Here is a 72,089-nt window from a genome sequence, read left to right as displayed (position 1 = left end):
ACTAGAGAATTAAGTACAAAATTATTCATAAAAAATAACTTTGTTCATATATTGACTTACATGAGTCAATTAATATATAAATTAAATATTAGTATATTATTAATTCATATATTAATTGAAAGTTATCTTACCATTACATTTTAGTAGATATTAAGATTTTATAGGAAAAATAATTTGTTCAAAACATGAAAAATAACCATATTCATGGTTTATATTTATATTAATTTCCATTTGTGAAAATATAAATTTATATGTTCTATAATAATTTTACTTTTTCATATTTTTAAAAAGTGAGTGACAGTAGAAATCAAAATAAAACTAAATAAAATTATTTATTGGTCTTAACACCACATTAACAAAAAGAAGAATAAAAGTCATATGAACATCTCAATAGACACAGAAAAAGCATCTGGTGAAATTCAAAATCCATTCCTGATAAACATTCTCAAAGTTGATACAGAGAAAATATACCTCAACATAATGAAGACTATTTATAACCAATCTACAGTGTTGGAGAAGACTCTTGAGAATCCAAAGGACTCTTAAGAGTACAGTCCCTTTGACTGCAAGGACAGCAAACCAGTCAATCCTAAGGGAAATCAATCCTGAATATTCATTGGAAGGACTGATCTTGAAGCTGAAACTCCAATAATTTGGCCACCTGATGCGAAGAGCTGACTCACTAGAAAAGACCCTGATCCTGGGAAAGATTGAAGGTGGAAGGAGAAGGGGACAACAGAAGATGAGATGGTTAGATGGCATCACCAACTCTATGGACATGAGTTTGAGCAAGCTCTGGGAGATGGTAAAGGACAGGGAAGCCTGGCATGCTGAAGTCCATGGGGTTGCAAAGAGTCAGACACAACTGAGCTACTGAACAACAGCAGCAGCTAACATTAAACTTAAAAGTGAAAAGCTGAAAGACTTTCCTCTAAAATCAGGAACAAAATAAGGATGCCCACACTCATGAGTTTTGTTGAACATATTATTTGAACTCCTAGCCACAACAATCAGAGAAGAAAAGTAAGTGAAAGTAATTCAAACTGGAAAGGAAGATGTAAAACTGTCACTGTTTGCAGAAGACAAGGTACTATATAGAGAAAATCCTCATGATGCTACAAAAAAAAGTTCTAGAGCTCATCAATGAAATCAGTAAAGTTGCAGGATATAAAATTAATATGCAGAAATCAGTTTCTTTTCTATACACTAAGAACAAACTTCTCATACTGTTCATGGGATTCTGTGTAAATGCTAGCTTAAAGTTCAAGATTCAAAAAGCTAAAATCATAGCATCCAGTCCCATCACTTCATGGCATATAGATGGGGAAAGGCTGGAAAAAGTGACAGACTTTATTTTCTTGGGGTCCAAAATCACTGTGGATAGTGACTGCAGTCATAAAATGAAAAGATGCTTGCTCCTTGGAAGAAAAGCTATAACCAACCCAGACAGTATATTAAAAAGCAGAGACATTACTTTGCCAACAAAGGTCCACCTAGTTAAAGCTATGGTTTTTCCAGTAGTCATATATGGAAGTGAGAGTTGGACTATAAAGAAAGTTTAGCTCTGAAGAATTGATGTTTTTGTACTGTGATGTTGGAGAAGACTCTTGAGAATCCCTTGGACAGCAAGGAGATCCAACCAGTCAATCCTAAAGGAATTCAGTCCTTGATATTCATTGGAGGGACTGATGCTGAAGCTGAAGCTCCAATACTTTGGGCACCTGATGTGAAGCACTAACTCATTGGAAAAGACACTGATGCTGGGAAAGATTGAAGGCAGGAGAAGAAGGGGATGACAGAGGATGAGATGGTTGGATGGCATCACCAACTCAATAGACATGAGTTTGAGCAGGCTCTGGGAGTTGGTGATGGACAGGGAAGTATGGCATGCTGTAGTTCATGGGGTCACAAAGAGTCAGACATGCCTGAGCTACTGAACTGAACTGAAGAACAAATTATCAAAAAGAAGAAAAATTTCATTTAAAAGTGCATCAAAAAGAATAAAATATGTAGGTATAAGATGAACCAAGGAGGTAAATAACCTATACTCTGAGAACTATAAAACATTCATGAAGGAAATTGAAGATGATTCAAACAAATGGGAAGATATTATATTCTCATTGTTTGGAACAATTAATATTACTAAAATGCCCATGTTATCCAAAGCAAATCTACAGATTCAATGCAATCCCAACCAAAATATCCATGACATTTATCACAGTGTGTGAATGTTCAGCTGCTTCAGTCATGTCCAACTCTTTGTGACCCCAGGGATCCTCTGCCCTTGGGGATTTTTCCGGCAAATACATTTGAGAGGGTTGCCCTGCCCTCCTCCAGAGGATCTTCCTGAACCAGGGATCGAATCTGTGTCTCCTGCATTGCAGGTGGATTCTTTACCACCGAGCCACCAGGAAAGCCCATTTATCCCAGAACTAAAACAACTCATGTAATGGAAATGTACCCATTATTTTGTAATAGCTTTAATTATAGTAAAATCTAGAAAATTACTGAATCACTATGTTGTACATCTGAAATCAACATAATATTGTAAATCTATTATATTTCAATAAAACTTAAATAAAGATAGCAATTTCTGATAATATTGCCAATACAGATGGTGAAAGAAATGTGAATGAACCAGAAATTTAGCTGAAAAATCCCAAGAACTTTTTTTTGCCAGTTATTTTATATGTTATTGGGAGAAATGGTCTCAAGTCCAGCAAGACTGATGACAGTATTTGAAACAGTTAGATATTATAAATGACATTTTCTCTATCTGTCCAATATATGAAGAGCATATTAAATATTTTACCCAGCAACTTCACTCAAACATATGGTAGGAATATAATCTGCTGTTAAAGCAACTGCATCTCATTCAACAAAGTTACAGCATACCAGAAGAATGAAAGGAAACAATCAAATATTCTCAGATGAAGAATGAAGTGTGATCTAGCAAAATAAAAATTAATTTTGAATTTCAACACATCTATAGCTATTTGATAGTAACTTTTTTCTGTTACTAATAATGTTAACAAACCTTTAAAAAGCTAAACAAATTTTAAAGTGTTAACTTTTTTTAAAACATGAAAAATTTTTACATTTTTTCCATTAAAACAAACTGCATGTGAAACTGGCAAAAAATTGGCAATCCAATGAAATACAACACAAAAATAAAAATGTTTCCCTGAAGGAAAAGATTCACATGCAAATATTGTAAGCTACTTAATATAGAGTTTATTTTCTATCTCTACAGACCAAGATATAGCTTTGATTAAATAGAGGGATAAACAGATTGAGGAAAACAGTACTATTTTTTAAAGTTGCTGTTTTTATAAACATTCTACCATTAAAATATTTGAAAATAGAAACCCTGTGTAGATCCACATATTGCTATGAGATTATGAGTATTGTAACTATAAATAAAACTGATTTATATGATGTTAAAAAATGTTGAACTACTTTCTCATTATGATAATTTATCATATGCAACCCTTTTATGATACTTTAACATGATGTATAAAATATTTTTTTTCCAATCTAGATACTGCTTTAAGAAATGTTCTACTACTTTGCCAAAATAACTGTATTCAATTTTAAATCCATAGGATTCAAAAGAAGTTGCTCAGTATGGAATACAAGTCATGTGAAAATATTATTTAGAACATGAGTAGTGACTTTGTTGAAATGAAAACAAATTTATGGATCAGTAACTTGTAAATGATGTGTTTTATCCAAATATCTTCAGTATATCAAAACACATCAGATAAGGGCAGTCTCAATTAGATGCAGTCATCTTTGATCCTGATATTTTTGCCATCCTTCAATAGTGGAAAAATCATGCTTTGAAAAAGTTTTTATTTATGATGGTATATTTGTGTGGGTAAGTAAAAGTAGCATGTTTTATATATCATCTGCTAGCTTGATTTATACCTTTAAAATATTTAGACATTATATGTGGCCTCCAATAGCACCTATGTTCCTGGTTGCACATATGTGATATATTGGACAGGAGTTCAATCAGTAGAAGTTAACTCAGTAAAGAGAGGGTGGTACACGGAGGAAGAGAAATATTTAAGAAATTAAAAACAGCATATATAATGATCTAGAATTATTTTTTAAATCATTATTTCATTATAGAAACTAAAAGCATTTCAATATGCTCGAACATCAGATATAGGATAAAAATGCAGCAGTGGATATTAACAATAGGTGAATAGTCGAATATTTTATGTTATATCCAAAAAATAAAATGCCCTATAGTCACTGAAAATCAAAATTTTGAAGCCTATGAAATTCATAGGCAAATGTTTACAATCTAAGCTTAAGTACACAATAAGATATAAGCAAGATTTACACTGTGATGTGGATTATCTCTGTTTTTGCTCTCTCTCTAAATCTGATAACAGGTCTGAGTCTGTCTCTCTTCTGTGCACTCTGTGGATTTATTTATACACATAAAAAGTCTAAGTAAATAATCTAAAATAGAGTTGATTTTTCAAACAGTTCCTTTATTCTAAGAGGCTTAAAATACCAACTCCTCCCATACATCTCAGCCAAAATGGGATATACAAAGCATCTTATTAACTGGAGTCTAATTTTGTATCAGTGAAAGATAATCTGTTACATATTTTTGTATCTCCCATAGGGCCTACCCTATCATTTTGACATAATCATGCATCCAAAAAATGCTATTTTAAACATGAATTCAATATTTATTCACTGTAAGAACTGAACTTCCCAGTATTAGAATGAAATTAAAACAACAGGCACAGCAAATAAGCTAATGACAAAAAGAGACAAATGGACTGCCTTTACTTTGGCTGCAGTTACTTTAGCTATGAAAATGACAAACTACACTGTGAAAGGAACTGCAGGTTAATTGAAATTTTCTGTTCAGCTCTTACTTGGGAATGTCGGAAGAACACCATTAGTATTTGCAAAGCTAGAGTAGACAGGCGGCAGGGGGGCGGTATAGACCTATTTAATATACATGCTAATGACTTGCCATTCTCCTCAGGTCATGATAATCAGAAAGAATCCCTGCAACTCGTTCCCAGATCATGATACAGGAGGAGAGCAGAAGCATCAATAAATTGGGACTATCATGCCCAGAGCCAATGCAGACTGTTGCACTTCTTGCTTTAAGAATGCTAACAGGAAATTGAGTCCACAGCATTTCATAAGCTGTCAGACATAAGGGGCTCTTTGAATGAACACGTGACGGGTTCAGGCACCCTTTGCTTTCCACCATGTCTTTCTGTTTTGCCCTCTGCAATATTTCAGTAAGGAAAGCATAGACTTTTCCAAAAGTGGAAGTCTGTGGTGATTGGAGGTTGCACTTAGATGAGTGGACAGGGGTGCTACAGAAAGATGTTAAAAGTTGTTGTTTCAATTACAAATTGCCATACAACTAACTGCCTCAGAATGTATTGACTTGGAACCACTACCATTTCTTTGCCATTGGTGCCAGCCATTTTGACAGGCTCATCTGGGAGCGTGAATCTCAGTTCCATGTGTTGGTTCAGAGACAGCAAGTCTCAGAGGGCTTCCCTTGTTTATGAACTCAACTAGGACTCCTGGCCAGGGTGTTTCCACTCTCCGCATATAATTTTTCCAAGAGAGGATTACTGGACTTCTTGATTTGGTGGCCGAGTTTCAAGAGAGCAAGCCCCAGTGTGCAAGGACTTATCAAGTCTGGTTGAGTCATGTTTTCTGTGTTCATTTGGCCAAGTCGGTCAGTTCAGTTCAGTCGCTCAGTTGTGTCCAACTCTTCTCAACCCCATGGACTGCAGCACGCCAGGCTTCCCTGTCTGTGTAAAGAGTTTAGATCAGGGTATGGGTACCATTACTACATCAGCGGAAAGGTACATAGAGGAGTGCTGTCAAATGGCCTCAAAGAAATATGACACAGTTTTTGGAACTAGATAAAGTTTACAATTGCAAAACATCGAGAATGTACTGCTGCTGCTAAGTTGCTTCAGTTGTGTCCGACGCTGTGCGACCCCATAGACGGCAACCCACCGGGCTCCCCTGTCTCTGGGATTCTCCAGGCAAGAACACTGGAGTGGGTTGCCATTTCCTTCTCCAGGGGATCTTTCCAAGCCAGGGATCGAACCCAGGTCTCCTACATTGCAGGCAGATTCTTTACCATCTGAGCTAACTGTAAGTATGGGCTTTCCAGGTGGCACAAAGGTAAAGAATTTGCCTGCCAATGCAGGATATGCAAGAGACATAGATTCAGTCCCTGAGGTGGAAAGATCCCCTGGAGGAGGGCATGGCAATAGTCCATTCCAATATTCTTCCCTGGGAAATCCCAAGGACAGAGGAGCCTGCTGGGCTATTGTCTGGGGATGGCCAAGAGTCAGGCAGGCCTGGGCACACATACACACAGCCCGCTTTTGTTGTTATTGTTATGCTTTTATTGGAAGAATTTGAATCTTGATTTTGGGCCTTGGAGTTTAAATTACTGGTTGCCAGGGTTTAGGGATTGGCAGTGAAGTGGAAGCTGGAACTATTAAGAGTTAACAGAAGGGCAACCTTTCTCTTAATGGAATAGGTCTATATCTTGATAGCAAAGATGGTTACACAAATCTATACATGTAATAAAATGACAAAGAAAAAAATAATGCATTGGTAAAATGACTTTGTACCAATGTCATTTTCTTTGTTTTGATATTGATATAGTTATATGTGTCTACTGGGGGGAATGAGTGATTTGTACACAGAATCTGTTCTATCATTTCAACTTTCTATGAACCTGTATTTCAAAAAAATGTTTAACAGCAAAGTATAACTGTAGTTTGTGTGTGTGTACATGTGTATATGCTGCTTCTGCATAGCAATTAGGCAAGTTTTAGAGAAAGCTTAGGGAAATTTTAATCTAATTTTTGTTGTATTATATATTATCTCTTTACACTTGTTTGCCTATCTTCCTAGCTTTGCCATTAGAAGGCTAGCTTTGAGGATATATTTTAATCTTTCACTGTTTCCTCTACATAGCACATAATTCAAGATGAGACGGATCTGGAGGTACTCTTATTCTTTTTGAAAGTTTGAATGTTTATAAAGAATTTACAGGAAGATTTCACAACTCCAAAGGAAGTAGATGCTTCTCTTAAGTCACGGGCCAGATACTGAAATAATGCATGAACTGAGTTCCTCAGTGTCTTCAGGTTTAAGCATTATAAAAAGGAGTTTTTTTAATGAAAGCTTATTATGTCTTCAGATTTGAGGTTTCAAATTTAATGTATATCCCATGAACTATGAGTTAATCTATTCTTATATCATTCTTAGAAACTGTAAACCCAGATAGGTGAGAAAAGATTTTTGAAAAACTCAAAGTTTACATGACAATTACTTGGAAAATAAATATATTTCCTTCCAAAGACATGTTTCAATTTTTTGCATGTATTTGAAACATGTTACATGAACTCCCATTCACATATAAAGGTCTAAGATTTAGATGTGTAGACATAGACTATGTAAAACAAAATTTGACAAGGGTCCTTAATTATTTACATTGTGTAGTAAATCACATAATATAAAAATCTATCATTTTTACTACAGAACAGAAGACAGTCAAAAAGAATCTTCCTAGGAAACTTCATTTAACTTTGATTAATCAATTGAAAATTAATCAGCTCTTTGTTTAGTCCAAATGCCTGTCATTTTTGTTTCCTCTTCTGTGTAAGCTGAGACATTTTTATAATACAACAAATGGCTTTTTAGTACAAAGAGACAGTTGCATGGTTTCCCTTTAATTAGAACTATTTTCAAATTTACAGAGAGAATGACAATTTTAATTTAATATTTTCTCCTTTCAATCAATATATTATTCTGCTTTCAAATTATTTAACATTAGGGATCTGTTCCGGAGAAGGTAATGGCACCCCACTCCAGTACTCTTGCTTAGAAAATCCCATGGACAGAGGAGCCTGTTAAGCTGCAATCCATGGGGTCACTAAGAGTCGGACACAACTGAGCGACTTCCCTTTCACTTTTCATTTTCATGCATTGGAGAAGGAAATGGCAACCCACTCCAGTGTTCTTGCCTGGAGAATCCCAGGGATGGGGGAGCCTGGTGGACTGCCGTCCATGGGGTCACACAGAGTCGGACATGACTGAAGTGACTTAGCATAGCATAGCATAGGGATCTGTTCAATTATATGGCAATTGTTCTTCATGCCTGAAACTTTATCCTACTCCCTTAAGGCTTTAGAAATGTCATTAGGACTATATAGAACTCTAGAAGATTTGTTACCCCTATGTTCTTGCCTGAAGAATCCCAGGGACAGGGGAGCCTGGTGGGCTGCCATCTATGGGGTCGCACAGAGTCGGACACGACTGAAGTGACTTAGCAGCAGCAATGGGCTTCCTGATAGTTCAGTTGGTGAAGAATCCTCCTGCAATGAAGGAGACCCTGGTTTGATCCCTGTGTAGGGAAGATCTGCTGGAGAAGGGATAGGCTACCCACTCTAGTATTCTTGGGCTTCCCTTGTGGCTCAGCTGGTAAAGAATCCACCTGCAATGCGAGAGACCTGGGTTCAATCTCTGGGTTGGGAAGACACCCTGGAGAAAGGAAAGGCTTCCCACTCCAGTATTCTGGCCTGGAGAATTCCATGGACTGTGCAGTCCATGGGGTTGCAAAGAGTTGGAGACAACTGAGTGACTTTCACTTTCAATAACATCACAATTCAAGAAAATTTCAGAGTATCAAATTCAGCTACTATTTATGAACAGTTTATTTTCTAACAAACTTTTCAACTAATATCTTAAAATACTCGTTGAAAGATACTTTTTCATCAATATAAGTAACGTTCTACATTTAAACTGTTAGTGAAAATTGAACTTAAATACAACCTCATACATGCTCTAAAAATTCATATAATTCCAGAATCCTAATTACAACACCTCATCATTTGAGGTTGAAGGCTGATGGAATAATACAACATTAAAAATTAAATGTAGCTTCAACTAAGAGAAGATTTTAACAAATTATATTTCTCTTTTATAGCCTAACTAGAAAAAAAGTAATATAAACAGACTTGGAAAATCAATGCTGATGTAGATTTGTATTTATTTACATAAAATATACCTATAGCTTCTATTGAGTGGAAAAGCAGGTGCCATCCATTCATTGGAAAATCACAATACGAACTAGATTCATTTGTCAGGATCCAGTTAGGAAATCAGAATCCTGTCTATGAGAGGAAGCAGGAAGTGAAGGTTGTTGCAAAGGTGATGGAATGGAGGAGGGAGCACAAAGGAGAAGATGATATCACCTGGAAATGAGGAGTACTACCTAGGCGGGATTCTACAAGCTCAGATCCACTGCTGATGCTTGTTGAGGTGTCTGTTTCAACTAAGCAGCTGCTTTCCTGTTCCCATCACTGAAACCACCAATGCTGCTGACAGGGGCCCACAGTCACCTGTAATTACTACCAATGCTGATATTAGAGCCAGAGATAGAATGGCACGCCCTCCTATCAGGCGTTCTCTCTAAGAACATCTATTGGCAGAACCTGCGAAACACTCAACTGCAAGAGACTGCAAAATGTCATGTTCAACGTCTAGACCCTTGCAGTAAAGTCAACACAGAAGCATGGGGCTAAGGGTGTACTAACAGGTATTCTTCAAATGGCAAGGAAAGGTTTTAAGCCATGCCCTCATGGAAGGCTTACTCTTTGGGGTAGGGGTGGAGAGCTGGGTGGAATGTAATGATCTGCTTATCTGGAAAAAAAATGTAATATCACATCGTTACAGTGTAGATGTAGAAGTATCAACGCATGTGTTATAAGACCACATAGTATTGGGAATTGGTCTAGCAAGGGAGAATTGTAAATGTTTCTCTGACAAAATAATGGTTTAGCTGAATTTGCAAGTGTCATATGTGTTAACTAAGGGAAGACTAGAAGAGAAAACATCTCAGGCAAAGATATTCTCATAAGATAACAGAGACATACAAGGTACCATTAGAAAATCACTGAGGCCATGGTGACTGCAGCCATGATCTTAAAAGATGCTTGCTCCTTGGAAGAAAAGCTATGACCAACCTAGACAGCATATTAAAAAGCAGAGACATTACTTTGCCAACAAAGGTCTGTCTAGTCAAGGCTATGGTTTTTCCAGTAGTTATGTATGGTTGTGAGAGTTGGGCTATAAAGAAAGCTGAGCACTGAAGAATTGATGCTTTTGAACTGTGGTGTTGGAGAAGACTCTTGAGAGTCCCTTGGACTGCAAGGAAATCCAACCAGTCCATCCTAAAGGAGATCAGTCCTGAATATTAATTGGAAGGACTGATGCTGAAGCTTAAACTCCAACACTTTGGCCACCTGACGCAAAGAACCGATTCAGTCTAAAAGACCCTGATGCTGGGAAAGATTGAAGGCGGGAGGAGAAAGGGATGATAGAGACTGAGGCAGTTGGATGGCATCACTGATGCGATGGACATGAGTTTGAGTAAGCTCCAGGAGTTGGTGAAGGACAGGGAGGCTTGGCATGCTGCAGTCCGTGGGGTTGCAAAGAGTTGGACACAACTGAGCAACTGAACTGAACTGAGGCCAGATGAGAGAGCTGAAGGAGAGGGGTGGATGAATGGAAGTTGCTGAGGTAGACAGGATCTGAAATAATACGTGGAATAAAATACCCACTTATGGGAATTAGTACAGCTGTAATATATGGATTTATATACTACAGACATTTTGAAGCTAGTTCACCAAAATTTTAGTAGGAATTATTTCTACAAAGTATAATTCCAGACAGTTTATAATATCTTCTGAGCTCCTTTTTTTTTAACCAATGAATATACATACTTTTTATAACAATATTGTTGAAGCACAAGCAAAATCGTTGGTCTGAATATATATTCCTAGAAAACTTGCAAAGAGGATCTAATGTAAGTAGTACCATAAATGAGAGAAATTCAGTGAATTAATTTTGAAAAAAATCTTTAGAAAGCCATGGACTTCCAAACAAGACTAAACTCTTAAGTTCCTTTATTTCCTGCCTCAGATGCTGTTTAAACATAGGTTTATTATCCAGGAACATAAGCTATGTAATTATAAACTTTATAAATGACATATACCCCTGAAAGTCAAATAAGGAACCATGGTTAGAATTCATGCCTGAATTACTGAACACTTGACCAGGAAAGACATTCCTGTGTAATCAACCTATGCTCTAAAATTAAAAGAGAAATTATATCATGGTAAGCATCTTGAATGGCACAATTATCTATGGCATCATTAACCAAAAAGTGTTTCATAGGTTCCAGAGTACACTGGTTACACAGGATGTTAACAGTTACTTCTTACAATGAGTTTATGGCCAAACAATGAAATACAATGCTTTTAACCATAAGACTTCTTCCTTGAAATATTAATAATGAGCATTTTAAATCTGTATGAGGGAGATGTAATATGTAGAATTTCCAAAATTGTTTGATAATAGGGCCTGCTGTTAAATTATCATCTTGCATTGTTGATCTTCTATAGGACACACTGAAAATGTTTTGGAGAGGTATAATTTAAAAAATACTTCTGGAATAGGTAGTTCATCTCTGTATATGTACATGCATGTAAACTTCAATAAACCTATAACTTCAGACTTGACACAAATAGGAAGCAGCTTTAAAACAATTCCTAGTCCTAGACATTTCACTCATTCATTCAATCATTCAGCAACTATTTTCTGAGAGCCCACTCTATGCAAGTCCTATTCTACATTCCAGAAACACAGCATTGAATGAATCAAATCCCTGATCTTGGGGAGCTTACACTCAAATTGGAGAGTCAGACTTTAAGTCAATGCTAAGGCTCAAGGCAATGCTTGACAGTTTGTCTAAAATTTGCAGCTATAATTCTACCAGGATGGCCATTGTATACCTATTAATTTACATTTTCATTCATGTATGTGTGTGCATTGTTGTTTACTCGCTAAGTTGTGTCCAACTCTTTTGTGATCCCATGGACTGTAGCCCACCAGGCAACTCTGTCCATGGGATTTTCTAGGCAAGAATACTGGAGTGTGTTGCCATTTCTTTCTCCAAGTGATCGTTCCAACCCAGGGATCTAACCCATGTCTCCTTTGTGTGGAAAAGACCTGCATATTTTATACTCCACTTTAAAAATTAAAAACAGGTTAACAAAAGTATAGGATCTAACAGTCAAATTATACTGGCTTAAATTCTGTCAACTTCTAAGGCTGTAAGTTCAAGTAGTTCATGCAACATCTTTCTGTCTCAGTGTTACCCACTGTAAAACAGGAATGACAACATTATTCATATTTCGTTAATATGAAAATAAGAAAATTATAAACATAAATTTGGAACAATGTTTTATACACAGTATATGTTTAATATATGCTAATAAATACCAAGATATATTCATTTGATTACAATATTAAAGCTTTTTGTGAATGTTTTAAGTGAGAAGTTGCATTATATTACTGATATATCAGTGGATGATTAGATTATTCCTATGCATTTATTATTATGAAAAGCACCAGAATAAAACTTTTCTCTGTATAAATAGTTCTTTTCTTTTTAATTATTATTAAAGATATACTATTAGAACGAAAGCTGTGGTTCAAAGTATATGAAGGTTTTTACATATTAAAGAGTATTTATTAAATTTTTTATTTTATTAATTTATTAAAAGTATTTATTAATACTTTTAGGGAAGTATTAATAAAATTGCCTTCTATTAAGGTTGTACAAATTTCTCTTTCCCCAAAAGTTCAAGAGCAGATTCTTTTCACAATACTATATTTTAACCTTCAAACTCTTGCTAGATAAAAAATTTTGTTGCTTTCAGTTCAGTTCAGTCGCTCAGTCGTGTCCGACTCTTTGCACCCCAAGAAACACAGCACACCAGGCCTCCCTGTCCATCACCAACTCCCAGAGTTCACCCAAACTCATGTCCATTGAGTCAGTGATGCCATCCAACCATCTCATCTTCTGTCGTCCCCTTCTACTCCTGCCCTCAATGTTTCCCAGCATCAGAGTCTTTTCCAATGAGTCAGCTCTTCTCATCAGGTGGCCAAAGTATTGGAGTTTCAGCTTCAACATCAGTCCTTCCAATGAACACCCAGGACTGACCTCCTTTAGGATGGACTGGTTGGATCTTCTTGCAGTCCAAGGGACTCTTCAAGAGTCTTCTCCAACATCACAGCTTAAAAGCATCAATTCTTCAGTGCTCAGCTTTCTTTATAGTCCAACTCTCACATCCATACATGACTACTAGAAACTACTGTTGCTTTAGCTTAAATTTTTATTTCAAGCAATATTGAACATTTGTCTATCATCAGTCACTTGGGTTTCTCTATTAAACAGCTAATCTATGTCAGGCCTTGGGCAAAAATTGGTACATGAAGCAGACCAAAGATCTAGCATCCCTGGGCTCTTCATCTTTTCTTTATTGACTTCTGTGAGATCTTCATACAGTCTTCAGCGTCTAACACATTTGACTTAGAGTTGTGTTTAGTAAACAGTTGCTGAGTGATCATATAAAATATTTTCTATCATGTTTGCTATAAAATTTTTAATTTGTCTTTTTTGTTTTAAAGTTTTGAAAATGATTCTTTGATCACTTTGAAATCCTCTTGTTTAAAAATCATTATTTTATATTTGTTATCTTAGAGTAATACTTAATACTGTATAGCATCCTTGAAATTTAGGCAGGAAGGCATACAAAGACCATTATATGTGAATATACATATTTGTTTGGATACATATGCTCCTGTGTATACATATCTACAGTAAAAAAAAAAAAGTAAAGATACTATAATTCAATGGTTTGTGGAAATTAAAATATTAAAAAGAATACTATTAAAAGTAGCAAACTGTTAAAAAGGCATTTATTTGTATTAATTTACCCCATTTTCAATGGCACCCCACTCCAGTACTCTTGCCTGGAAAATCCCATGGATGGAGGAGTCTGGTGGGCTGCAGTCCATGGGGTCATGAAGAGTCGGACACGACTGAGCGACTTCACTTTCACTTTCACTTTCATGCTTTGGAGAAGGAAATGGCAACCCACTCCAGTGTTCTTGCCTGGAGAATCCCAGGGATGGGGGAGCCTGGTGGGCTGCTGTCTATGGGGTCACACAGAGTCGGACATGACTGAAGAGACTTAGCAGCAGCAGCACCCCATTTTCTAGGTTTTTGGTGTAATAAGATGGTTCGTTTTTCTCAGGTTTCACCAGGTACTTAAAATCTTTAATCCTGTGTTTATTAATATTTAATGCCAATAACTGAAGAGCATGTTAATGTAGGAAAAATATTGAGCTGTCACAGATACACCGGAACAGTTGCATTTTAATACAGCACTTGTTTTCATATGTTTAAATGATCTAAATTTAGTGGCTTTTTCTATTTCTTTAATTCATTCCACTTTTGAGAAGCTTTTTTTCCTTTAAACTGAGAAACTAAAGTTTTGTATTATAATTAGAAAAAATATTAATCTTTATTAACTATTTTGTACATATTTATAGTATTCCAATAAAAATGGAAGAAATTTAAAATGATCTGCCATATTAATATACTTATTAGCCAAGTAGAATAGGAATATTCTTTAAAATAACAAGATGATTTTGTTGAAGAAAAGGTTTTCTTTCTCCATTGTTCCTTCCTTTCTTCCTCCTTCCCTCTCTCTTTCCTTCCCATTTTTTGTGCTGCTTTATTTGAAATATGTTTTTATGTTGCCTTGATATGTGTATTTGAGCAAATAACTCCAATGGATATAACCCTTTTAATAAAAATGTAAGGAGACTTCATCTCAACAAAAATCAGGCTTTTTATACACTTACACTGCTTCTTACTTGGCTCACTCATTTTCAAAAGAAGAAAATGGTAATAGGATAAGATAACTTAGGGAATTAAATTGTATATAATTCATGCAAAGTAGCCTTTAATCAGGGAAAAATTTATAAGCACTAGAATTAGGTTCCATAAACAGTCAAGCATATGTGTTTACTATTAATATTTCATATTTATGTTTATAAAAAAATTAAAAATTATCTAAGAATCATACATAAATGATAAGAAAACCTATCATTACTTCACTACTATCATCATTGTTATTATTCTACTGAACACCTGACTTTTTACTATGACTTGGAATGACTAACCTGTGAATATGTTCACAAATCCTTTATCTTTTTATTTTAGGAAGATGAAGTTTCTATCATCTGTTACCACAAATGGACAAATATCAGAAAAAAACTGATGTTTGTGATATCAGCCTTAGGAAGCATTACTACGAACAAAGCTAGTAGAAGTAATGGAATTCCAGATGAGCTATTTCAAATCCTAGAAGATGATGATTCTATAGTCGTGCACTCAATATGCCTGCAAATATAGACAACTCAGTAGTGGCCACAGGACCAGAAAAGATCAGTTTTTATTCCAATCCCAAAGAGGGGCAATGCCAAAGAATGCTCAAACTACCACACAATTGAACTCATTTCACATGCTAGAAAGGTAATGCTCAAAATTCTTTAAGCTAGCATCAACAGTATGTGAACAGAGAACTTCCAGATGTACAAACTGGATTTAGAAAAGACAGAACTGAGTATCAAATTGCCAACATCTGTTGAATCATAGAAAAAGCAAGGAAATTCCAGAAAAACATCCACTTCTGCTTCACTGACTATGCTAAAGCCTTTGACTGTGTAGGTCAAAGAGATGGGAATACCAGACCATCTAATCCACCTCCTGAGAAACCTTTATGCAGGTCAATAAGCAAGAGAACCAGACATGGAATAATGGAGTGGCTAAAAATTGGGAAAGGAATATGTCAAAGCTATATACTCTCACTTTGCTTATTTAACTTATATGCAGAGTACAATGTGAAATGCCAGGCTGGATGAAACACAAACTAGAATTAAGATTGCCAGGAAAAATATAAATAACCTGACATGCATAAAACACTACCCTAATGTCAGAAAGCGAAGAGGAACTGAAGAGCCTTTTGATGAAGGTGAAAGAGGAGAGAGAAATAGCTGGCCTAAAATTCATTAAAAAAAACTAAGATCATGGCATCTGATCCCATCACTTCATGTCAAAAAGAAGGCAAAATGTAGAAACAGTGACAGACTTTACTTTCTTGGGCTCCAAAATCAATGTGGACAGTGACTGCAGTCACAAAATTAAAAGACGCTTACACCTTCTAAGAAAAGCTATGACAAACCTAGTCAGCATATTTAAATCAGAGACATCCCTTTGTCAACAAAGGTCTGTATATTAAAAGCTATGCTTTTTCCAGTAGTTATGTACAGATATGAGAGTTAGCCCAAGATGAAGGCTGAGTGCCGAAGAATTGATGCTTTCAAACTGTGGTGTTGGAGAAGACTCTTGAGACTCCCTTGGACTTCAAGGAGATCAAACCAATCAAACCTAAAAAAAAAAAATCAACCCTGAATATTCTTTGGAAGGACTGATGCTGAAGCTCCAATACGTTGGCCACCTGATGCAAAGAGCTGACTCTTTAGAGAAGACCCTAATACTGGAAAAGAGACTAAAAACAGGAGGCGAAGGAGTCGACAGAGGATGAGATGGTTACATGACATCACCACTAGATAGGCATAGTTTGAATTAACTCCAGAAGATAACTGAAGGACAGGGGAGCCTAGCATACTGCAGTCCATGGGGTCACAAAGAGTTGAACATGACTTAATAACTCAGCAACAACATCTTAATTCATACAATGGATGCTTCAGACATCACTATTTGTAAGCTGTGTTCATTTTGTAGACATATTTTGAGGAAATATATGAAAGTTTCTCCATGCCTATAAAATTTTCAAAAAGGATGGAAAATGTAATTTCATCTTTTACTATCTTTTTTTATATCCTCCAGTAAAAGTTCATTAAATTTCAGAAGGCAGTAAGTTTGATATTAGTATTCCAAGCCATACATATTCCCCTTTTTTTCTCAAAACTTCTAAAAGTATAGCTGAAATTTCCTAAATGAATTCTGACACATCCTCCTTTATACTTGTATAAATTGACAGCGTATAAGAAAGTTTAGGTTGGAGAATAAATTCTAACAGTGCCACAACAACAAAAAAACACCGGTTAAGAAGTGCAGGGAACTTGTTTTGGAGGAGGTCATTGAGAAGACATGACTCCTGGATGACCCACGAGCTAGACATGGGCCACTGAGGTTCCTCACCCCACTCCTGACCTTGAACTCTGTGTTCTGCTCACCGTCTCTGTGCTAGGACACAGCCTGAGATAGTCGTGTGTTGTTGAGACCATCGGGATGATGTAAGTGACTGAACCCAGGTAAGGCCTCCACATAAACTTTCTTTAGATTCTGGAAAGACAGGTGCAGGGATCTACTCATCTTGTGATCACCCAAGACAAGTGTCATGTCTAAGTTCCTTGGTTTACCATCCCTGCCACCTCGAGGGATTTGCCTCTCTGTTCCGTTCCTCCTTGCCTGCCAGTGTGTGGGGGCTGGTTTATAATTTCACCCAGGAAGTTCCTGAGGTTGCAAACAAACAGCTTGACGCCAAATCTGAATGAGAACTATAGCAAATGTGTCATATCTGATGGGAAAAGAAAATAGGCTGCATAATATAACCTTAACTAGTTCTTGTAAAGACTGTTATTCCCTGAATATGTATGGATCGTAATTCATGGAAGGTATCTCTAAACATAGAAATAAAAACCTAATGATGAGACATAGATGAGAGGAAGATTATTTTTAAATCACTGCTTGTATATTTATGTTATATTTTAAAAGTTAAAAGATGTTTAGTTCAAAATGGCACACTTTGACCGTACATTTAATTCTGCTACCTCCCCAAATCTCATCTATATGCCACTGCATCTAAACATGAGAACATCAAAACACAAGCATTCTGGTTGAAAAATGGGCAGAAGACCTGAATAGACATTTTTCCAAAGAGGAAATGCAGTTGGCCAACAGGCACATGAAAAGATACTCAGCAGCACAAATTATCTGGGAAATGCAAACCAAAACCACAATGAGACATCACTTCACATGTCAGAATGGCTATCATAAAAAAGGCCACAAATAACAAATGCAAAAAGAGCACTTGTACGTGGTTGACGCAGCCACTATGTAATACAGTATGGAGGTTTCTCAGAAAACTAAAAATAGAACTACTATATGACCCAGAATTCCACTCCTGCGTATATATCTGAAAGAAACTAGAACACTAATTTGGAAATACATATGTATTGCATTGTTCATAGCAGCATTATTTATAATTGCCAAAATATGGATGCAACCTAAGTGTCTCTCAACACATGAAAAACAGATTAAGAAGATGAATGTGTGGGATATATATATATATATATATACATACATACACATATACACATATACATACATACACACACACACTGGGATACTATTCAGTCATAAAATGAATGAAATTTTGCCATTTGCAACAATGTGGATGGATTTCAAGAGCATTATGGTAAATAAGACAGAGAAAAAAGAACACATGAGATCATGTATGTGTGATACCTAAAAAATATCACAAACTAGTTAATAACAACAAGAAACAGACTTACAGATATAGAAAACAAATTACTGGTAACCAGAGGAGAGAGAGAAATGGGGAGGAGCAATATAAAGGTAAACCATTAATATTATGTATAAAATACATTGGGGCTTCTCTGGTAGCTCAGCTGGTAAAGAATCTTCCTGCAATGTAGGAGACCCCAGTCCAATTCCTGGGTCGGGAAGATTCCCTGGAGAAGGGATAGGCTACCCACTCCAATATTCTTGGGCTTCCCTGGTTCAGACAATAAGTAAAAAAAATAAAATAAAAATAAAAAAATAAATAAAATAAAATAAAATTCAGTTCCTCAAAAAAAAAAAAAAAAAAAGAATCCATCTGCACTGCTGGAGACATGGGTTCGATCCCTGGATTGGGAAGATCTCCTGAAGGAGGGCATAGCAACCTGCTGCTGTATACTTGACTAGAGAATATTCATGGACAGAGGAGCCTGGAGGGCTGCAGTCCTTGGGGTCACAAAGAGTTGGACACAACTGAGAAACTAAGCATAGCACAGCACATAAAATATGCTACGAGGATACATTGTACAACACAGGGAATGTAGCCATTATTTTATAGTAACTGTAAAATGATTATGTCCTTCAAAAATTGTGAATCACTATATTACACACCTGTAACTTATATAATATGGTATAATACATCAACAATACTTCAATAAAAATAAGTAAAAATCAAAACTACCTTGACACACATTTTCCCTTGACTCAGAGCCCACAGGCAGTTCTATTCAAATAAGAGACTATTTGACAAATTGCAAAGGTCACAACAATAGTTCATACTCATCACTCTTCAGTTCAGTTCAGTTCAGTCACTCAGTCGTGTCCGACTCTTTGCAATCCCATGAATGGCAGCATGCCAGGCCTCCCTGTCCATCACCAACTCCCGGAAGTCACTCAAACTCATGTTCATCGAGTTGGTGGTGCCATCCAGCCATCTCATCCTCTGTCGTTCCCTTCTCCTCCTGCCCCCAATCCCTCCCAGCATCAGAGTCTTTTCCAATAAGTCAACTCTTTGCATGAGGTGGCCAAAGTACTGGAGTTTCAGCTTTAGCATCATTCCTTCCAAAGAACACCCAGGGCTGATCTCCTTTAGAATGGACTAGTTGGATCTCCTTGCTGTCCAAGGGACTCTCAAGAGTCTTCTCCAGCATCACAGTTCAAAAGCATCAATTCTTCAGCGTTCAGCTTTCTTCACAGTCCAACTCTCACATCCATACATGACTACTGGAAAAACCATAGCCTTGACTAGATGGACCTTTTTTGACAAAGTAATGTCTCTGCTTTTGAATATGCTATCTAGGTTGGTCATAACTTTCCTTCCAAGGAGTAAGGGTCTTTTAATTTCATGGCTGCAATCAGCATCTGCCGTGATTTTGGAGCCCCCAAAAATAAAGTCTAACACTTTTTCCACTGTTTCATCACTCTTAGTCCTTGTTTAAAAAATATAAACAAATAATCAAGAATTATCAAATATTTGGAGTAAAGCTCTAACAGGAAAAAAAAAAGGGGGAGGACTAAGATAGATTTAAAATAAACAGATAATGCAAATAAGAGAATTTTAAAATGCAAATCTTTATTCTCAAAAATGCAATCTCCAAAAAGAAATAATTATGTAATTAAATTAGAGATATTAGGCATTTTAAATTTGACTGCTAAAGAAAAAAAAAAAACCCACTAAACTGGGCAAAAGTGGAGAGTAAATTAGTAATCTGGAAGTTTAATCAAAAACAAAGCATTGGACAAATGCATGATAGTAATTATATGTTTTATTTGACATATAAATTCTTTTTCTCAGAATAATTTATGAAATTGATATTTTCAATACACTTTACTAAATAAGAAACTTGGGTACAGACAGTTTTTTTAGCTTGCCTAAAGTCACCCAGTTAACCAAATGTTAAAATGAGAATTTGAAACTTAATGTTGCTCCTCCAAAGATTACCTTCTTAACTACCTCACTATTCTGCTTTTTCTTAATGAAGCAAAAAATAGATACAGAGAAATCAAAAATCTATTGTATTATAAGCTCCATAAAACATAGAAGGAATGAACTACTTAAACACAACAAAATAAAATTTGTCATTGCTAAAGAGAAATCCCAAAATATCTCATGTATTGAGCCTTTCAAGAACCAATCAAGACTGTTTTTTTTTTTCCCCTGAAAAAGACACATCTAAATCTTCCTGATGAAATTTCAAACCTCCAAGAAAATGAGAGAATTTTAAATCACAAAGAGAAGTGAAAAAAATTTACTGCATTGGAAGTAAAAGTCGTTTAAAACACTAGAAACTAATACCACTTGAATACTATTAGCAAGGGTTACTAATCCAGGATGACTGGGAGGTTGAGCAGAACTCCTGAAAATCTCATAGGACTGCAAGACCAAATCAGTGCACATCCACCAGGGAGGTGCAGACCATGGCACATGTCTTGTCTGTTTGCATTTTTGAGGTAGTAGGAATACCAAAGGACTAAACTTTAAGAATAACAGTGAACCAGAAACAGTTAAACTCTACGAAGAATGAAACTTCAATCCTCAGTGAATTCAAGGTGATCTCTTAATCCTAACTACCTGACAGAATCAAAAGTAAATTATTTCCAATGAATAACATCAGTCTGAGCTTCAAAATTAACTCTACAATTTTCACCTATAATGTCCAATATTCAATAAAAGAAATAATCAGTAATAAAAAAGCACAAGGATCACTAAAACTGCAAGAGAAAAATGATAATAAAAACATACTCACAGGAGAGCTGGAGATTAGATTTGTTAGACACATAATGAAACCTCCTAACTATAATTAATTTCTTCAGGAATGCAAATAAGGTGTAGAATTAAGATAAATGACTAAAAGCTATATTAAAAAAAATAAGTGGAGATGGAGATATACTTAAGATATACTTAAGTATATCTATATATATCTATACTTAAGTTTATCTATACTTAAGATATACTTAAGTATATCTATATATATCTATACTTAAGTTTATCTATACTTAAGATATACTTAAGTACATCTATATATATCTATACTTAAGTATATCTATACTTAAGATATATATATACTTAAGATATATATATAGATATAGATAAGATATATATATAAGTATATCTATACTTAAGTATATCTATACTTAAGATATCTATACTTAAGTATATCTATACTTAAGATATCTATACTTAAGTATATCTATACTTAAGATATACTTAAGAACTTAGTTCAGTTCAGTTGCTCAGTCATGTCTGACTCTTTGTGACCCCATGGACTGCAGCATGCCAGGACTCCCTGTCCATCACCAACTCCCAGAGTTTACTCAAACTCATGCCAATTGAGTCAGTGATGCCATCCAACCATCTCATCCTCTGCTATCCTCTTCTCCTCCTGCCCTCAATCCTTCCCAGCATGAGGGTCTTTTCAAATGAGTCAGCTCTTCTCATCAGGTGGCCAAAGTATTGGAGTTTCAGCTTCAACATCAGTCCTTCCAATGAACACCCAGGACTGATCTCCTTTAGGATGGACTGGTTGGATCTCCTTGCAGTCCAAGGGACTCTCAAGAGTCTTCTCCAACACCACAGGTCAAAAGCATCAGTTCTTCAGTGCTCAGCTTTTTTTATGGTCCAACTCTCATGTCCATACATGACTATCAAAAAAACACTTGGCTTTGACTAGACAGACTTTTTTGGCAAAGTAATGTCTCTGCTTTTTAATATGCTGTCTAGGTTTGTCATAGCTTTTCTTCCAAGGAGCATGTCTTTTATTTTCATGGCTGCAGTCACCATCTGCAGTGATTTTGGAGTGCAAGAAAATAAAGTTTGCACTGTTTCCCCTTCAATTTGCCATGAAGTGATGGGACCGGATGCCATGATCTTACATTTTTAAATGTTGAGTTCTAAGCCAACTTTTTCACTTTCCTTTTTCAAGTTTCATCAAGAGACTCGTTAGTTCTTCTTCACTTTCTGCCATAAGGGTGGTGTCATCTGCATATCTGAGGTTATTTGTATTTCTCCCAGAAATCTTGTTTCCAGCTTGTGCTTCATCCAGCCCAACATTTCCCATGATATATTCTGCATATAAGATAAATAAGCAGGGTGACAATATACAGCCTTGACGTACTCCTTTCCCAATTTGGAACCAGTCCATTGTTCCATGTCCAGCACTAATTGTTGCTTCCTGACCTGCGTACAGATTTCTCAGGAGGCAGATCAGGTGGTCTGGTGTTCCCATCTCTTTAAGAATTGTCCATAGTTAGGGGCTTATAAGTAATTATATATTAATATTTTCAGAAAATCTCAACCTTAATCTTGCACTCATTAAAGCTTTTTAAATTATATTATTAAAATTTATCTTCCTTTTTCCTTTCTTTATATTCCTTAAATAGTATTTTCTATTATTTTCATTATTTTCTATTACATTATTTTTCTATATCACTTTCAAATAGTCTATGGCCAGACACTTGTTCTGTACTTTTTTAAACCTTATTTGTATTTATCGTTTGAACTAACAAAAACTTCATTTTGTTTATTTCTATGATTATTTTTCTATGATTATTTTTGTTTCTGATTGTTTTTGTTTGGTTGTTTAGTTTTCTGTTGAGATGTTTTCAAGGTCACTAAGCACTTTTGTTTATCACATCATGTTTTTGGCAGTAGAAACCCTATCCTGATCTTAATTTGAACACGTATATTATAGATAGAATTTCACTGGATCTTTTTCTAACTTATTTGGAGCCTATTTGAACATTTTCTTCAGAGCTACAGTCATAAGGCTTAATTTTGTAGGTCTAGATAGCATTTTTTCTGTTTAGCCTAGGGGTTTAAGCAGTCATGGTTATGGATTTGGTCTGAAACTTGTTTGTGCTTCTCTTATTTTGTTAAGGGAACTGGCCAGAGTGGACTCACGTGGATGCCCTCAGGTTCTGCTTTGTTTCTTGATCAAGGGTTAGCTATTGAGACTTCATTTCAAATAGAAATTACCAATCCAAGGGACTTTGAGAAATTTTCTTTCTTTTCCTACCATCCAGGGGAGGGAAAATAAATAGGCAAAGCTTATTGGTTTTGACCAATACTGTTATAAATCATCAGAGAAAGAGGCGAATAGCATATCAGATTACCTATTACCACCATAGTTTACATATCTACCCCTGTTCCTTTCTATTTTTATATTTTGTTCTGAATGATCATTATCTAGATCATCTCGTAGGTTCTTACTAGTCAGGTAAAGCAAATGGCTAGTTTTTCTCCCCAGTGTTTGATGAATGATGATTTCCCTACAGTAGCGATACAGAGCTCTTAATCTAGAGTGACAGTCTGCACTTCTTCACCCCTGCCAGTTAACACCACACTCTCTCATCAAGTTCCCCTTCAGTCCCTGTAGTTATAAGGACCCTCTTTTGATGGTGTTAATGGAATCTTATCTGAGATAGCTTGTTCTCCTTCAGGTCAGCTTCTCTCTACAGTGTGTACTCTTCACTCTTTCCCATGGTTAAGTGCTTTACCCTAGCTATATGCCTATAGTTTTTGTCTACCCTCGATTTTCTTCCCTAATTTGAGGAGCTGGAGGGGGACTGCACAGAACTTTACAAATGTGGTCCGAATCCCTTATGGTTAAGCCCAGGCACACTTGTCAGGGGGATTGAGGAGCTGACTAAGCTATAGTAAGTATTATCACCAGGATGCTGGTGAAGGTAAACAGCAGAGCAAGTGGTGGTCCTTTTGGGAGGAGACCTGGGATAGTAATAGGGAGGCAGTCAGCCGTGGTGGTATTTTTCATGATGGTTGTCATGAGAGCCGTGTTGATATTATGAGCAATAGTAAGTGGCTATAATTGCAAGGGCAATTATGGTAGCTTGGGAGGTGTTGGTAATGGCAGAGGTGGTAGGTGTGGGGTGATAATGATGGACTGAAACTCCTGAAAAATCTTTCCCTTCACCTGTGAATTTATACCTACCCTGCCTGAAACCTTTTCCCTATTTCTGCCATCACAAGTTATTAGGATTAAGAGACTCATCAACTTCTCTTTAAAAGATAAATCTTTACCATCTAACTTGGCTGTTACAACTACAGAAGAAAAGATGTACTCCTGGATTTTATGTGGAACTGGAAGGTATCCGTTTATGAAAATAAGGATATACATGAGATAAACATACGAAATAATAAATCCATTTTCTCAGCTATAGTATTGGAGTATAAGGATTCTAATAATGCCTCTCATTTGAATGTGAGGGCTGCATGAGAAATATCACCTGTCAAACACACAGTAGCTCTGCCATGTTAACTTTTAACATTTTTTCCCTCGTTTTCTCTCTTTTCCTTTAACTTTGTGAGCCAACCTGGTATGCAAACTGTTATTTCAGTTTGAAAATCTTACTTCTACAGAAAAATCAGTTCCAGGTTTTAAGGTTTATGAATTAACTTACAAAACACAACACGATCACAGAAAGGAAAGTGAGATGTGGCTTCAACAACTGGGTAGGAGATCTGTCTAAATGTCAGGGGAGGGAGTCGAGGACAACTTCCCTCTCCGCTCATATTTTATGGTTTTACAATTGCTCAAGAAGAAGCAGAAGAAAGCTCTGTTTTATTTTGTTTTGACCATAGTAGGGAGTGTGAGGCTTACTACAACAGGCAACACAGATGCGACTAAGAATGCTCAGGTTAGAAGTCACAGCATCACAAAAACACAAGTTTCCTCTAAGGAGTAGCTAGGATCACACATTTAGCAGAGAATACTGAGAGAGACAGACATCTTCAAAACAATCTGCAACAACAAAATGTACTAAAGGGGAACTTGTAAGTGTTGCAAATCCAAAAACTAAGGTATTCCTTGAAATTTTAGAAAAAGACAAGTTTGGTCTCCACTTCCAATCAGTTCTCCACCCTAATACTAGAGAAATCATCTCCAGAGAAACATCTGATCATTTCACCTTTCTGCTTTTGAATGCTTCTGATGGACACTCAATACTCTTAGAATAAAGGTAATATCCTTTAAGGTCCAGAATCATTTTGTCCCGACCTACCATCATGATTCCCACCCTCATTTCACACCATGTTTCCCTGCGCTGACTCCAACCATCTCAGTTTATTTCATTCCTTCTCAAACCATTTCCTCACTGCTTGGAATATTATTCTCCTCCAATGATCGTCTTCCATACCCCAGTGAACCAGATCATTTCTTCAGGGAAGCCTTCCCCTAACTTCCTAACCTTGGCCAAATTAGCCTTTTTCATGACTTTTTTTCACATTTATTCACAATGGTAATTTTATATTTGTTTAAAAGATGAGTTGAATGATGTATCATCTTGCAAATTAAAATTTAAGCTCTAAGAGCACAGGGACTGTGGCTCTTTTGTTCCCTTCATTTATGCTTCCAGTACCTACTAGGTTGATAAACTCTATCATCTGTTAAAACTGATCCTTCCCTATCAAATCAGGTGAGATGAAACCAAAAGTCACATCAGAAGTTATTAAAAGCTAGAGGAAAGAGCAAACAAAACACCTTAGTCATAAGAGCTAAAATTTCTCACCACGTCCTTATTGAGGAAAAAATTAGTACATTAGTACATTAGTTCGTGCTATAAACTTTGAGAGTTCTTCGGGGATAAAGTTTCCATTTGTTTAACATTTGGAAGACTTGTTGCTAGATCCACTCTATCCAAGTATTTCCATTAAAGTACCTGAAATTGGTAGATCCTGCATATTTCAGTATTATTGTTGTGTTTCTTTTCTAAAAAAGAGAAAAATGAGGTGCATAACACGCCTTGAAGACCCCTTTCTCAAGCAATAGTTCTTAACAGATGGTCTATATCTGTGTTTGATTGACAGCATGGCTTTTCTTGGTGCAATACCATGACAGAATTGCGGCTGCATATGCCCACTCACAGTGTTGTGTGTTTTTTCCCAAGAGAAACTGTGGTTTGCATTCTCATGGCCTGCTTTCACCACCAGCTTCCCCACCCATCTCACCCGATGCTATGACCAATACTCTAAAAATCAGAAATAGACCACACAGAATGACTTCACAGACTATTGCTGGGAAGAATGAAGATCCGAATACATATTGAATCCAGGCAAATAATATATGAATGAGAGACACTTTATAACTCCCCATCTGATATCCATACATCACTCACTCTAGCTGGTGGAAATCATCAGTCTGATCAGTTTGCATTTCTAATTGTCATTATCCACGTGACTCCACACGGATGTTCATATCTTATTCCTTTCCACTATGCCCAGGCCACTGAGAACTTAACTTCTGCTCTGTTTCTGAGAGGCCTACCCTAGTGTTCTGCATTGGAAGTGGGTTATGGTGCAAGGAAGGTTCAGAACATATAGTATCACTGCTTATATGTCAGGATCAGATGCAGTAGCTGGTTCACTAGGAAGGGTTTGGCAGGAGGAATCAATGGTAATGGAAATCTAACTGCTGGCACTAGAAATATATATTATGATCTAATAGTTAAAACTATGAAGCCCTAAACTTTTAGGACATGACTGTGGAAACTGGTCCTTATCAGCTCCATCCTCAACCAAAGGCAAATGCACCACTCCTTGTGAAGATCACCTATATCTCAGCTCCTAGGCTTCAGGGGAATCCACCCATTCTCTGCCTCTGGTATCCTATCAATTTGTTGAGTCATTGTGTCTCCAGATTTCAGTAGCTCATCTTGGAATTTATACCAGTGTCTGTGAATGTGGAAAGATCCATCAGTTGCACTATTCACTGGGATTTCAATCTGAACTCAGCTTCTTTTTTTTTTTAATTTTATTTTATTTTTAGACTTTACATAACTGTATTAGTTTTGCCAAATATCAAAATGAATCCACCACAGGTATACACGTGTTCAGCATCCTGAACCCTCCTCCCTCCTCCCTCCCCATTCCATCCCTCCGGGTCGTCCCAGTGCACCAGCCCCAAGCATCCAGTATCGTGCATCGAACCTGGACTGGCAACTCATTTCATACATGATATTTTACATGTTTCAATGCCATTCTCCCAAATCTTCCCACCCTCTCCCTCTCCCACAGAGTCCATAAGACTGTTCTATACATCAGTGTCTCTTTTGCTGTCTCGTACACAGGGTTATTGTTACCATCTTTCTAAATTCCATATATATGCGTTAGTATACTGTATTAGTGTTTTTCTTTCTGGCTTACTTCACTCTGTATAATAGGCTCCAGTTTCATCCACCTCATTAGAACTGATTCAAATGTGTTCTTTTTAATGGCTGAGTAATACTCCATTGTGTATATGTACCACAGCTTTCTTAGCCATTCATCTGCTGATGGACATCTAGGTTGCTTCCATGTCCTGGCTATTATAAACAGTGCTGCGATGAACATTGGGGTACATGTGTCTCTTTCCCTTCTGGTTTCCTCAGTGTGTATGCCCAGCAGTGGGATTGCTGGATCATAAGGCAGGTCTATTTCCAGTTTTTTAAGGAATCTCCACACTGTTCTCCATAGTGGCTGTACTAGTTTGCATTCCCACCAACAGTGTAAGAGGGTTCCCTTTTCTCCACACCCTCTCCAGCATTTATTACTTGTAGACTTTTGGATCGCAGCCATTCTGACTGGTGTGAAATGGTACCTCATAGTGGTTTTGATTTGCATTTCTCTGATAATGAGTGATGTTGAGCATCTTTTCATGTGTTTGTTAGCCATCTGTATGTCTTCTTTGGAGAAATGTCTATTTAGTTCTTTGGCCCATTTTTTGATTGGGTCAGCTTCTGATGCTGCCTTCTGAACTACCCTAGACGCCCTGTCCTAGATTTCACCTGCCAGGTTCACAGCCCCCATATGGCTCTTAGATGTCTGCCTTGCTGGGTTCCAGGTCTTGAGCTTCACCTTTTTGGAAAGGGGATTTGAAAAAATATTAAGGACAGGTTTACAATTCTCTTGACCTGGTAGATGTCAGTGGAGAGAGAAAGCAGTGGGCGTCCAAAGGGTTCACGTATCTTGACCAAAGGATGCCAAATTTAAGAATCATGCTGTGTAGCTGCTTTTTTAAGTTTCCTCTGTCAGTACTCAGCTCACAGGAATCAGGTCATATCTAGACCAGTCAAACCTGAGATTATAGTCCCCAGCAGCAGATTATACACAGTTTCCCTTCTCTTTCCAACTTATTCCCAATGCTCACAGAAGCAACATCTAAAAAGATGCTACAGATACAAGAAAACACCTAAAATTATAATACATTGAGCTAGTAAAAGTGAAAAAGGAGAGTGGTAAGATCACAGTCTTGTGGTTTTGTTTTTTTTTTTTTCTTTTTAATTTGATCTCAAATGTTTGCTCTCAGAAAGCAATTTCTGACTATTTCACTTCTAGTGCAAGTGTTTTAACAAAAGCTCTGAAAAAGCTTTAAGAAGTAGGGATCAATATTGAGATTATACAGCATGACCTATAAGCAATCCCTGCCTTTTGCAATCAAAAGCTGATGGTAAAAGCCACAGAAAGAGTTTACACTTAACTGATTTTTCTACAAGAAAAAAAACAGAGTGTCTACGATAGAGGTGAACCATAAAAGAGTTGGGAAACATTCAACTAGTTTTTCTTCTTCAAGATGTTGATTTCCAAATTCTCTCTTGAAATATATTGGCGACAAAGTCAGCAAGGATTTAGATGGTACCTGGTGAACTGTAAAGTTTTTAACCTAGGAGTTGTTGTTGTTTAGTTGCTAAGTCATGTCTGAGTCTTTTGCAACTCCATGGACTGTAGCCCACCAGGTTTCTATGTCCATGGGATTTCCCAGGCAAGAATACTGTAGTGGGTTGCCATTTCCTTATCCAGGGGATCTTCTCCACCCAGGGATCAAACCTGTGTCTTCTGAAGCCCTTATCTTGGAATACTTTTCTTTATTCAATATTTATATTAAACTCATGATGGCTATAGATATTGGGTAGAAATGTCCCCTCAGTGTGACAACTCATCTTTTGTAATATAGAAAGTCTAGTTCCTTGTAAAGAAAAAAGAAGTATTCCTGTGTACACTTCTAAGAAGCATGTAAGCAAAGATATCATAATGGTTACATGTATTAGGCTCCAGCAGCCAGACATCAAGTCCCACAGTGGCTTGGAAGAGCCTTCAGCAAACTTACACATGAGCTTCTATGTCCTGGACAACCTGCCTGGCCTCCTCACGTCCCCCACCAGCAAGCTTTCTGCAAATATCCAGGCCACCATTTATTTTCCAGGGGTAGGAACATTTAAAAACAAGAGGAACTGAAGGAATATGTGTTTAAGAATACAGACTAATTATGGCATCACAGAAGAGCTGAACCACCAGGCCATAGGAAACAGGAACCAGAGCAAATGCAGTGGCAGACATTCATACCATCCCATTAGCTTGCTGCCTTGGGATGGCTTAGCTGGGGCTACAGCCTCTCCTTGTATCCTTAGAGGGTGAAAGAACTGTGTTTGATAGATGAAAAAACCACCCTGGAGTAGGAAATAGAGAGGGTCTCCCAGTGGAAGAGATGTTGGTGTGGCACACACCCTCTAATACACTGCTCTATGATGCAAGGAGTATTTTTCAAAGATAAAAACTGGCCAGTATTTACCCTATACATGCTCGGTTTCATACCTGTAACTCCGTCTGTAAAAGCAAACTTTCTCCTCCAAAGTTGATTCCCAGCAAACTTGAGATAATTGCAGATATTACCCTACTACATGTAGCACTGCTGTTTAAAAGTGTTTATTCTAGTATTCTGATGATGCTATAGTAAAATTTATAAATAAAAATAGAAAATACTTTAATAGGTAGTCAAATAAAATACTTAACAAGATGACACACATCCAATTTATCACCTATCAGGGACACCATATTTGGAGGAAAAATATACTTAACCATGGTCTTAAAGTTCTATTTCTCTACTCTTCTTGTCTTGTGCTTCTTTTACTCTCCCTTTAAATTTTTGTTCATTCTTATAAAATGAATTGAGTATCTAAATCATCTATTTTGATAAAAAAAAATGGGATATATTTGTGATCTAATCTTTTTTATTGTTGCTAGTCATTCTCATAATCTAACAGTTATGTAAATAAAATTATTTTTAGCAAATTACAAATACCAGTGCTTCTGTATGTATTGAAGTTAAAAATATAAGGTAGTTTAAAACATAAGGATTTTTCTTGTTTCATAAAAATTTTCCTTGTTTTCTTTGCTTTATGCACATCTGCCAGCAGTCTTTTTCTGACATATTTAAGAGACACAGTCATAATTTAGCAGGCATTCTGGAAATACATTTTTATCATTTCAATTCTGTTTAACATCAAAAATACAAATTAAATATAAACTAAACACATTTAAAGCAGCTCCTTCATAAGACATTTTCATTTTTATCAATCTGTACTATAACTTGCTAATTACTTAAAAGTGTTAATTACTTTAAAAAATTTTTTAAAGATGTACCCTAATGATAATGCCTTTTTCTAGATGCCTAGTTTATTAAGCAACTTTTTTGCTATTAGGTTGGTGCAACAGTAATTGTGGTTTTGTATTGTTGAAATTTGCTGTTTGATATTGGAATACATTCTTAAATAAATGCAGTTATGTTATACATAACTTTAATACACATTCCTTGCTTTATGTTTTTTTGCTAATGACATTATTTGATGTTTATCTTATATTTATTACAGACTAGGGAAATGATATTAGACAGAAAGCAAATTTGAGCAATTTTTTTATTCGAGTTCAAAATGAGTTGTAAAGCAACAGAGACAACTCAACATCAGCAATGCATTTGGCCCAGGAATTTCTAACAAATGTATGGTGCAGTGGTGGTTCAAGAAGTTTAGCAAAGGAGACAAGAGCCTTGAAGATGAGAGTGCAGTGGCCAGCCATTGGAAGTTGGACAGCAACCAAATGGCAGGATCATCAAAGCTGATCCTCTTACAACTCCAAGAGAAGTTGCCGAAGAACCCATCATCAACCAACCATTCTATGGTCACTCAGCATTTAACGCAAATTGGAAAGGTGAAAAAGCTTGATAAGTGGGTGCCTCAAGAGTTGTCCACAAATCAAGGGAAGTGTCATTTTGAAGTGTCCTCTTCTCTTTTTCTATACAACAATAACAAAACATTTCTCGATCTGATTGTGATGTATGACAAAATGGATTTTATACCATAACTGGTGATGACCAGCTCAGTGGCTGGACTGAGAAGAAGCTCCAAAGCACTTCCAAAAGCCAAATTGGCACCAAAAAAAAGGTCATGGTCACTGTTTGGTAGTCTGCTGCCATTCTGATCCATTACAACTTTCTGAATCCTGAAGAAGCCATTACATCTGAGAAGTATGCTCAGCAACTCAATGAGATGTACCAAGACTGCAAGGCTTGCAGCTGGCACTGGTCCACAAAAATGGCCCAATTCTTCTCCACGACAATGCCTGACCACATGTCACACAACAAACACTTCAAAAGTATAACAAATTGGGCTAAAAGTTTTGCCTCACCACATTTACCTGATCTCCTGCCAACTGACTACTACTTTTCCAAGAATCTTATCAACTTTTTGCAGGGAAAACCTTCCACAAGCAGCAGGAGGCAGAAAATGCTTTCCAAGAGTTCCTCGAATCCTGAAGCAAGGATTTTTACACTACAGGAATAAGCAAACTTATTTCTCAGTGGCAAAACCGTGTTAATTGTAATGGTTCCTATTTTGATTAATAAAGATATGTTTGAGCCTAGTTATAATGATTTAAAATTCGTGGTCCAAAACCACAAGTATGTTTGCACCAACCTAATAAATACTAAACAGTTCCAAGCAGTTTGTTATTATTATGCCTCATCCTGGATCAAACTTTTTACTTCCATTCTTTGAAACTGGTATGTTCCAATGAGACTTTTTTTTTTTTTCTTTTAGTGCCAGAGTTTTGGAGATAACTTTGGTTAAAAAAAAAATGAGCAAAGACAGAAAGATAAAAGACATTTTGTGCATTTTGTGGGAATGGCTTATATTTACATATCATTTCATTGTATTCAAAAAAAATGTCCAAAATGCTATTGTTCTAGACAGTATGAACCAACAAAGTTCCTAACAACAGCAAACTTAAAGTTGGATATCTATTGTCTCTGTGCATGTTAAGTCACTTCAGTCGTGTCCAGCTCTTTTCGATCCTATGGACTGTGGCCTGCCAGGTTCCTCTGTCCTTGGGATTCTCCATGCAAGAATACTGGAATGGGTTGCCATGCCATTTTCCAGGGGATCTTTCTGATTCAGGGATTGAATCCACATCTCTTACATCTCCTGCATTGGCTGGTGGTTTCTTTACCACTATTGCCACCTGTCTGTTGTTTAAATAAGAAACAGTTTGATTTTTAGGATCTATTTCTATAAAATGATTTGCCAAATAAATGTTGGTTGTAAGATGATCTCATTAGATTTTTTTTTTCAGACAAATAATGGCTCAGCTGAAATAATGGCAAAAGTCTTAACTGTCATTTCAGTGCATCAGTACTATACACACATGTCATATAAAGATTTCAATTGGACACTAGGTCAATGCAGAGAAAGATCTGGAAGAAATTATAGGTTTTTGACAAAAGAAAATGGTTCCAGAAATTAGAAGTGGCAGGGTCCATGCAAAACAAGAATAGAAAAAGAGAGAAGAGACCCAGAAAATTTATAGCAGGAAAGGGTTAAAATAAGACTTAGGAATATAAGTAACACAAGATCCATAACAGAGGAGCATAGAGGCCAAGGTGGGAACCATTTAGGCCCTATATGTATATGAAACTGAGGAAGAGGAATACTGAATGCTCCCTGAAGGACACATTTCTGTGTAGGTTACTACTCTTACTGCTACATATATTTTAATGTAGATCTGATTCTCTCTGCCCTAGGGTAATGGAAGCCAGGACTCAGAAGAAAAACTACTTTGAGAGAATATTCAGCCCAAAGAAAAGAACAGACTACAGAGTGGATTTTCTTTAAAGTGGAAATGCTTACCAGTCTCAGACGAACCATCACCATACCCTTAGTTGGTTGCTTCGTACTCCACTCTTACATTCATCTCAAATGATTATTTCATGGGTTTATCTCTGGCCTCATATTTCTGATACCTCCTCTCTCTGGCTGTGCTCCCTTGTCCACACTGAGAAAATAAAATCAATCAGAGAAGAACTCCTAACATTTGCCACCAGCACACCTGTTCCCCTGTATCTTCCTTTCCTTTTACGAATGTCGTCTGTCCTAACTAGAGCCAACAGAAACACCACATTTCTTGTTTTACAGCAAACTCCTTGAAAAAGTCTATTTTCACTGTTGACTTGTTTCACTTCCACTTTTTTTTTTTTTCCTGAACCCATTCCAGTCAGATGTTTTAAGTCGCCAGTGACCTTTGAGTCATTTTGAGTCAGACTTCAAAGATCATTTACTTGATCTTTCAGCAGCCTTTCACACAGATGTTGAATTTCCACTAAACAGGGTCTTTAGTTTGCTAGGTTTTTAGCAGACACATTTGCCTGGTTCTTCCTACTTCTCTGGCCCTTTCTCAGTCTCTTCTGCTATTTCTTTGACTCATTAGAATTTCCCAAGAGGGCTGGGGCGGGTGGCGGGGGTGGGGGGGGGGGCGTCCCTTGATGGTCTTGTTGCTTTCAACACCAACTATGTATTAAATGGGCTTCCTTAGTGGCTAAGTCAGTAAAGAAACAACCAGCAATGAGGAAAACCAGGTTTCGATCCCTGGGCTGAGAAGATTTCCCTCCAGGAGGGAATGGCAACCTACTTCAGTATTCTTGCCTGGAGAATCCCCACGGACAGAGGAGCCTGGCAGGCTACAGTCCATGGGGTCGCAAAAAGATGGACATGATTAAGCACAGCACTGCACACTTAGAAATCTAATTGTCTCTGGGTCAAACTCAAATTTAAAAATTTAGCATTAACAATCCCTGTTAACTGAAAAAGGTTATTAATTTAGGCACTCATTTATTCACTCATTCATTCAGCAAAGAGATATTTATTGAAGGCATATTATGTGTCAACACTAAAATTCACCAAAAATCACTGTCTTAGAGAGGAAGAAGACAAAATTTGACAATATGATAAATAAAATAAATAAGAAATAAAAGTGGAGCAGAGGGCAGAGATATTAATTCTGCATAAAGTAAAGCATTTAAAGCAGACCATTATTATTGGCATCTAAAATGGCTTGGGTGAAACCGTAGGTGATTATACTGAAAAAGAAAGTAAAGGCCACATCAAGAAGTTCTTTGAAACACAAAGAATTAAAAACTGTTCTAAAAGTGATTAAAGGAGTCACTGTGGTTGATGGTATATCATAGATGCATTTTAGAAAGGTAAAATGCTCTGGGGTATGATGGACACATTGGGGCAAGAGAAAGTTTTAAGGCAGGGGGAACCATTACAGTTAAAAAGAGAATAACGTGGAAGGTATAAATTAAGGCAATGCACTATTGGCTTAGATATGATCACCAACCCCCATTCATACAGATTTAGGCACTGACTTATTGTCATCCACTCTGTCACTGCTTTTTAGGAAATTCAGCATCAGTTAAGTGATTCATATGACACCCAGCACCTCTTGGACTTTTGAACTCTTCATCTCCAAAATTTTGTAACCTCAGCTATGCAAGTCTAAGGTCTGCATTTACCTACTAACTGGGCTTCCTCTGATTTATTTTTTCACTCTTGAAACACCACCACTGGGCTCCTTGATTTCCTCCACAAGCAGTATTTCCATAGTCAATGCTTTAATCTCCTCAAAGCCATCAATCCAATGACTTCATACAGAGAGTTCTGTTCCTATAAACCTCTTTAAACCATACTTCATTCTTTCATACACAAATTCCAAACTTGTATAAGATCAATTTTCTTACTCTTCTAAGGCTGGTTCTGAGCACTTCCTGAATAAAACATGCATATACACTGATTATTTAACACTTAAATACATCAGTCCATTTAGCAAATATGTTTTGGATGCCTCCTATATGCTAGATACTGCTCTAGGCTTGGGGGAATTCAGAGATGAGCAAGCAAAAGCCTTGTCTCACTAGCTTTTCCATTCTAATGAATGAAATCCATAAACAAAAGAGGCCGAAAAAGAGGAAACTTTTACATCAAGCAACTTCAGTTGGCAGTAAACATCAAAAATTCACATCAAGGTAAATGGATAGAGAGCAAGTTGGAAAGTCAATTGCATTGGATGTTGGGGGAAGTCTTTCTCAGGTGATGAAATCAGAGCTAACAATTGAAAGGTGGAAAGAAAGAGCAAGTATGATGTAGAACCAAGAAAAGAGTTTAGCCTGCACTTGGCTCCTGCTTCGTTCAGGGTTGAAGGTCACAGGCTTCAAGGCCTTCCAATGGCCTTCAAGGCCCTAGAGCAAGGAAGGTCCCTGTCACCTCTCTGGCCTCAGCTTCTTTTACTCACCTGTTGGCTCACTCTGTTCCAGCCACGTAGGCCTGCTAGACGGGCAGAGAGCAGGCAGGCTGCCTGGTGAAGGTGTCCACCCGCTCTGAAATGGCTCTTGTCTCTCCCTAGAGCACAGTTCTTCCTGGCTAACACCCTCAGTGAGCCTACTCACAACCATAATCGTGCCGAGCACGTAGTCACTGTTGACTATTGATTTTTTTTTTTTTTTTAACTAGCTGAATTTTTATTTTGGTTTCCACCTAGTTTCATGGGGCAGTTTAAATTGGCCTTTTAAGGAGTCCCCAGCCCTATTTCCATGACAATGGAGGCAGGCACAGGGGACTTCCTTTGCCCACATACTTTCTAATTAAAAACTAAAATCAGCAAACACTTTACCAGAAAATGTAAAACACACTTCTGGTGTGCTTTTAGTCTGCAGATCCTAATTTTGAGGTTTCTGATTTAAGGACTCAGCCTTTGGAAAACCACGGTCAGTCCCAACAATTTCTGCTTTTGTGTTGTATCACATTGCTCTCTTAAGGCAGTGAACATAGGATCTATGTACTGTTGGAAGGGGAGTGATGGAAAAGAAGAAAATACAGGAAGAAAAGAGTGGAAAAAAACAAATGGAAATGGTTTTCTCTCTCAAAATATGAGTGTAGATTTTACAAACTGTTTCAAGCACCGAAAGATTTCTCTGAAAGTTCTTTGAAATGTTTGTGTATCAGCAAAAGACTGGTAAAGGGACTTTGCATTTCATCAGGAAAATTTAAACTGATTCATATTCTTTTTTCTCTAAGAGAAGTGTAGTTAGAGCAGTGCTTCTCCAACTTTATGTACAGTGAATTACCCCGGGATCTTCTTAAAAAGCAGAATTTAAGCAGTTAAGGTATGGTGCCTGTGGTTTCACATTTCTAACACACTCTCAGGAAATGCTGATGCTGCTGGTGTTAGAACTATAATTCAAATTTGGCTCAGACTATGTTTCACTTAAAAGAGTCTATGCAGTTGTTCTATATAACATATTTTGATGTGTGCAGGTTAAAGCATTTCACAGAGGTTAAAACTTATTTCACAGAGTAATAAGAAAATTAAAAAGTTCAATAATTTTATTTGCTTTAGTGCTTTATTCAGGGAATGAGTTATCAGTACAGCACATCTAGAATCTTAGTTAATGGTCCTTAGTATTACACACTAGATTATTCACTTCTAAATTTTTAACAATACCTAGAATTTGAATTTTTGCTGGATATTTTTAAGAAAAAAATTTCATGTGTATTTTTAAGAGAAAGTGTTTAAATCTTGTATTAATAAAAATTGATTAGTGAGCTAAAACATTTCCTCTCTCATACATACAGAGATAAAATTTTTAATGGAAGAAAGAACATAAATTGTCTTTAACTAACTTGAAATCATCTAGAGTATTTTAACTTTATACATTTAAATGTTAGTAAAGTATCTGGACTCATCACTTCATGGTAAATAGATGGGGAAACAGTGGAAACAGTGGCTGACTTTATTTTTGGGGGCTCCAAAATCACTGCAGATGGTGACTGCAGCCATGAAATTAAAAGACACTTACTCCTTGGAAGAAAAGCTATGACCAACCTAGACAGCATATTAAAAAGCAAAGATAATACTTTGCCAACAAAAGTCCATCTAGTCAAAGCTATGGTTTTTCCAGTAGTCATGTATGGATGTGAGAGTTGGACTATAAAGAAAGCTGAGCGCCGAAGAATTGATGCTTTTGAACTGTGGTGTTGGAGAAGACTCTTTGAAAGTCCCTTGGACTGCAAGGAGATCCAACCAGTCCATCCTAAAGGAGATCAGTCCTGGGTGTTCATTGGAAGGACTGATGTTGAAGCTGAGACTCTAATACTTTGGCCACCTGACGCAAAGAACTGACTCATTTGAAACGACCCTGATGCTGGGAAAGATTGAGGGCCGGAGAAGGGGACGACAGAGGATGAGATGGTTAGATGGCATCACCGACTCAGTGGACATGGGTTTGAGTGAACTCTGGGAGTTGGTGATAGACAGGGAAGCCTGGCATGCTGCAGTTCATGGGGTTGCAGAGAGTCAGACATGACTGAGCAACTGAACTGAACTGAAAGTAGAATATGAAAATTGAAATGAAAGAAATAGGCCTCTTAAATGAGTTTTTAAAATTACATTTGTTTCAACATATTGACAAAGTTATCAAAGAGATATTGAAATAAAATTTACCTCAAAGAAATTTCATGAATATGTGATTATATTATATAAACTCATTAATGCAGAAACTTCAGAACACAAATATCTGGTTTAAAGAAAAGTGTTTCAATCAGCCCTTTATTCTAAGTTTAATTAATTCCATAAGAGAGACTATTTTTTCCCCTTTACTCTCCCCTTCCTACATGACCCTGGAGATACAGATTTTACTTCCATAAGGACTGACCTCTAAGTATACTTGGGAAAAAAAAAAAAAAAACCCGTTATCACTATGGAAGAAAATATTTTAAAATTAAATGCAACTTGAACAAATCTTTACCATCAAAACACTATGTATCATTAGTAAGTTGCTAGAACAAAGTAGGAAATGTGAATTTTTCCAATGGTAAAACCATAGTACTCTTTTCTGTAAACTCCCTTGACAATCTCAAGTTTCTTACCTTAAATATCACATAAAGAAGATAAAGGCCATCAAGTAAAAAGGGAATACAAGATTAAGGTATAGAATCCTCAGAGCCCACAGATACAAAGCAATAACACCACAATTAAATATTCCTCAGTTCAGTTCAGTTCAGTTTCTCAGTTGTGTCTGACTCTGCGACCCCATGGACTGCAGCATGCCAACCTCCCTGTTCATCACCGACTCCCAGAGCCTACTCAAACTCCTGTCCACTGGGTCAGCAATGCCTCTAACCATCTCATCCTCTGTCGTCCCCTTCTGTTCCCACCTTCAATCTTTCCCAGCAGCAGGGTCTTTTCCAATGAGTCGTTCTTTGCATCAGGTGGCCAAAGTATTGGAGTTTCAGCTTTGGCATCAGTCCTTCCAATGAATAGTCAGGACTGATCTCTTTTAGGATTGACTGTTTTGATCTCCTTGCAGTCCAAGGGACTCTCAAGAGTCTGCTCTAGCACCACAGTTCAAAAGCATCAATTCTTCGGCGCTCAGCTTTCTTTATAGTCCAACTCTCACATCCATACGTGACTACTGGAAAAACCATGGCTTTGACTAGGCCTTTGTTGGTAATTCCTGCTGTGTGTTTATTTAATAACAGGCTCAGTTAAATTATAAGTAGGAGGTACCCTTTTGGCACTTGAAAGAGATATAGCAAAGTACTTATCAATTTATACAGCAATTAATACATTTACTGGACCTATCACCTTTTTGTAGAATATAGGAAACCATTTTTTAATTAAAAGTAAAATTTATATAAATACCTTTGTGAAAATTCTATGATAAGTTAAGAAAATTATTTATTTTGTGAAGTTTATGATCAGAGATAGAAGCTATGCCTTATGCCAACACACCTTTGATTGCCATGGCCAAAACAGAGTATATTCAGTAAGTATTTGCTTACTGGAACACAGTGTCCACTGAGACTGACAAGTATTATACATTTTTCCTTACATCAGTTCAGTTCAGTCGCTCAGTCATGTCTGACTCTTTGCGACCCCATGAATCACAGCACGCCAGGCCTCCCTGTCCTTAATTACAGTTGTTTGTATTATCTTAGTGGACTTCTTCATAGGCAGAAGAAATAAACATTCTCATACCAGCTAAGAGTTGGCCCAGGTTATAAATCTGAGAGAAACTGATTTTCTTTACAGTTTAATGGAAATAACACTAATTGTCCATTTTCTTTTAAAGTCATACCTATCCAGTAGAGATCTCTTTTGGCCATGGGGAAAACATTTAGCATTCTCCAAGCTCAACAAAATTTTAAGTATCAGTGGCATTTGATAGCTTGTTATTTGTCAAGAATGACCAGGATACTCCAACCCCTTGTTTACCTGATTTATTTCTTATCAACGGTTTAGACTCAAGAACCATCTTTCCGCGAGAGTTTTCTGAATTGTTTGTTTATACTTCGGCTGACATTTCCTTCTTCCTGGGGCCACATTGGCATTTCATATGGATCTCTCAGTGCCAGGCCCACTGAATTATAACAGGTTGCTTTCACACCCATCTCCTCTATTAACCACCAGCTTCACCAGGGAGGGGACTAGGGCCCAGCCCAGATTTCCCTCTCTCATGCCTAATATACTACCTGAGTACAATAGAGACTCTACCAAGAAGCTTGATAGATTAGATAAGGGGCTAGATGAATCCTGAGTACATTTTCTCTTCAATGTATGGGCTTATTAAACACTTAAAATATGGCAGCATCCAAGTTTCAAACACCACCTGTATTGTAACATATAATCCCCACTACATTTCCAAGAGGAGGGAACAATTATTTAATTCTATGAAAGTAATGAGGAAACCAAGGTTCGAAAGGTTAATATATTCAAACGCCATGTAACTAGCAACTGATAAGGCTAAAATATAAATTCAGGCCTCTTGAGTTGCTTACTGCATGAAACCTTGAAACAGGACAGGAGCAGAGGAGAAAGACTGGAACATTTCAGACAAATCTGAGCCTGTGAAATAGCAAAAGCTACTATCCACAGAAATGTTCAATCCTTATATTTTAGCTATGAACTTACCATGAAACATTGCTCTCATGTGGATTTGGGAATTTCTAACCTTGGCCATGCTGTATTACATCATACCCCACAAACAAGGTTTTAAGTTCTTTTTTCTGGGTCTTCAAAATTCACAAATCATTAATCTACCTCCACTTTCAAGTCTATAGCACACAATGAGCCAGGGAAGTCCAGATAAGAGAGTAGAGAGGCCAAGGGAAAACAAGAGAGGGAGGAAACATACAATAATCAAAATACTTTAACTCTGTTTCATGCTTTCTTGTTAAATGTTTATGTCAGAAATTTATTTGTAACCTGGCAAACCACAAGTAGCAGTTGATAAATACATGCCACTTGATAAAAAAGAGATTAAATAAAAATTACAATTAAAACAAGCATCATATATAAATCATATGTTACTATTTCTACTTCATGATATACCATGTTGAAAAAGAAAATTGAACAAAAGAATAAAACATGAATTTGCTATTTTTGTTTGTTTTTATGGGGTCATAATCTATTAGAAGTTTTGATTAACTAACAATCTGACTTATACACACTGGGTTTTCAGACAGTGAAAAAATAGAATAGAATTCAGCTTAACATAGATTTAAGTGATGCTAAGAGTGTATGAATAGAGTCCAGAGATCATTCATGTATAGCTCCAAGTCCCACACAATTAACAAAAGGAGTTACTGATCATCCAGAATAAAGGACATGAGTCGGTAGCACTTTAGCACTTACTTTTTTCAGAAGTGGTGATGGGTTTTACTAAGCTTTTCAAACTCATTTATGTGGTGCTTTATTAAAAATACAAGCAAGAACGCTGACGCCATATGTTTTTCTCAGTACTTCTAACCACTGCATCTTCTTTCTCACTATGAACTACTGGGTTTATCTTATACTAAAATTTATAGAATAAAAAAAATTATGCATGAAATAAAAAATATGGTTCCCCTTCTCCTTCGCATGACAAGCAAAATTGAAAAAGTTTCTTATGATCAACAACATGCATTTAGTATCCAAAAAAAAGTTATACATGAAGTAAAAAATATGGTCCCACTTCTCCTTCACATGATAAGGAAAACTGAAAAAGTTTTTAATGATCAACAACATGCATTTAGTATCAAAAAAATTTATACATGAAATTAAAAATATGGTTCCCCTTCTCCTTAGCATGATAAGCAAAAATGAAAAAGCTTCTTATGATTAACAACATGCATTTAGTATCTGTATATATCACAAATCTTGAGAGAAACCAGAAGAGACGAAAGGTATGGTGTCTAACCTTGAGCAACCGAGGACCACACTGAGGCTGAGTGAATGACAGTGGACACCATGGGTGAGCAAGACTGAGCTGAAGGCGCTCAGTGGCCAGCGCGTGCACACTGTCTAGGTGTGAATGGCCGTGGACACCATGGGTGAGCGAGACTGAGCTGAAGGAGTTCAGTGGCCAGTACCACTGTCTACGTGTGCCTCCTTGAAGCCGCTCATTGACCACATTGTTACCTGTGCCTCTGTTTGGTGCTTGCAAGAGCTGTAAGAGTAAGCTTTAAGCATATATTCTTTCAGCATGGAACTTTTCCATGAATTTGGTCATGATCCGGTCTTATTAGTCAAGTAGTCTAGGCAACTGGAAAGGAATGCTTTGACTCATTCAGATAATCAGAAAAATGTTTTCTTTCCGAAAACAAGTATGGGAAAGAATAGTCACCAAATCCCTTATTTTTTTTTTTTTTTTTTGGAAGTTCCACAACACTAAATAGAACTTGACACAGAAAATAAAAAACACAATAACCTGACATTTTAAATTCAATATTTAGTAACAATTTTATGGTGGTGGGCATTGATGAAGACTCCCACTCAGGCTTTATTACTTTAATAAAACAATTTTAGTACACTTACTATTCTACAGTAGCACTTTATTATGAATTACAAATAGCAAACTACCCTTGTCAAAATAAATAAAGCTAGTACATCTCAGGATTCCACATTCCTAATTTTATAATGTTGTCTTTTAACATTCATTGCAACTCATTTGCACAATTTAGTTATCTCTTGGGAATATTCGAGTCTTTAGTGTGAATTACTATAGCATTAAGTATGAAATGACAGATGCTTCAAGAAATTTTAAAAGAAATGCACTCAGGCAAAGATTAATGGCAAGTAGTGTATCTCCTTCTACATTTACAGCTCCTACAATGAAAGAAGATGGGCCACAAATATGCTTTTTGCCAAGTGGTCATTTTTAGTAGCAGAACTGCTAACACAGCAATATTCTAAGTCCATTTTTCCAACACAATCCCATATAGAAACTCAACATCCTGTAGCAGAAAGAACCCTGAAGAGACATCAGATAAGATTCTATCCTGCCCTTGAATGACTCCATGCATCATATGGGTCCTTCATCTGTCCTGGAAGGCTGCCTTCCACACTGTGCATACTTCTGAGTCAAGAATATCTGGTGTTGTTTAGGGAGTTGATAAAGTATTTTGTAATTTATATATCTCTTTCCTCTCTACATTATTTCATTTTTACCTCTCCATAGGACAGAGTCTAACAGGTAGGGAAACTGCTGCACCTATAAGAAGTAAATTATAAGAGCATTCTGCTACAAAGTGCCAAAATCAGTACCATAACCTACATATTCTAAGTCCTTGTGGGTTTATTATTAGATTAGAAAGCTCTCTTGGTCCATGACCCCGTAAAGGTTTCATACACCAAAAAGACTGGTCAGAGAGAGCAAGGCACATGAAAAATTTGCTAATGTGCACTTCCGTCTAAATTAATAAATCCCCACCCAAATTAAATAATCTATGTGCCCAACCTTTGAGGGAACATGGCTATCTTTTATGAGTAACAACTAGAATCACCTTGAGCTAGTGTTTTTTGAGCTCTTGCTAACTCTCGGAAGGAATCATTGATAACATCTCTTTGGAGAAACCATTACCCCCACATTTAACACACTATGGCTATACAAATACTAAGTTCTTAATGCATTCCATACCTGCTTTAGCTTAAATTACAGCAATTGGAATTATGTAACAGCTAAGAAAAATGCCAAAGCTGAACGTATATGTCATCAAGTACATGGTAAACTATTATTGTAAGTCTAGTTGGTATAAGATAGGAAATACAAAATGGAACTTTAAATTAAACCTAGTTATAAATATTAAATACAGAAACGATGACTATCATATTCTTGTTATTATTCTTATACCCCCAAAGAAATCCCTATGCTATTCCTTCTTCGGGGATTCTTTATTCTCAACCCATCCTCCAATCCACTTTTTTTGTCTGAAGAGTTCCTGCTTATACTGCTTGGACCCCAGTTCTCAGTCTTTAGGTGTGGCTTTCCTAGACAATTTAAACACTTCCTATCTACTCCTCTTCTATGATACCCAATTTAACTGTATTTCTCTTTCAATATTTCTAGTTTGCATTACAGTTATTACTTGACACATTTGTCCTACACTTGAATTATAGAGTCTCTTACATAAAGGACCATATATATTTATTTTTTGGTGGGTAGGGTATACTGAACACCTAGAACAGAGACTCAAAAAAGATCTGGAATTACTGTATAAACAAGGTGAGAAGACATAAAATACTGAACTATGATGACTAAAAGTCAGTAAAACCACATCATAAAATTAAGTGTAATATTTCCTCATAGTCCATATATAACTTACTGCAGTAGCAGGTGTAAAAACAATTTAATAAAGGTCAAGAGGGAAAATCATTTGTATCTTTCCATAGCACTGGAAAGAGAGGAGGGACAAGTTTAAGATTATCATAGTCCATCAAATTATCTCTTATCTCTTCTGGACATGAGTCACGTGGGTTCACTAATTTGTACTAATGAACAGAAATCCTTAGGTAAATCATCGACTTCCTTTTGAAAGGAGGCCAAATTAATATTAGGATAGGTCAAAGTTAGATTCAGAATCTTTAGAAATGACTATTTGAGTGGATTTAACTTACCTTCCCATGATAACTGATAGCAGAAGCAGTCATTTAATTGGAAAGCTTCATGAAATAAAGCAGGACATACTGAAATCATATTCCTCAGTTTTCCATGAACCACTTATCTCTAAAGAAAAATGAAGTTACCTTTGTATTTAGCAATTAGTTTTTAGTTAAATGTCACACAATCTCAATCTTTGATCAAAAAATTAGACAACTTTGACATTTTACTTCTAAAATTAACAAACAATGCCAAATTTATGTGATAGTTAAAATGTTCACTGTAAATATACAAACTCTTTACCATGAATAATTCTTAATAGTAACACAGAGTGCCCCAAGACAGAATTGCAAAAGAGCATCCTTAGATTTGGGGGTTGTTGTCACAAATGTAGATGTTAAAAAAAAAAAAAACAAAAAAAAAACACTATTTCATCAGTTCAGAAGATCAATGAGCTTTAGTAAAGAGATATAGAGATAATGAAACACTGTTAAATAATAAACATAAATTGATCTCAGATCTGCTTTTCTGGTGGCTCAGATGGTAAAGAATCTGCTTGCAAAGCAGGAAACCTAGGTTCTATCCCTGGGTTGGGAAGATCGCCTGGAGAAGGGAATGGCTATCTACTCTAGTCTTCTTGCTGGAGAATTCCATGGACAGAGCAGCCTGGTGGGCTACAGTCCATGGGGTCGCAAGAGTCAGACACACTGAACAACTTTTTTCATACTTCTTTGATCCTTTATTTAAAAGAAAAAAAATAAAACATAAAAACAGGAGGATAAAAATCTACATACTGATTACCAACACAAGGAATCTTGCAGACAGGGGAATCTGATGATGATGATGATGATGGTAGAAACGAAACTAGTGACCCTGCTCCCAACCATCAGTCCTGAGATTTAAGATGAAAGGCAGCTCCCTTGCAACCAGAATATATAGGTGGAGTCTTCACATGCTGTGAAACCTTCAGGGGCAGAGTAAGGGAGAGAAGCATTTTTATCCTCAGAAAGTAGTAAAGAAGAGATACCCTCAAAATTCAGGACCCAGGGCAGAACCCTAAGAGTAAAAAGGGGGTTCATATTTCAGAGCATCAGTGGCTGACCTGGGTACTGGCAGTCACTGCAGCCACAGAACAGGAGGGGACAAGGGGTGGCTCTGCTGGAAGTGAGTGCAAGAAGCCTCCAGAACGTAGTAGAAATAGCTGCACCGAGACAGACTTGTAGACTAACGCTCTTCCTTCCTTGCTGGCTTTGCGTACTTGTTCAAGTTCATGACTCACTAAACCTGTCCCTTTAATAGAAGAGGAGAATATGAACACCAACATGTTATCAGTGTTTCCCAGGAAAACAGAAGCCACTTTATGCGTTCTAACTGTGAAGGGATTAATACAAGCAGTAGAGAATTACCCAGCCATTGAAAGAGCTGGGCAGTGAAGTCCATGCAAGTCACAGCTGACCACCTCAGCCTGAAGCACTGCTAAGGTTTTGTTTTGTTTTCAAAAGATCACATGAAGCTGCTGCAATCCATGCAAATACACAGAAGCTCCCATCAACTCTGCAATTGACTCTGCTCCCATTGACTCTGTCTGCAGTAATGAAGGGGATGGTTCTCAGGAGCTGGCCAGGAAGCCAGTGTGCTCACTCATCTGCACAGCATTTGGCTAAACTCTTTTCAGACAACGATGACCTACTCCTTCCTTCTGCCTTTCTATCAAACGGAAATGCTTCTGCTTGGCATAGGCCAACTGCAACGTACAGGGAGAGGAATTCTAAAAAATGAAGGCCTTGGCTTTGGCTTTTCTGCACAGCAGAGAGGACCTTGCAAACAGGTGGTGACTAGGCAATTACCCAGCCTAACTGGAAATAAGGGTTAAAATAAGATTATGCATGATGAGTGTACAGTGAATATTGGCATTACTATTATTAATTTCATTATCACTATCATCACCTCTATAGGGCAGAAACAACTGCTGGCAACACCAATTATGTAAAAGAGAATATGTCTCATTTGGTTCCAGGAAGAAGAACTGTACAAGAGAAGCAGAGTTTGATGGACCTTCAGCGAATGAAAACAACCCAGGAGGTTTTTTCCATTGTTGCTGTTGTTGTTGTTTAGTCGCTCATTTGTGTCCAACTCTTTGCAACCCCATGGACTGTAGCCCACAAGGCTCTTCTGTGCATGGAATTTCCCAGGCAAGTATATTGGAGTGGGTTGCCATTTCCTCCTCCAGGGGATCTTCCCGACCCAGGGATTGAACCTGCATCTCTTGCAAGTCTCCTGCATTGCAGGCAGATTCTTCACTGCTGTGCCAAAGTTTTATCAGTGGACTCATATAACTTAAACAAGCAGAAATTAAATAATACTATCTTAGGGGAAAACAAGGAAGAAGAAAAGGAAGAGAAGGAAGGAGGGGGGAGAGGAAGACTGGTAGTTGGAAGCAAAGGGTGAGAGAACCTTGAATTTCAAGCCAAAAGCTTTTGCTCTTTACTCTAGGTTAACCGTAACTGATGTGTTCTGTTTCTTAGTCTAATAACTGGAAAAACACCTACTGTATCTTGAATCCGCAGGAGACATGACAATGAGAAGGGCAGTTTTAGTTAGCAGGAGTTTAGAAAATAGAATCAAGCACAAGAAACTGAATAATGTAAATGCTAAAAATTATCACTGACATTTCAGCAAATTCACACAGCACATGCCTTATGCGCGACAAATTATAATACAGAGAAAATCAAATGCACTGACACACCAATACAGCAGAGTATCATCAGCAAAACCAACATGTATTGAGCCTCTCGAATACTCACAGCTCTGCGCCAACACGGTGGAGACAATGACCCGCAGGCAGAGGCGGGAGACCAGCCAGTGATAGACAACAGCACAAATTCGCTCATGCCAAGTGTCCACTGACTGCCACAGTCAAACCATCAAGACAAGGAGGTCGCAGCTGAAATCAAGATGCAAGAGCAGCTCTCCATCAAACTGAAATAAAGTAAGAAAGTGAGTTCAAACTTCTCTCTTTGTAAGAGAGTGAAGAACAAGGGAAACAAAATGAAAGTCGTTGGCAATGTTCCCAGAGTTCCAGGAGCCACAAAGCTGTTCACCATACTCTGTGAGGTCAGTCACTGCAATGGGGTCATCAATCAGTCTGGTCACACGGGGACACTCCCTCAGGCCAACTTAAAAGGAAAAAATAAAGACCTAAACAGTGCCACGGTATCAGTCCCAGGAATCTGGGAACAGGATGGTGAAAGTGGCATTTATGGTACAAATTAATCCAAATGACCAAGGAGGGCAAATGTTTCCGAGACGAACACTGTATGTCATAAAGGACCTTGTGACCATGCGTAAAAGAGTGGTGCACTTTGCCAGAAAGGTCATTTTGTTGACTTCAGCCTTTTTCTTAAGCCTTATCTGCCCAAAACATACACGTAGGTCGGCAGCATGCCAATATACTCAAGAATACATGAAGACATTTTATTCTCTTCTCATGCCTTTTGATGAACATTAAAGTGTTTTTTACCTGCACTTTCTCACAGTGGATTGAGTTCAACTACATTGGATTGCACTGGATTGTAACGGATGCTTTAGAAAAAAAAATACTAATTCTAGTCATACATTCAGTGGTCACTCAAGAAGTGCCTTCAATGCCCTTGCTCCTCTCTTGGTTACGAACAATGCAATGGTTTTGTGTGACTCCTCTAAGCAAACGAGGCCAGCTCCCCTTGCCTTCGCGTTTAAAATACCACATCCCAGTTATAAAGGTGTTCTACAACATGCCCTCAGTTCATCATTCAGACACATCTTTTAGTACAAATCTCAGATAGCACATTCATTTCTCTGTAACTGACTGTGGCCTTTCCCTACCTAAAATATCTTTTCCGGTCTTTTATGGAACATTGCGACTTGTTCCCAGTAAAGACTGGCTTGTAACAAACTTCCCTCAAAAATTTAGAGAATAACAATGACCACATTTATTATTTCCAAGTACTGGCAGGGAGGTTCTCACTGATTTTGTCTGTTCTCACTTAAGTGTCTGCACTTGGTGGGAAAGTTCCAAATGGCCCCACCCATGTGGCAGGGCACGCTGCTACCAACTGCTGTGCCTTTGTTTTCTTCAACACGTCCTTTCATCCTGCTCTAGCAAGACTGACTCGGGGACATCATGGTCTCAGAGCAGAATTCTAAGAGGGCAAAGAAGGAATCTGCAAGGTCTCTTGAGTCCCAGACTTTGGAGATCCCACATCATTTCATCTATATTTTTATTAGGGTCAGTGAGTCAAAGCCAGATGTGACTTAAGGTGTGGTAGAGGAGACTCTACTTCTTGATGGAAGAAGCCACGAAGAATTTATGGCCATATTAAATCTAGCACCATTCATCATCTGGTCATAAATATTTACATCCTCCCATATGTAAAATATAAGTTAAATAAGTAGGGTGACAATATACAGCCTCGACGTACTCCTTTTCCTATTTGGAACCAGTCTGTCAGTCCATGTCCAGTTCTAACTGTTCCTTCCTGGCCTGCATATAGGTTTCTCAAGAGGCAGGTCAGGTGGTCTGGTATTTCCATCTCTTGAAGAATTTTCCACAGTTTATTGTGATCCACACAGTCAAAGGCTTTGGCATAGTCAATACAGCAGAAATAGATGTTTTTCTGGAACTCTCTTGCTTTTTCCATGATCCAGCGGATGTTGGCAATTTGATCTCTGATTCCTCTGCCTTTTCTAAAACCAGCTTGAACATCAGGAAGTTCACGGTTCACGTACTTCTGAAGCCTGGCTTGGAGACTTTTGATCATTACTTTACTAGTGTGTGACATGAGTGCAATTGTGTGGTAGTTGGAGCATTCTTTGGCATTGCCTTTCTTTGGGATTGGAATGAAAACTGATATTCTCCTGTCACAGAGTACATCATGAGAAACACTAGACTGGAAGAAGCACAAGCTGGAATCAAGATAGCTGGGAGAAATGTCAATAACCTCACATATGCAGATGAAACCACCCTTATGGCAGAAAGTGAAGAGGAACTAAAAAGCCTCTTGATGAAAGTGAAAGAGGAGAGTGAAAAGGTTGGCGTAAAGCTCAACATTCAGAAAATGAAGATCATGGCATCTGGTCCCATCACTTCATAGAAAATAGATGGGGAAACAGTGGAAACAGTGTCAGGCTTTATTTTTTGGTGCTCCAAAATCACTGAAGATGGTGACTGCAACCATGAAATTAAAAAACACTTACTCCTTGGAAGGAAAGTTATGACCAACCTAGATAGCATATTGAAAAGCAGAGACATTACTTTGCCAACAAAGGTCCATCTAGTCAAGGCTATGGTTTTTCCAGTGGTCATGTATGGATGTGAGAGTTGGAATGTGAAGAAAGCTGAGCACTGAAGAATTGATGCTTTTGAACTGTGGTATTGGAGAAGACTCTTGAGAGTCCCTTGGACTGCAAGGAGATCCACCCAGTCCATTCTGAAAGAGATCAGCCCTGGGATTTCTTTGGAATGAATGATGCTAAAGCTGAAATTCCAGTATTTTGGCCACCTCATGCGAAGAGTTGAGTCATTGGAAAAGACTCTGATGCTGGGAGGGATTGGGGGCAAGAGGAGAAGGGGACAACAGAGGATGAGATGGCTGGATGGCATCACTGACTCGATGAAAGTGAGTCTGAGTGAACTCTGGGAGTTGGTGATGGACAGGGAGGCCTGGCGTGCTGAGATTCATGGGGTGGCAAAGAGTCAGACACGACTGAGCGACTAAACTGAACCGAACTGAACTGTTATGTAAAATACATTTACCTTTCCTAAAGGATCCTACAAGTCTTACCCCATAAGTAGCTGCTGCTGCTGCTAAGTCACGTCAGTCATGTTCAACTCTGTGCAGCCCCAGAGATGGCAGCCCTCCAGGCTCCTCCATCTCTGGGATTCTCCAGGCAAGAACAATGGAGTGTGTTGCCATTTCCTCCTCCAATGCATGAAAGTGAAAAGTAAGAGTGAAGTCGCTTAGTTGTGTCTGACTCTCCACGACCCAATGGACTGTAGCCTACCAGGCTCCTCCATCCATGGGATTTTCCAGGCAAGAGTACTGGAGTGGGTTGCCATTGCCTTCTCCACCATAAGTAGCACTGGATTCAAAATCCAACATCTGATTATCTGTATCTTGTCCAGAAATTTCTAAGCTAAAAACACTGATGTAACAAAACACACACCCATACCCACACATACACACACCCATTCATATAACATACATTGGTAACATACGGACAAAATATTCTCAATAGAAATAATGTGAATACATAAGCTCAGTAGGAAGAATGGGAACATATAGAATTTACTGGCTCAGGCTAATTCTGATATGCAGCCTATCACTTATGGCCAGTTACCCTAACACTGAAGGTACAGGATAATCCTTGATCTTAACCCATATATGCTCCCGAAGAATGGTTCCCTAATCCATTGTTCTCCTAAATTCTTGGTTCTTTCTCTCCATTCATGGTTCTACTCTCAAAGACAATTTTGCCCATGTTTAAGTAGTTCTTGTGGTGCACTCTCTGTCCAGAGGTCTCTTTTATACACACTTCTGTCCCTAAAGGGCAAGTCCAAGTTGGTACCTTTTTCATCAATTCAATACCAAATATTCTTTAATCTAGAAATCACATGGCCTTCTATTCTTCTAAAATTTGCTTTCTAATCAGACATTTCCTTCTCTAGTGCATCTCTAGTTCCCCATACTAAATCATACACAGTTAGGAAAAGCAGATGGGCACCATCAGTCTCTGTCTAGAGACCTTCTTAGTCAGACCCATGTGGGCGTTTATTTAGTGCAATACCAATCTTTTGAATTACAGTTCAGTTCATTTCAGTTGCTCAGTTGTGTCTGACTCTTTGCAACCCCATAAACTGTAGCACACCAGGCCTCCCTGTCCATCACCAACTCCCAGAGTCCACCCAAACCCATGTCCATCCAGTCGATGATGCCATCCAACCATCTCATCCTCTGTCATCCCCTTCTCCTCCTGCCCCCAATCCCTCCCAGCATTAGAGTCTTTTCTAATGAGTCAGCTCTTTGCATCAGGTGGCCAAAGTATTGGAGTTTCAGCTTCCACATCAGTCCCTCCAATGAACACCCAGGACTGATCTCCTTTAGGATGGACTGGTTGGATCTCCTTGCAGTCCAAGGGACTCTCAAGAGTCTTCTCCAACACCATAGTTCAAAAGCATCAATTCTTTGGTGCTCAGCTTTCTTTATTGTCCAACTCTCACATCCATACATGACCACTGGAAAAACCATAGCCTTGACTAGACGGACCAGTAAGTGAATGTTTTAACTACTCTTCAGCCAGACGCCATAGCTTCCAACTGTGCCTTGTCTACTTTCCTAGCCTTTACCTATAGTCAGTCTCCTTGCCTCTGACTGTCACTTGGTCCCAAATATTAAACCCACATATTTAGGTACCAAATATTTAGGGTTTTTTACCGCAGAACATGTTTCCAGCTTATGTCTGGCAGTTTGTGTTTCCCACTGGCTGGGGCGCCTCGGTTCCTTGCCATGGGGCCCCTCATTCTTCAGTCAGTAATAACAGCTTTTTCACATGATGGTCTCGGGGCAGCATTCCAAGAGCACAAGTCAGAAGCTGCACCATGTCACTCCCATCTCATTCTATTGCTCAGAGAAACTGATAGGTTTGGTTCCCCTTCAAAGATCAAAGAAAAAGACTCCACCTTGAGGCAGAGAATGTGAGGCCACATTTCTACCATGCACCTCTTATTAGATACTCTTATTCTTACCAGTCCTCTAGGTTAGGGACTCTATTACCAGGGTATCTCCAGTATTATTTGGCACAGTTTGTTATTTATCTGTACTTAATATTGATTCTACAGAATTTAAGAGTCACCATGGTATTACGTCTTAGTCATATGTCTTATGTTATATCTATGCAAATGTTTAAGACAACATGTTTTTAAAATTGAGGAAATATCTATTGGTCATTAAGCACTCATGAAAATCACCAGCCTTTCTAATATGCTCAGTCTTCCTTCTGCTAACAGAAATGTGAACTATGTGAACTTGGGGAAAATAGTTAAATTTCTTTTAAAACAATTATTTAGATTTTTTTTTTCCTTTTCTAATTTGGATTTTGTACATCAAATGGAATTGCAGTATAAGAAAACTTATAAAACCACCTTCAGAAAGGATACATATTGTAAAATAAGCTTCCATAAAGTGAGACAATGACTTAAAATCTCTCATTTGAGAATGGATATATTTTTGATTATCAGTTAAACATTTTTTCAACCATATTGACCTTGCCATCTATGAGGGAATTCCATGATGAGAACACTGCATAAAGTATGCTTTGTTGCCCTGTTGATATAATTAATTATTTCAACTAAATGTTTACATTCTTATTTTACTTCCACTTAAGCATACTTTAAAATAAAATTGAATGTGCCTCTGTTTTTCCCCAACAAAAGTAAAGTTTTATATATGAGGATGTAAATGCATTTCATTAAAGGTTAGATTTTTAATTAATAATTTTTTTCTTATACTAACTATGTGACATTGAGGAAATTGCCTGATCTCTTTGGATTTCTATCTTTAAGATAGAAAAGAGGAACTTCTTTCAGGTCTTACAGCTCGAAGACAACTTGTTCTCTACATGCCTCTTTGCTAATGCAATTCAAGGACTCATTCAATTTTTTTCACTACTCATCAGTTTCATTAACAAGAGCTTTAATACTTATAAGGGAGGCTACAGTAGTAGATGATTAATGAGCCATAGCTTCAGCCCAAACATACATTCCCAAGTTGCTCAGCAAAATATAAACCAGCCAGGAAAGAAACATGCATTGAGAGTGTGTGTGCTTGTTCAATTCTCATATGGTGGCTATTTTAATTTTGTAGTTAATAAAGTTAATACCTAGGAGATCTAACAAGAAAAAGAGATAATGAACAGATGTCTGCAAAATGAGGAGGAATGCCAAATACAAGGAAAAAGTAAAATTAGAATAAAAGTTTAAATTTAATTTACAGATAAACATTTTTAAATTATTAAGTTCTCAGTTGTTCCTGTTTTCTTAAAGTATTTACACAAACTACTGTCCTCTGATCATAATGTCCCTTCTTCTCAGTTATTATTTTGACCTATAAAAAAGGTTAAGATACCACGGAACTTTTAGATTATGGAATTTATAACTATACTTTTCTTACTGAAAGGAACAAAGGCTTCTTAGGCAAATAATTTCAGCTGGATCAGCTAATACACCGTCCACTGTGCTAAATCACTCAGTCTTGTCCGACTCTTTGCAACCCCATAGACTGTAGCCCGCCAGGCTTCTCTGTCCATGGGATTCTCCAGGCAAGAATACTGGAGTGGGTTACCATTTTCTTCTCCAGAGGATCTTCCCAAGATCTCTTATGTCTCTTGCATTGGCAGGTGGGTTCTTTACACTAGTACCACCTGGGAAGACTAGAGATGTCTGAGATATTCTATTTTGACAGAAAACAAAGACCACTGTGTTAAAGATACAGGAGCCAACCAGAAGACAGGCTCTTACTGTCCAAAGATCTCCATCTTTGTTTTAGCAAAATATAATAATGATAATAACAGCAACTGTAATATACATAGCTATGTCAAATAAATGAAGTTTTGTAAGTTCATAATGGTATTTTAAAGCATAGAGTTTATCATCGGAGGTAATTAGAATACCCACTCACTGTTCCGAAAACTGGTGGAGGGAATAACTGAGCATTCATTTCATGAATTACATTTAGGGTAAGCAAAGAGTATAAGATAGGACAACAATAAATAAAACTACATAGTATGTAAAGATGTAAAAATAGAAATGTTCTTGAAATCTCTTAAGCAAAGTTTTATTAAATTCTCTAAAGATGAAGACTATCCCTAACTTTCCCTAAGTGCTTATGTGTTTTTCCCCACGCTCCTCCCAACGAACAAGAGCTCTGAGCTCCTCTGGTTCTCTGCTTCCTTCCTCCACGTGAGCACACTCTCTAACCTTGATGCTCCTCAAGGAAGAGCATGGAGAGTCCCAATTTGTTGTAGCCTTATCACACGTGTATTCTTCTCACTCTTTGTGAAAGCAATGAACTTGTTCTCAAATATCATTTTGCAATTTTTCAACCCAAAACAAGTCTTTGTTTTAGCTTAATAAATCTTCACTAATTGTCAAAGAGCTTCCATAGAAATGATCTCATTTAGTCATCAATAATGTTATTCTGAACAATATTACTCACTTGGAATGTTATCAGGAAGAGGGTGCTTCAGTATATAGTGTGGCTGTAGGATAGAAAGAAACCTACTGGAGAAGGAAGAGGAGGAAATAAAAAAGAAATAGGAGTAGATTTGAGTGGGGTATAAAAATAACCTGATGGAGTGGAAGAAAAAAGGGTTGGGGAATTCAATGTAAAACAAGAGAAAAGATGAGGAAGAAACATACAGAGATAATCTGTTGAAAAAAGGTTTAGAAACCTATGTAAAAAGAGGAAATGAAGATCAAAGAGGGAGTGGAAAAGAAAATGATAGATTCAATGGGTTCTGAAATATGTTCATCAAGTTGAATGTTTACACCTCATTGTGCTGTCCATTTAATCTGTCGCTATTAAAGTAAGTCATAACTCAATGTATTATCTGTCCTTTGAGACGCTAATTAGCTGTCCTACAATTAAATGCTATTCAGGACTCCTCAGCTGTTCTTATCAAACCTTCAATTAGCTATAAACATACAGTCAATGCAGTCTTTGGGGAAAGATGATTCAACTGCAAAATTGTAATTAAAAAAAAAAAAAAAAACCTATGAGAGCAGTTTTTCTCAAAGTGTGACCCAAGTCTCTAGCATCAAAATCACCTAGAATCCTTAGTAAATGCAGATTCTTGAGTGCTAGCAGAATACACTAAATCAGAATTTCCGAAGGTGGGACCCAGGAAATTGCAATTTACTAAGAATCTCGTCTTTTTTGATATGCAATAATGCTTCTTCTGCTAGGAAAAAGAGTTAAGAGGCAGGGCAGGTTATCATCTAAAGTGGTGCTTACTTTTATAGCTTACTGGATCAGTATCTTTCAGAAAGAGAAAAACAACAGTTCTCTGCTAGGCTTGATCATCTCAGGGTGAGTTCAAGAAAACACTGGTTGGTTAAGTCACTATCCCTTTTTAACTTCCACAACTGGTTGACTAAAGTAAAAGATGAGTGTCTTTAAGTTAAACAGAAAATTAAACAATACAATTTTAAAGTAACAAACTGCCTATAATTCTGCAGGGTTTGCTTCTTTCTCAAGTATTCATTCCTTATCTTACTTAGTGTCTTTATTTCACCCAAACTCAGAGACTAGGAAGATTAAAATGGGAGCATGAATTTATTCCAAAAGCCTTAGAGAAATTTTGCTTTAGGGTCACAAAGACCAGGGACTTAAGAAAATACGAGCCCATGGTGATAGGGACAGAATAGGGAGTTGTCGATACAGAGGCAACTTTAGGGAGACTGGGGAGGCCACCATAAGACCAATGATCACTCAAGAAAGTAATGGGAAAATTCTGAAACAATGAGGGCCTGCTTGACTCACAAAGCAAAACAAGCCGTTGAGCATCAAAGTTAGATTGGCTTGTTTAATGATAAAATCCAGCTAACTGGCTTAGCAACAAAACCATGCAACAGAAACAGGAGACGTGACCCCAAACAATAAAACAATGGTGGCAAGAGACCTACATCTTTTCAGTAAGCTCATTGAGTTAGTAACCTCCAAAATATGTTCTTTGGTCCCTAAGACACATTCTTTGCACCCATGTCCCCAAACAATAGTAGAAAATAAGGCCTACAACCTACTCAGTGGTGTCATCAAGTTAAAGACTCCCAAAATAGGCTCTGTTGCACACCAAAAAAACAATCATTTATGGGAAGTTGACTTTTCAAAATATGAAAGATCCTCATCGTACTGAGACCTGAAAATATTTTTTCCAAAGTGCTACAAAAATATTTTTTCCATTGTTCTGGCCTGACCATATAGAGAGGGAAAAATAAACTTCCCGGCCCTATCTGGGGGAGGAACTGATGATGAAAACGTGACGTCTACTCAAGAACTCAAGAAAGACAAAGATCATCTCCCCATCCCCTCTCTTCCTCTGACTATAAAAATGTAAACCACTGAGTACCGGGGCAGCGCAATGCCTGCTTGCACGCTTGTGAACCTTTCAACATCCTATTCTAATAAATCACTTCTTATCTATCACTACCTCTTGCTGAATTCCCTTCCACAATGAGACATAAAGGACTGTGGTGTCAGAGCTCTTTGGAGCCCTGGAAATGATTCCTAATGCTTTCAATGACAGCCCAGTTTCAAGGCAGATGGATAGCAGGATTCAGCAGGGACTCACGTTACACATGTGCTAGCCTTCCTCTCTAGAAACCTTCAGCTCTATGGAATCAAACACATTTTTGCTGATGTGGGGGTGGGGTGGGCTAAAATTCGTGTGGTTCACTTACTGCTTGTTCTTGGACAGATTCCTGGTAGGAACAACATGAGAGATCAAACAGCTATACATTTTAGGAAGCCTGGTTGAATAAGATCTCAATAACTGTTTGGAAGCCATACTTGTCACTGTATCAAGTATCTTTGGACAAATGGCCCAGAAAACACTCAGTTTACAGAGTCCAATTTTGCTGAAGCCCAGGGTGATTTCTGTTCTACACAAGCTGAAACATCTCAGAGGTTTCATGTAAGATCTCATCGATGCAATATTGAAGAGATGTGAATGGATCTAGAAATTCTGAAAGAGACTGAATTTATCCAGTTCCTAACCAGATCAAGAACCCCATGAAATTATAAATGAGCAAAGAATCCACTACAGGGTCATTACAGGCTCATTTATTTGTTAACCCCAATAAAAAATAGGATTGTCAATATTTGTTCTGTTACCTCTCATGTGGTTATAAGAATTATTTAAGATTTGCATAAAAATGCTTTTAAAAAGCATCAAGTATAATATAGAATGGGATCATGTGATTGTATTCTAGAAAATTTGTTCCAAGATATTGTGCTCATACTAATATTCCATTGAGAAAGTAATTTTAAAAATTAATTTGCAAATATGTTTGGGATCACTTACAAAAGTGATTCTGCACAAGAAGCTGGTTACTCTATTAGATAACTGCCTATTGCTTCCTCTTCCCCTTCACACATCTCTCTTGCATGCAGGGTATCCTCAGCCTTCAATGATGTCCCACTGATTTCTGTAACTTACAGACTCTCGTTATTCTTATAAGGGGATTAAATACAGCAAAATGAGTCTTTTAAGTTGCTGCTGCTGCTAAGTCGCGTCAGTTGTGTCCAACTCTGTGCGACCCCATAGACGGCAGCCCACCAGGCTCCCCCGTCGCTGGGATTCTCCAGGCAAGAACACTGGAGTGGGTTGCCATTTCCTTCTCCAATGCATGAAAGTGAAAAGTGAAAGTGAAGTCGCTCAGTCGTGTCCGACTCCCAGCGACCCCATGGACTGCAGCCTACCAGGTCCCTCCATCCACGGGATTTCACAGGCAAGAGTACTGGAGTGGGGTGCCATTGTGCATGTGGAAATATTTGCTGCAGTAATTACTGACATGTATGGAAAACACGAATGTTACTATGTTAATGTGCTGACAATGTACGAAAAACTTAAACATTGCTCCTGTGCTCTGCTTTCATTCCTTGACTTCCTTAGATACAGTAATTTTTTTGCAATAAGTATCAATTCAAGAAGTACCTAAAAAAACACTCTGAACAACATCTTTGACAGTTCATACAGGATTTTCTCACCTAGACTTCCATATAGTAAACTGTGTTATGAACATGAGAGCCTGATAACAGCCAGCAAGTATTTTTATTTATAATTTTGTTATTCCTTACAACCCCATGTAGTAGATAACCATTACTATTTCCATATCATGTATGCTAAACTGAAGAACACAGAGGTTAAGTCACTGACCTAGGCCATGCAGTCCATAGATGCCAAGCCCAGGTTTGAACCAGCTTATTTGAATCCACAGCTGAGTTAGTTCAAGTGTTCCCAGAAGCACACAGCAAAATAGGATTAAAAGTGCAAAGATCAGTTTGGGAAAATGCTGATGGGGAATGGAAGAGAAAGCCAGGAAATGATGGGAGAGCTATCAGACCACTACACAAGTCCCTCAGTGTAGAAGAGGAAGAGAGTCAGATGGAAATGATTCAGACACAGGCCGGTCCAAGGAAGGTTTGCCAAGGCTGTCAGTGTCCTCAGGCCAAAGCTGCCATCCGAGAAGCCTCCGTCTCCACGGACCGGGTCCCCCTTTGTCTCCCTGATGTGTTCAGTCATGGACCAGCAGCAGCCATGGGAAGTGTGCCTCAGAGCAACCCATAGCTCTGGGTTTCAGATCACAGCATCCGTGGTCATGGTCAGCTATGCTCCCTGTAGCTGCAGAACTGCATGGCGTGTGCTTAGGACCACCAGCACATAGAACAGGGCTCTATATTGTCCCTTAGTCTAAAGCAGGGCAGGGAGAGGTAGGGGGGAAAAAAACAGAAAGAGCAGTCCTGTGGCTGTTTAAAATTGAATGTAGCACAGAGGATGTAGTATGGCAGTAAATCCTGGTAACACAGATTCTTTAAATCCTTACACATTTTTCCAAGTGAGAATTGGGATTCTACAAGACTTCTCTTTGTGAGCCTGTATAACTTATGAACAAAGGTAATATCCAGTTGCTGGATATATCTCAGATAGATCTGAAATATGGGCTCTCGGGGAGTTTGACACAGCTGAGAAATTCATTCTAGGACCTGCCCCCTAGGCACTCTGGGCAGTGCTTGGGAACCCACAGTTACTGTGTCTGGTAAGCAGTTAGGCACTGGAGGAGAGGAGGTGGGAGGGGAGGGGGAAAGGAAGAGGGGAGGGGGAGGGGGAGGGGAAGACGGGACCGGGGAGGGGAGCCAGAGACAGAGACTCCCAAGCAACTGGGAAAGGCAAAAAGGGTCTAAAAATCCCTAAAGGCAAATGGGTGTTGGAAAAAACCTATTGGGATCTTCACCCCATTAGATGGTAAATATCTGTAACAAATGGTCTTTGGAGGTTTAAAAGTCAAGAAGAGCTTGTTCCTCTAATGGAGATTGTTCTTAAGTCTGCATTTCACAAGCTCTAAACACAGAAAGATGTATTCTTTGGATACATATCCAAGTATCATGTCTTTTAAATGAGTATATTGACATTTTTCAGTCAACTCCTTTCATTACGTAACACTTGAACTGTGAGTTTTTATACATGTTTACCAGCTTGACTGGAGAAGGAAATGGTGACCCACTCCAATATTCTTGCCTGGGAAATCCCATGGACAGAGGAGCCTGGCAGGTTACAGTCCATGGGGTCACAGAGAGTCAGACATGACTTAGCGACTAAATAGCAACAACAACCAGCTTAAGTGAGATAAGAAAATTCAAAGTTTACACAAGAAATGTCCATGCAGTTAGATATTTCAGAACCCTCATTTTCTTCTACCTGACTTACTATAATATTTACCAGTTATTCCTATTCCAGCTTCACTCCCACTACAATATATCCTAAACACTGTTGCTGGATGAATCTTCTAGAAAAGCAACGTATCATGAAAACTAAAAGCACATGAGTTTGAATTTCAAGCTTTTTTTGATCACTTGTGTGACTGGGCACACCACAAAAATCTTACAATTTCCAAATATGAATTGCAAACATGACCGTTCTTCCAGTTTTCAATTTACTATCTTTCAACTTGAAATTTACTTTACCTTATCTGCTTTGTTGCTGTTTAATCATCCAGTGGTGTCCCACCCTTTGCCTGCTACCAGATCCTAACTGTTTCTCCTTTCCCTGTGGGAATGAAGCTAAACCTTACGGATGGAGGGCATTAGAGGAACACTAGATGTTCAAGTCGTTTCTCTTCCTGGTTCTGCCATGTCTCTTCTGCATGTTCCTGCAGCACTCAAGGCTTGGATGCCCAGTTCCCACTTGTGGAAAGCCCATTTTTGGCAAGCAGCACTCTGCATCTCTCCATGAGCAGCTTCCTTGGGCTGGCACTCCAGCAGCTTTGCAGGGGCTGAGATCATCTGCACGTCTCCAGGAATCACTTTATTCCTGGCTTTACCTGGAGTTCTGAGGCTCAGTTTTTGCCCAGGCACAGCTTCAGTATTACTCATAAGGAGGGTTCCCAGTGAGTCCTGCTTGCAACACCTCAGCCAACTCCATCATACACTGCACCATTGGGTGCACACTTTCCAACAGCATTTGGACCTCAGTTGCCTGGGAAGAAATTACCCAAATATGTCTTTTCCCAGCTAAGAGTAGCAGCTTCTTCCTGTAGTTGCTATTCTAAAAATTCTTTAGTTTTCTTTTCCCCTTCCTGGCCAATCCCATGATATAGTCAGTTGCCGGGGACCAGCCCCGGCTGCTCCAGGGTATTCGAAGGAGAGACGGCTAGGCGAGGGTCAGGGAATAACTGCTTAATTACACTTTAATTAAATATACAAAGAGTAATAGAATAAGGATAGCTCAGTGAGGAAATTCAGTGGAGAAAAGCGGCTGAAATAAGGATAGCTCAGTAGGAAAATTCAGTGGAGAAAAGAAGCTGAGTGGCTTGGTTTACGCGGAAAATCAATATAACCCGTGACACCAGGTTAGCTCTGACCACGGAGGCCGCAGGCGCCCTCTCGAATAGCGGAAGGTGCCCCACCTTAGACACCTTCTCGAGTGGGTCTTAGAAGCCCAGGCAAATAAATGGTCGCAGAGGACATCCACGCTCCAGATGGACGCTCAGCCGGAAGTTAAAGGGAAGAATGACATGGGGAGACCAAGTTTCAGTGAACAAGGCCCGCACTTTATTTTCCAAAGTAGTTTTTATACCTTAAGGTATGCATAGAGGATAATGGGGGAAGGGGTAGAGTCATGCAGCAAGCCAGGCTTTCTTCCTGCAAACTTATCATATGCAAAAGTTCAGGTGATTGACATCATCTTCTGGCCCGGAGGCCTGTTAACATTTTAAGAAACTTATCTTTCTCTAAAGGTGATTACTCCAAAGTCAGGCGCCAGCCTTCCAAAAAGCATTGGACAAAGCGGCATTTTACATTTCTATACACCCATTATACCAATCAATACACTGCCAAGGACACAGTAGGTAAGGAGTATGGAGACTTAGCAGCAAACATTGGCCCAACAAGTGAAAAACCCTTCACCAATACATTTTCTAATCAATCTTTTAACTACTCAAAGGAATCTGTGTTTAGGCAGTTTAGAACATCTCCTGCCTCTCACAGTTGGGAGGCTCTGAACAATCACATGTGGCTGGAAAAACCTATTCAGGCAGGCTAGAGGATTTCCAAAGGAGTTTGTAGGTTAAACACTGTCACACCCAGGAATTATTAACTGGAGCTGTAAGCTAACTCTTTTTCCAGAGAGAGGTAGTGGGAGACAGCCCCCCGTAAAGTCAGAGGTGTAGGTGAAAGCACAAAGCAGAAAGTAGGCAGACTCTGGTTTTGGGGGTAGATGCTCGAGAATTTCCAGGGGGACTCCTGAGGCTCGATCCCGCCTTTGCGTATGCCGAGCCTCCTTCCTCATGACCTTTGTCATGGGCGGAGTGCCTCACGCTGGCTCCCGGAAGTGATAGAATTCCAGTTGAGCTATTCCAGATCCTCACTCAATATGCAATATGCCGGCTCCCAGCAGTCAGTAACTCTTTATATTTAACTTTCACTGTTTAAATTACTGTGTGATTTCTGTCTCTTAAGTGGAACTTCACTAATACAGAGTATATATAATTCATTGCCATAGGAGTGTTAATTGAAATGAAAGATGTAAATCACAAAGCACAGAAACATGCTAATGGCGAAAGTGCTCAGAAGATTGTAAATGTTAATATTATTAATGAAACTTAATCCTGGCAATAATTCCTAATCGGCCAAAGTGGAGAACCCACTATTCTGCTAATGTACCTGTGTTTCTTATCTCTATGTCTTGCTTATACTAATACCTTTACTTAGATTGCCTTTCAACCAACCCTTCAAGATTCAGAATCACTGGGAAAATAACAGAATTCTAGCCTCTTGGTTATTCAGCCCAAGTACAAAAGAACCTTGATTTCAAAGCAAATGCTCTTGGTGAAAAAATTTATCTCAATACAACAAACATTGTTTTAGCATTTTCTCTATGCCAAGCATTATGCTCTTCACAACAGATACCAAAGAGTAAGATAACTCTCTGCCTTCAAGTCACTTACATCCCATTAGTATATATAGAATTGATGACCAAGAACTATAATGTAATCCTAATGGGGTTACAAAGTTATTTACATTGCACTTAAATGTGCATAGAAGATGTATCTTCTTTTATCTATTACTGACCCTACTTTCTAAGCAGTAGGATAGACATAAATATTAAATGTTTGCCCAATATTATGTTGTTTGCCCAACAACATGCCCTTTCTCTATACACAAAAATAAACTCAAAATGGCTTAAAGACTTACACATAAGACATAACACCATAAAACTCCTAGAAGAGATCATAGGCAAAACATTCTGACATAAATCATAGCAATGTTCTCTTGGGTCAGTCTCCCAAGGCAATAGAAAGTAAAACAAAAATAAACAAATGGGACCTAATCAAACTTACAAGCTTTGGCACAGCAAAGAAAACCATAAACGAAATGAAAAGACAACCTGCAGACTTAGGAGAAAATATTTACAAAAGATGCAACCAACAAGGGCTTAATTTCCAAAATATACAAACTCATACAATTCAACAAAAAAAAAGGCAAACAACCCAATCAAAAAATTGGCAAAAGATCAAAATAAACATTTTTTCCAAAAAAGAAATATACACGGCAAATAGACACATGAAAAGATGCTCAACATCACTAATTATTACAGAAATGTAAAATGAAACTACAATGAGTACCATCTCACACCAGTCAGAATCATCATCATTAAAAAGTGTACAAATAAATGCTAGAGAAGATGTGGAGAAAAGAAAGTCCTCCTACACTGTTGGGTGGGAATATTAAGTTGGTATAGTTGCCGGGGTCCAGCCCCAGCTGATCCAGGGTATTCGAAGGAGAGACGGCTAGGCGAGGGTCGGGGAACAACTGCTTAATTAAACGTTAATTAAGGATATAAAGAATAATAAGATGAGGATAGCTCAGTAGGAAAATTCAGTGGAGAAAAGAGGCTGAGTAGCTTGGTTTACGCGGGGGACCAATAAAACTTCAAGACAAGAAGCTTGCACCACTTACGTAGGCCGCAGGCGTCCTTCCGTTCTCCCGAAGGAGAGGAGACACTGAGGCCTCCCCGGTCGGATCTTAGAAGCCCAGGCATAATTAGTAAGCATGGTGGGTTCCGCGCTCCAGATGGAGACTCAACCAGAGTGAGAGAGAGAGAGAGACATGGGGAGACCAGTCTTTCGAGGAACTGATCCCAATTCTTTATTTTCCATGGTCTACTTTTATACACTGAGGTGTTATGCAAAAGTCACGTGGGGTCAGCAGTCCTGACTTTTATCAAAGTCAGGTGCTTCATACAAATGTATACAGAGGTCTTAGGGGTGTTACATCATCTTCTGGCCAGGGGGCCTGCTGACAATTTACGACCCTCTCCTTGTGACAGCGGTCAGTCAACCAGGACACTTATTTCTCCAGGGGTGATTATTCTTAAAACAGACGCCACCCAAATAAAGTTACATTCCTATAGGGTGAGGGTGTAGTGGGTTTTAGTTAAGGAAAGAATTTACTTAGCCTAAGGTCTAACGTGATTAATATCAAAGGTTAATACTTATTTCTTCTATATATTCATTAATGTGTATAAGGGCAGGGGATGTGGAGACTTAGCAGTAAACATTGGCTCAACAAATGAAAAACCCTTCACCAATACGATTTCTAATCAGCCCATTACACTTATACTAATAATTTTCTAACTTTTCTAAAGAACCTGTTTTTAGAAGGTTTAAAGCATCTTGTGCCTCTCATGGTTGGGAGGCTGTGAGCAATCACATGTGGCCAGACAAGCCTGTCAGGCAGGCTAGAGAACCTTCAGAGGAGTTTGTAGGTTAAAACACTCTTGTCACGCCCAGGGATTATTAACTGGAGCTGTAAGCTAACTCTTTTTTCAGAGAGAGGTAGTGGGAGACAGCCCCCCGTAAAGTCAGAGGTGTAGGTGAAAGCACAAAGCAGAAAGTAGGCAGACTCTGGTTTTGGGGGTAGATGCTCGAGAATTTCCAGGGGGACTCCTGAGGCTCGATCCCGCCTTTGCGTATGCCGAGCCTCCTTCCTCATGACCTTTGTCATGGGCGGAGTGCCTCACGCTGGCTCCAGGCAGTGATAGAATTCCAGTTGAGCTATTACAGATCCTCACTCAATATGCAATATGCCGGCTCCCGGCATATAGTCCCTGTGGAAAAGCAGTATAAAGGTTCCTTGGAAAACTGAAAATGGAATTACCATATGATCCAGCAATTCCAGACCTCAGCATATATCCAGACAAAACTATAACTCAAAAGCATACACGCACCCCTTATGTCCATAGCAGCACTATTCACAATAGCTAAGACATGGAAACAACGTAAATGATACTATATATGCTGCAGTTATAAATGACATAAATTACCTTCGACAGATAAATGGATAAAGAAGATGTGATACATATACATAATGGAATACTACTCAACCATAAAAAAGAATGAAGTTGAGCCATTTGCAGCAATATGGATGCAACTAGCAATTATCATACTAAGTGACACCACCCTTATGGCAGAAAGTGAAAAGGAACTCAAAAGCCTCTTGATGAAAGTAAAAGTGGAGACTGAAAAAGTTGGCTTAAAGCTCAACATTCAGAAAATGAAGATCATGGCATCCGGTCCCATCACTTCATGGGAAATAGATGGGGAAACAGTGGAAATAGTGTCAGACTTTATTTTTTTGGGTCCAAAATCACTGCAGATGGTGACTGCAGCCATGGAATTAAAAGACACTTACTCCTTGAAAGGAAAGTTATGACCAACCTAGATAGCATATTCAAAAGCAGAGACATTACTTTGCCAACAAAGGTTCGTCTAGTCAAGACTATGGTTTTTCCTGTGGTCATGTATGGATGTAAGAGTTGGACTGTGAAGAAGGCTGAGCGCCGAAGAATTGATGCTTTTGAACTGTGGTGATGGAGAAGGCTCTTGAGAGTCCCTTGGACTGCAAGGAGATCCAACCAGTCCATTCTGAAGGAGATCAGCCCTGGGATTTCTTGGGAAGGAATGATGCTAAAGCTGAAACTCCAGTACTTTGGCCACCTCATGTGAAGAGTTGACTCACTGGAAAAGACTCTGATGTTGGGAGGGATTGGGGGCAGGAGGAGAAGGGGACGACAGAGGATGAGATGGCTGGATGGCATCACTGACTAGATGGACGTGAATCTGGGTGAACTCCGGGAGTTGGTGATGGACAGGGAGGCCTGGCGTGCTGTGATTCATGGGGTCGCAAAGAGTCAGAGAAGACTGAGCGACTGAACTGAAGTAAACTGAACTGAAGTAAGTCAGAAAGACAAAGAACAATACCATATGATGTCACTTATGTGTGTAATCTAAAATATGACACAAATGAGGGGAGTGGAGTGGGAGTGGGACGTTGGGGCTAGCAGAGGTAAGCTTTTATATGTAGAATGGATAATTCCTAGAAATGGATAATTCCTTTTTTTTAATATAAAGGTATTTATTTTAATTGGAGGCTAATTACTTTACAATATTGTATTGGTTTTTCTATACATTGACATAATTCCTATTGTATAGCACAGAGAACTATATCCTTTATCCTATGATAAACCAAAATGGAAAAGAGAATTTTTAAAAAGAATTTGTGTATGTATATGTATATATATATACAGAAAAATAATGTACATATATATATATATATAAACACACACATTCTTGCTGTATGGTATAAATAAACACAACATTGTAAATCAACTGTACTTCAACTTTAAAAACTTTATAAACTTGCTAACATAATAAAACGTTTCTAACAATCTCTTTTAATAAGCAGCCTCTTGTCTAAATGACACACCTCCTTCTATATTCAGTCCACTCTGAGAAGGCCTCTAGGTTTGTTAAAGACAGTTTATTTGGCATCACAGCATCCACAGAAAGCGAACAGCCTCACGCTGCACTGGCTGGGGTTTCTGAGGCATCCTTGTCTGAGTTCCCGTCCTTGGGCAATGGGATGGTTCCTGCCACTCAACTGCTGCCTGGAATAGCTTGGTTTTTGTCTCCATCAAGCTGATTGGGCCTCGATGAGATCTGCTGTCTGACTGAGGCTCCTGCTGGCATTGTACACAGACTCTGATTTTGCTCCCCGCTGTTCATCACGAGGTCCTAGACTGGGTCCATGAGACAGTCTCTATGGTGAGCACATCTTGGCTCTGATGCATGACATGCACACAAAGGCTCAGGTACCTTCAACATCCCCCTGAGAGGGAACAAGGAGGAAACACTGGCGCCTCATGACTGAAAAGAACCCAGGGTCACTCATGAGTGTGGAGGAGGTCATCCCTGACTACAGTAGTCTAGTCTCCAGAACCGCTGGGCCCCAGACCACAGCATGCTACCAGTTGTCCTTAAAGAATCCCATACAGGAGGAGGAGAAAAGGTGGCTTCTGCTTCAGTGGCCCCCTCTGACATCTGAAATACCTTCTGTTCTGGGATTTCACTGGGGCTTACCCATCTCAACTGGATATCTTTCTTATATCTGCTCCCTTTTGTTCTCCTAATTCCTTCGAGCCAAAAGAAGCAGATTTTTGCTTTACTTCCCCATCTTCCTAACAGTGATTTCATCTATTGTATTTGTCCTTTCTTAGTTTGTTTTACACAGAAAAGCCAATGGCAGCACAGAAACCGGCTTAACAATAAAGGCATTTTAACCGTTCAACCTATTACATTCCTTTCATTTTCCAAGATAGTTCAATTATGCAGTTGCGTTTACAATATTCCCTGAAAACTATAAAAAGTCTTGAGGCTCCTTGTTTTCTTTATGGAAGGGGATGTCATAAATTGCATCCAAATCCTCTTTTCCTTCCTGAGGGCCTACCTCATTAGTTCAACCACAGTCCAGCATCTGACACTTACTCAAGATACTGCTCTGACTCATGTGTGTGTGTGTGTTTGTGTGTGAAAAATATTTAGCATGACTTTTGAGCCAGAAATTGATTTTGCAACCTGTGTTCCCCTCTTAAGATTCTTCTAGCAGCAGCATCTTCATTTCTCTGTTGGGACTACATGTACAGGCAGAAAATAATTTGGACACAGGATCTAAAAGCAATGTTTCCAATAGTTAAAAATACTGTAGCCCCACTTCAGAGATATACAAACAAATAAAGTGGTACCTGACTCCAATACAAGCCTCATGATGAATCTCACCAAACTATAAAAGGATACGTGTGGTCTAAAAGGACTCTGAAAGATCAAAAGGAAGAATTGAATTAACTTGGGGGAAGGGGAGACTGCCCTGAACTCAGAGACTGTGTCTTGGTTATCTCTGTATTCTGTGTAATACCTCATAGAGCTCCTCTTATATTGTAGCAACAGTATTTCTTGAACTGAATTTATGAAATTGATCTGTCATCCTCAGTTTCATACTGAATAGGTAGAAATTAAAATCATTCACATTTCCTTGATAATATAAAAGCATGTGCCGTGTGTGCTATACTTAGTGATGTCTGTCTCTTTGCAACCCAATGGACTCTAGTCTGCCAGGCTCCTCAGTCCACAGGGATTCTCCAGACAAGAATACTGGAGTATGTTGCCATGCCTTCCTCCAGGGGATCTTCCCAACCCAGGGATTGAACCCAGGTCTTCTGCATTGCGGGTGGATTCTTTACCATGTGAGCCACCAGGAAAGCCCAAGACTACTAGAGTGGGTAGCCTATTTCTTCTCCAGGGGATCTTTCCAACCCAGGACTCGAATCGGGGTTTCCTGCATTGCAGGCAGATTCTTTACCAGCTGAGCTACCAGGGAAACCCATATAAAAGCATCTTCCTCTGAAAAAAAAAAAAAAACCCTCATGAAATTTCAGGAAGAACCTAAAGTATTTTGGTTTAAGCTGGGCTTATTCTATTTCTACTAAAAGGCCTAAGTGAGCCAGGACATGGAAGCAACCTAGATGTCTATCAGCAGATGAATGGGTAAGAAAGGTAGGGTACATATACACAATGGAATATTACTCAGCCATTAAAAAGAATACATTTGAATCAGTTCTACTAAGGTGGATGAAACTGGAGCCTATTATACAGAGTGAGGTAAGTCAGAAAGAAAAATACCAATACATATATATGGAATTTAGAAAGATGACCCTACATGCAAGACAGCAAAAGAGACACAAAGAACAGACTTTTGGACTCTGCAGGAGAAGGCGAGGGTGGGATGATTTGAGAGAATAGCATTGAAACATGTATATTATCATATATGAAACGAATTGCCAGTCCAGGTTCAATGCAAGATACAGGATGCTTGGGGCTGGTGCACTGGGATGACCCAGAGGGATGGGATGAGAAGGGAGGTGGGAGGGGGGTTCAGGATGGGGAGCACGTGTACACCTGTGGTGGATTCATGTTGATGTATAGCAAAACCAGTACAATATTGTAAAGTAAAAAAAAAAAAAGAAAAACCAAATGGACAATATCAGTATATCTCTCTTAATTCTATGAAACCAAAAGTATGATTGGCTTTTCTCAGTGGAATCAATATGTATATGATTTGTGTTTACATCTGTTCTATATGTACCTCCTTTGCCTCGAGCTGTTAGGGGGGAAAGTCTTTAGCAAGCAAGGTAACAAATAAAGCTAATATTACAACCTTGTAAAAAATAAATAAATAAAAGGCCTAAGTGGTTGCCACTATGCTTGTACACCCCAGTTCATAAACATTTTCATGCACTATATTTCTTTTGTTTGCCTTCTCTTGAGGGGTGTTTGGGCTATTTCTCTTGACTGGAAAAAGAGAAGAGAAGCTACTGTTGCATGTACATTTCAAAACAGCCTTCCTCCCTGACTGATTCTGTAGTCAAAACAAGCATATCGCTGCAGGTGGTTGTGAGTCTGAATTTCAGCTTAAGGGAGAGAAATCAATGATTCACTTTAAGGAAAAATAACTAGCTTTAGGCAAAACATTAAAATTCAGGACAATAAATGAAAGCAGTATATATCACGTTCTGAAATTGTTTTAGTGTCTCAGAGAGCTGAGAAATACAACACTGTTTCAGCCTTGCCTTTATTTTTTTTTTAAGTGTTATGGATGCTTTTTATAAAGTCATCTAAGCTTTGTCTGATGCAGTGTTGTTAACTTAGCAGAAAAGTGAAATACCCTGAAAAAGCAATTTAGTCAAAATTCTGTCACACTGATCAGACCATATCGTCTACATGGGAACACAGGATTTAAGTATATCAGTTATACACCACAGAGATAGACTGAGCTGATTAGAGAGACCCCAAAATGGTCTTTGGAATAACTGAACTCCCATATTTAGGTACAAGTTTGAAATACATGAAAAGAACTCAGTATCTATGTGCTTACTTTGGCAAAGACTGCCGTAGTGTCTGGGAATAAGTGTAGATGCACACTGCTTTTCACAGTATTAATAATATGTTATAAACAATATAAATTAGGTGTAAAAGACAACCATGTAGATTGTCATTGGCTCTTCACTTGGACTACCTTGGGTATGACAATGCTGTAACTGCCAAACAGCCAAAAATTAAGCAGCCTTTCTTGAAGAGGCTGAGGACAAAGGAGCGCTTGTGCATTGATGGAGGGGGTGCAGAATGCTTCAACCCTTACGGAAGGGAATTAGCCAGTATCTAGAAAACACAGAAAGGCTCTAACCTTCAGTGTAGCAATCTCTCTCCTAGAAAGCCATCCTAAAATAACATGGGAAAAATGATATAGATCTATGCAACTGTATCTCAGTAAGACCATTTCAGTTTACAAAATAAAAGACTGGAAATAATCATGAACAGAACTCGAAAAAAGTATTTTATACACACACAATGAAATATACAGTTTTGTAAAAGTAATAACTAATATGTGGAGCTATGGAGTGATCCCTGGTATATGTTCCTAAGTAAACAAGCAATGAGAGAAAGTATTATCATTTATCTAAAGCTGCTGCTGCTGCTGCTAAGTCTCTTCAGTCGTGTCCGACTCTGTGTGACTCCATATACGGCAGCCCACCAGGCTCCCCCGTCCCTGGGATTCTCCAGGCAAGAACACTGGAGTGGGTTGCCATTTCCATCTCCAATGCATGGAAGTGAAAAGTGAAAGTGAAGTCGCTCAGTCGTGTCCGACTCCCAGCGACCCCATGGACTGCAGCCTACCAGGCTCCTCCATCCATGGGATTTTCCAGGCAAGAGTACTGGAGTGGGGTGCCATTGCCTTCTCTGTTATCTAAAGCTAGTATTGCTATAATTCCACTTGTCTTTAAGATGAAAAACTAACTGATCGACATTTTTAAATCTATAAATTTAGAAAAATTTTTAAAAGAATCTCATTGATCACATATAGAATGTGTTATAAAATGAACTCAGTATATTTAAAAATAGATTAAAAGAAAAAGGTTAAGCATGAATCTGGATTTTGTATATGAACTATATACCTCAGAGGAACAAAATAGTTCATGAGGAAAATTTTCTCTTCCCAAAAGCGTTGTAGTCAATAAGTGAAGAAAGATGAGCAGAATTAGAATATCATGATTTTGCAATCCTTCAGGAAGTAATAATTTATAGCTATTAAAAGAGAAAAATCATACCACAGGTCCTTATATATATAAGTATTCAATACAACTTAAGAAGAAATCTTTACAAATATAGACTTCTACCTAAGTAAGCCTCAAGCTTTGAACAACCACTTTTTGTAGAACAGGGGACAGCATGATGCTTTAAAAACACAAAAAGGATGCACTCAGATTGTGGAAAACTCTACCAAACAATCCTGTTATTTCAAGAGCTGAATTTCAAAAATAAAATTTTTAAAAGGAGAAGGAAGGGAGCTTTAGGTTAAAGTAGAAACAATTATATCAACCAATTATTGGCCTATTTTAATTATAATTCGAGGTGAGAAGAATGAGGCAGAAGAATTGAAACCTGTATATTTAGTAACACTAAAGAAATATAATTTTTAAATATGATGATAGTATTGTTGGCAATTTCATTAATAATTTTTGACTTTCATATATGAGTAATGTGAGTATTTTCTTTGTAATAAAATAGAGGGTGAGAGAAAGTGGGAAGGAGGGTCAATAAATAAGATTAGATGAGAGCTGATAATTATTTAAGCTGAGCAATGGGCACAACACAGCTCAATATACCAGTATGTTCTAATTTTGTATATGTTTGAAAATGTACTAAGAGAAAAATGAATGTTGGTATAATGAGCTCTGTAAAGTTATCAGTCCAGAACTTCCCTGAAAAGCACATATAAAAGGAGGTATTGTTTTCATAGAGGGTTTATCTAACAGGTTACTAGCTG

The 72,089-nt window shown here is 38.1% G+C and overlaps 1 long non-coding RNA gene across 1 annotated transcript; it reads right to left on the bottom strand.

The window, feature by feature from the left end:
• Positions 1–30,307: 30,307 nt before the first annotated feature.
• Positions 30,308–60,427, bottom strand: LOC129640285 (uncharacterized). Its single transcript, XR_008708725.1, has 3 exons — positions 60,339–60,427; positions 33,500–33,644; positions 30,308–32,838 (listed from the first exon to the last, which is right to left on the bottom strand). It is a non-coding gene; the product is annotated as an uncharacterized LOC129640285 (long non-coding RNA).
• Positions 60,428–72,089: the final 11,662 nt, after the last annotated feature.

The sequence above is a fragment of the Bubalus kerabau genome, chromosome 1, assembly GCF_029407905.1.
Source record: "Bubalus kerabau isolate K-KA32 ecotype Philippines breed swamp buffalo chromosome 1, PCC_UOA_SB_1v2, whole genome shotgun sequence".
Taxonomy (NCBI): domain Eukaryota; kingdom Metazoa; phylum Chordata; class Mammalia; order Artiodactyla; family Bovidae; genus Bubalus; species Bubalus kerabau.
The sequence above is the reverse complement of the archived record's forward strand: the minus strand, read 5'-3'. Positions and strand labels throughout refer to the sequence as shown.